This window comes from Zalophus californianus, chromosome 7, assembly GCF_009762305.2.
Source record: "Zalophus californianus isolate mZalCal1 chromosome 7, mZalCal1.pri.v2, whole genome shotgun sequence".
NCBI lineage: Eukaryota > Metazoa > Chordata > Mammalia > Carnivora > Otariidae > Zalophus > Zalophus californianus.
In genome coordinates, this window is record NC_045601.1 from 117,439,647 (window position 1) to 117,500,594 (window position 60,948).

The window sequence follows — 60,948 nt, forward strand, 5'->3', positions numbered from 1 at the left end:
TTTTATCTCTATTTCTCACCCTGGAGCTACAGCAGTGATCCTTAGTACTTGAAATGACACTGTCAATAAGAACATGTGGGGTGTTTTTTGGTGTCTTAAAGAGCTTAATATATCTTCTGAGAACTTGGCACAGGTTAGTTTTCATTATGAATCTATGTTGAATGTTTCTATAGTGTCAGTTTCTCCTGCATCTTCCTATTGTCTGGCCTGAACCCACAGGAAGGGGTTCAACTAGTATAGGATAAATTATATGAAATTATGATTTTGTAAGTCAAAAATAGTCAAATATCAGGAATTTCATATGGTTCAAACTATATACCCTGAGTAGGGTACAGAGATAGTGAAGGTGATTTACATTTCATAAGACTGAAAGCCAATATGCAAAAAGGGAACTTATTGGCTTACTGAGGTCTTGATCCCGAATTACACAGATTCATTCATCTTGTTTTCTGTTTTCCTTAATTAGCCATGTTTGGTTGCCTCCACTTCCAGTTCCTCAGTATTCTTTCCCAGATGTGTCATCATCATTACTGAGAATCCCCATTGTTTGCAAAGATCCTCAGCACTATCACAGATCTACGAGATGAGCTGAAACTTAATGAAATTTTCCTTTTTTTCCCTTAAAATCACCTTTTCTTTTACCTGTGATATTTTTTAGAACAGTAGGAGAAAGAGGAAGTTTGAATTTCTCACAGGAAGTGGAGGGGATATAATGTATCATAAGAATAAAAGTGTTGAAGCTTAAATCCCTTCTTACTTTCTAGGATCCTCACAGTGACTGATTCCCAGAACCCCGGGTTTATTCATTTAAACCACACATAATTTCTGAGCAGCTATTTTGTACGGGGCTCTGTCCTAGGCTCAGTGAATTCTATTTGAATAAGATAAAAAAAATCACTACTATCACGGGTGTTATGTACTGGCAGAGTAGAAAGCCCAATAAACATCTAAAAAAGAAAAAAAATTCAGAAAGCAATAAGTGCTCTGAAAAAAATACACCAGCGTTGTGAAATAGAACTGGATTCACCTGACTTCAGTTGGAGCAGCGAGGGAGCTCTCCCTGAGAAAGTGACATTTAGTTGAGACGTGACTGAAGAGAAGAAGCCAGCCATGTGCAGGATCTGAGGGACAAGTGTTCTAGGGAGAGAGAACAGGATGAAGGCCAAAGTGTGGGAAGATGTTTGCTGAGTTTAAGGGACAGAAGGAAGGCTAGAGAGGCAGGAGTGTGGGGAGCTAACTGAGGAATGCTCTCAGGGTCGCCACTACCATGTTTCCATCACTCGGGGGAATGCCCACCATGGCCCCATTGTCGGTGCTCAGTGTTTGGTGGATGTCAGCGTCCTTTCACGTAGATTTTTATCTCATGAACTTTAACTTGTGTGGAAGTTTGACATGATTTTCTTTCATTAACGGCATGCTAGTTTTCAAAATCTTCATCTGCTAGTTTATGCAAACATGAACATAGCCCAAAGTCTGTGCCAAACCTTTGTTAAAGTTGTTTTATTAATTCTTAGCTTCAAAACAGGCACTAGTAACTGATTCTTTCAGAAACCTGTGGATTGGTAGGCTTCTCTCTGTAAACTGCAACAAGAATAGAATTTAAAAATTGTTTATACTTGCTCGTGATGAGACGAAAATTCCTGGGTCATAAGATTTCAACACAGACGTCATACTGGGGGAAATTCAAAGTCAAAAGCTTTAGTTTTTGCAAGAAGCTCAGGAGAGCAATATGTGGAACAATTATCCAGGGAAAATGACACTACAGGCTTCTCACAGTCCAGCTTGGCTGTCAGGAACGTGTCACTGATGCAAAGTGGTGATTGAGTCAGTTAGAAAATATATAACTGGTTACCCTTATTTTCTTGTTTGACCATAAAGCACAGGTAAAATAGAGCTTTTAGACATCCTGGATTTTAGTTTTTCCAATCACAGCTCACCTTGTTTTGGGTGAGCCTGAAGCATTGACCCAGACAAAAACAGTTATCTTTTGGCTAGAATTCTTAGTAGCTTTTGATACTCTCTTATTACGCACTATGAAAGTTTTTTAAGAATCTGGTACTGAGCTTTTTCAGGCAAAATAAATTTCCTTGGGATAAGGTTTTTACCAGATATGATATTGGCAAATTTTTCGATGTAATACTCAGCTGCTTCATAATTAACAGCAGCTTCTTCACCACATATATTTCGATGGTATAACAGTGGTTCTTACCCAGGGACAGTTTAGCCACTGCTCCCCGCCCCCAGGGAATATAACAGTGTCTGGAGCCACTTTTTGGTTTTCAAAACTGGGGTTTTATATGATACCTAGTGCGTAGAGGCTAGTGATGTTGGTAGACATCCTACAATACACAGAACAGCCTTCCCACAACAATTATCTTGTCCAACATGTCAACAGCTGTGGTTATCAATTGTATTGTTTTCTCTTCCATTTCTCATTTTGGGTTTTGAGCCTTCTCTCTCTCTCTTTCTTTTTCCCTCTTAGTTAATGTAGTTAAAGCATTGCCAATTTTATTTTTTTTGGAAAAACTGGTCATTACTTTCAATGTTATGTGATTATTTCTTCCGGTCTCTATTTTATTTATTTCTGATTTTGTTTTGTTATTTCCTTCCTCTACTAAATTTCTCCCAAGTTTCTTTTTCTAGTTCCCTGTGGTGTAATGTGTTTGTTTGAACTTTTCTTTTCCTTTTTCCTTTTTGTTTTCCTTGACACCGGCTGAAAGAGAACTTCTTATTGCTTTTATATACAGAAAATTCAATAGTGCATGCTCAGTCCAGTTTGGTGGCCAGTTCTTTAGTCTTTGCCTTTTCCAACTTGGCAATGGAACCACAGACTTTGGACCCAGGACATTGCCTCCCCAGGGACAGTGGATCTCACCGTATCTATCATTTGTCCTGATAGCTTCCAACAGCTTAAGAAGAGCTCATTTATCTTCAGAATTAACTTGTATGAAGGCGACAGTGGTGCAGGTTTTCCGGTGGGCCAGAAAACCCAGCCTGGCCTTTCCCTTGATAATATGCGGGAACCCCCATCTTACGACACAGAGCAGGCAGGAAGACATCAGCTCAGTGGGATCCACATCATTTGCAATCACTACTAGCTAGACTTCTTGTTTTCCACCAAGGTGGTGACAGTATTAACCCCAGCTCGAATGACAGGAGGCATCTTAGGGGGACATCCCCTTTACTGGCAGCTTTCTTTCTAGCCCGGGCCAACAATCTCTGCTGCTTCTCTTGCTTTGCCTCTGGTCTGTATCTGTGGGCCAGCTTAAGCAGTTGAGTAGCTGTGTGGCCATCCAAGGCTTAGGGGAACTGCTTAATCATGAGAGGCACTTTTGGACGTTTATAGAGAGTAGCCCTTTGCTGCTGCAGCTGGATGTAGCCAGTGAATTTGACAAAGTGGGTGAGGTCCCTTTTTGGTTGGATGTCCTGTCTGTTGCCAACATTCTTGGGCCTTTTCTCAAACGGGGGATTGACCACCTTGTTGGCCTCCTACTTCTTCACCAGGGTCCAGGGCCACCCCTTAGCCTCCTTTCCTTTCAGCATCTTGGATGGCTGGTGGAGAGAGTTGAACTTTTTTCCCTAATACAAGAATTTATAGAATAAATTTCACTTGTGTTTTCTTTTTCTTTTGTTTTGAGACATGTTTTGATTTGGGTTTGATTTCTTATTTGGCCCACTGTGCAGTAGTGCATTGTTTAATATTTACATGTAAATATTAAATATTTACATTGTAGATTTTCCAGCTTTGTTTAATTGTTGGTCTTTAGTTTTGTACCATAGTAGTTGGGAAATATATGGGGTATAATTTCAAACAAACAAACAAAACCCCAAGATGTTAACAGTGCTGAGGTTGAAAACACTGATTTATACTGAGTTGCTTCTCAGAACTCTAGACTCCTACTTTATACACACACTCACCTTCCAATTCAGGTCTTTGTGGTTTATTTTAGCTTGTTTAAATAAAGAAAAAATAAACTATAAAGTTGTATACATTCACCAATTTCTTGTAGAGCCCATTCAATCAATGTAAGCCAAGATCTTTATTTTTTACTTTTTGCCTTATGCAATGTTTTTCCATATTTCATGATTTCTGGATCCTCACCATCTCTGTTAACTTTCAACAACTTGCCTTTATAGGTCATAAATTGTGACTGCCACAAGTATTTTTCAGTAAAATATATCAAACTTTTGTGTTAATTCTATATTCTATTTTATTGATAATGTCAAATGCTCCCTTTTATTTGTCTCCCTTTTAAACACAGTGGTATTTTTCCCTATTTTTAAAATTTTTGCGTTAATTATACTTGAACAAATTTTTTTCTGAGTTCAATTAAACATAAAACAGAAATATCAATATATACATACATGTAGGTATATATGTCTATATGTATATGCATATATATATATTATGATATGTTCATATATTGAACTACAGAAGCACATGTGACTGACCAATAAGAGCTCTGACGTGTCTGACCCTTTACCTCAGACTAGATTGGCCAAATGGGTTCTGCATCAAAATTCTAAAAAAGATCTGGTTTTCTGAGATTTCTGGATTTGGAAATGTAGGTAAGGATCGAGGAACTATATTGCAATCATGGTTTTCATCTCCTTAAAATTCTTCAGTCGTATCCCCTTGAATTTAGTATAAAAGTCAAATGCTACCACCACCCACAGGCTTTTGGTGTGGTCTCCCTGTGATGATCGTCTCTAGTCTAAACTTCCTTCTTCCTCTCACTGTCTGTGCTTCTGCGAACTGTTTTCTCTGGTTTCTTGAGGAAATTCTTTCAAACTTTTGCACAGTTACATGACCTTGACCTAAACTGTGCCTCCCTTTCTCCCAAACACACACACACACACACACACACACACACACACACACACACGCACACACACGCGCGCGCGCGCACGCACGCACACACCCTCCAGTTACATCTAGTTAATCTTTCATGTCACATCTCATGTCACCCTTGAGACCACCTCTCTGGGACCCTAAGGTGATTGAGATCATCCGATTATTCTCTGTTCTAGACCTGCACACTCCTCTTGTGACATTTCTCACCCCCCGTATAAAGTCTTGCCTGGTTGCGTTTTGTGCATCACTTTCCCTCCATTTTAAGCTGTTTCCTTCTCTGGATTCGCAGGGGCGGCAGGGGCCCGAGCCAGCTCAGCCCAAACCAAGTGTTCAGGGGGGAGGGAAGCGGGTGGGACGTGTTTAAGGTCGGGGGTGGGGGGAGGGGGAAGGGCTGTGGGAGGCGAGGAGGGAGGCTGGTGTCTGTCAGGGGGAGGCGCTGACGGGCGAACGCCCGCGCTGCTCAGGCTGGAAGGTTCGCCGCCGAGCCCGGAACCCAGCGACCCGGGAAGGCTCCCCTGAGACGGGGTCGCCGCGGGCAGAGGAAAGACGAGCCGTGGGCGCTGGTGGTTTGGGGGCGCGGGGGGGGAGCCACCGAGGGTGCCGCCGTCAGTGTCTTCCAGGAGCCCGCGGGTGACCGGATCCTCTCTGTCCCCACAGCTCATTTCTTGCTCCTGTTTAAGGCCGAGTGTCATTATTCCAACGGGACGGAGCGGGTGCGGTTCCTGGTCAGATACATCTATAACGGGGAGGAGTACGTGCGCTTCGACAGCGACGTGGGGGAGTACCGGCCGGTGACGGAGCTGGGGCGGCCGAGCGCTGAGTACTGGAACCGCCAGAAGGACGTCGTGGAGCAGAAGCGGGCCGAGGTGGACACGGTGTGCAGACACAACTACGGGGTGGGTGAGAGCTTCACGGTGCAGCGGCGAGGTGAGCGCGGCCCGGGGGGGAGGGAGGGGAGGCCGTGTGTGTGCGCGTGTGCGTGACTGTGAGACAGAGACTAGGGCGGGAGCGAGCGTACAGGGTCTTGAGCAAGTACAAGTTACAAGGATCCCTGTGAGAGTGCGACGTCAGGGACATGTGGTCTGTCTGTGTGACTGTGGGGACAGTGTGGTGTGGCTGTGGGGACAGCGTGGTGTGTCCGTGTGTGACTGTGGGGACAGCGTGGTGTGTCCGTGTGTGACTGTGGGGACAGTGTGGTGTGGCTGTGGGGACAGTGTGGTGTGACTGGGGACAGTGTGGTGTGTCCTTGTGTGGCTGTGGGGGCAGTGTTGTGTGTCCGTGTGTGACTGTGGGGACAGTGTGGTGTGACTGGGGACAGTGTGGTGTGTCCTTGTGTGACTGTGGGGACAGTGTGGTGTGGCTGTGGGGACAGTGTGGTGTGTCCGTGTGTGGCTGTGGGGACAACGTGGTGTGTCCGTGTGTGGCTGTGGGGAGAGTGGGAGGGGTGCACTGTGAAGTGAGGGGGACGAGAACGGGTGTGAGCTGGGCTGTGGGCCTGGATGTGGGGGATGGTTTGGGAGAGTGGGTGTGGGGGCAGGACACAGGAAGGGGCCTCTGGCAGCCTTGCTGGCCCCTGAGGGAGAGGTGAGGGGGCGTCAGGAGCCCCAGGTGGAGGGAACACTAGGCAGGTGGTTGGAGATCTGGGGAGGGAAGTGGAGGGTGTCCTGGTTGGGGTGAAGGTTTAGGGGAGGGGAGGGGAGGAATAAAAGATTGGGGAGAATGTGAGGCCAGTCACCCTCCGTTCTTGGCACTCACCCTTCTTAATCCTGAAACCCCTGAAGTAAGTGTGTCTGTGTCTGTGTGTGGGACCATTTCTTTGACAAAAAGTGTCTGACTAATTTTTGATGGGTTGAGAGGACCTCTGAGACCCCTCTGATCTTTCTGAGGCCGCTTTTAGGTCTCAACTTCTTGCTTTTTTTCTTTTTTTAAAGATTTATTTATTTATTTTAGAGAGAGAGAGATGGAGAGAGAAAGAGAAAAAGAGAGAGAGAGAGAGAGAGAGAGAGAGAGACCACAGGCAGGGGGAGGGGCAGAGGGAGAGGGAGAGAGAAAATCTGAAGGGGACTCCCTGCTGAGCTGGAGCCTGAAGGGTGGGAGGGAAGGGGAGGGCTCCATCTCAGGACCCTTAGACCATGACTTAAGCCAAAACCAAGAGTCTAATGTGCCATCCAGAAGCTCTTTGCTTTGTTTCATAGTGTATATATTCTTATATACTTGAAATGATTTTGAAACTAGGTTTTTTAATTATATTTTTGTTACAAAATATATTGATACTGTTGTTTTTATAATGATGAAAGTATTTAAAGAATTGCATATGATTTCTTTATATAGTCGTAATAATTCACCTCACATTACCCATTGCTAGACCTTTTTTTTCAATATTGCCAAATGCTCAGTTGAAAATTTATCTTGTTAATTTTTAATTTCTATTCCTTTGATTACTAAGGTTCTTGAACATTTTTTTTCACATATTATTTGGCTAATCATTGTAAAAATTATCTACTGTCTATTATCTCTGGGGTTTTGGTGTTTTTCTCAGTGATTTTATGCATGCTTTATACATGAGATTATTAATGCTTTGCTGACATTTGATTTAGCATTTTCCCTAGTTTGTGGTTTATATTTTGGTTCTGTTTATTACTTTTCCTGCTAGGAATGTAAACATTTTGAATTAATGAAATATACAAAAAATTGTTAGCAGTGGTTTCTCATCAATCTTAAATCTACCATTTTATGGTATTGTAAAAAGGTTTTCCCATATTTCTCCTTTTACAAAAACAGAAATTGAATTTATTCAGGCTGTAGTGTCAGAGATGGTCTCAGGCACTAAGGATACCTGTTAGTGAGTCTCAGACCTTGCCCTGAACTCAAGTGTTAGTTGTAAAAGGGAGACAATTATAAAATGATAACAATTCCAATAATAGATATTTTTGTAGTGCAAAGAAGAAGTATTGATCAGCTGAATGCAATTATGAGAACTTTTTAAAATAAATGAGTTTCTTTGCTCATTTCTCTCTCTTTCGGGACTCCTCCTGTTCTTGGGACTCAGCTCCCAGAACTAGAGAATCACTTCTGTCTTTCCTGCTTTCCAGGGTAGAACCGTTTCTGTGTTGTTTTAAGGTGTGAGTGTAGCAATCCCAGGATTTCATATTCTCTTTCCCCACCTACCTCAAGCTGTTCCCCAATTCATCCACCCTGCTTTGAGTCATATTTCCTCTCCAACAAAACAAGGATAATAAGTAGCTAACATACTGAAGGTTAAATTTCAGTTACTGTTTTACATACTTTGGTGTATTAATCTTCACATAACTCTAAAAGCTAAGTTAGTATCACTATTCCCCTTGATAGGTTAGAAAGCTGGGGCACAGAGGAATGTGAAAATTCTCCCAGGATGAATCAGTAAAGTAGCAGAGTCTGGATTTGAACCCAGTCAACCTGCTCCAGAAATCATGCTTTTAATTAAGACACCATATGCTTTGCAAAACTTGTAAACACTTTAATTCAGAATAACTGCTTCACACAATGAAAAATAAACCGCACAAATTTCTCCAATATCTCTCAAATCTAATGGATTTGAGATCCATATGGTCAGAATTAAATTCATGACTCATTATACTGGCTCTTATTGGCCCCCATGCCCAGCTTTGGGGGGAGTGCTTGAGACTCAGACCAGAGACTGGAGGTAGCGAGGCAGCCAACCAAGAAGACTGACTCTCTCTTCCTCACTGAGTCCCTCTATCACTTCTCTTGTAGTTGAGCCTACAGTGACTGTGTATCCTACGAAGACCCAGCCCCTGCAGCACCACAACCTCCTGGTCTGCTCTGTGAACGGTTTCTATCCAGGCCACATTGAAGTCAGGTGGTTTCGGAATGGCCAGGAAGAGGAGGCTGGGGTCGTGTCCACAGGCCTGATCCGGAATGGAGACTGGACCTTCCAGACTCTAGTGATGCTGGAGATAGTTCCTCAGAGTGGAGAGGTCTACACCTGCCAAGTGGAGCACCCAAGCTTGATGAGTCCTGTCACCGTGGAATGGAGTGAGAAGTTTTCTGACCTCCTAAGTTCCTTACCCACCAAGGAGGGGACTTTGCTTTTCCTGAATGTCAGGGTTCTCTCTCCTTACACCATGTTTTCATTTGCTCCATGTTCTCTTCTCTTCAGCACAGGTCACTGGGGGTAGCCGAGTGATATGTTGTGATAGAAATCCTCTGGTAGTTTCTAGATATCCTGTGATCATTTCTACAGATCCTACCTTCCTTGGAGAGGCAGTTATGCCTGGCAGGCAGAAAGGCGGTTGTCCATGTTTTGACATTTTACATAGCTCACAGGTCACGGTCCCATCTTCACACTGGGCACCAGTCTCCTGCCTTGGGCTGGGCTTGTGCTTCGGGCACTGTTGCTCTGAGTTGTTTATTGTGATCTCGGAAGAGGCACATCCTCTACATTGTAGGGACCTTCCTGACTTAAGGAGAATCCAATCTTGGGTTTCCTTCTATTAGCTCTGTCACACTGCACAAGCTAGTTGAGCTTCATGGAGTCCGAGCTTCCTCGTCCATAGATGTTGAAGTAGTGGATTTGTCAGAACTATGGTATTTAAAAAGTTCAGTGCCTAAACTTTATATCTACTCAACGTGATTTTAAATTTCTTTTCCAGAAATTGCCAATTATTCTGCTTCTTTAGGGCAGCCTTCCTTCCTCATTTCCAAAAGTCTCAATCCCAGAGTCTCCATCAGAGAAGTTGGATTTGGGGTAAAAATCATTAAAACTGCTTCTTCCCTCAGGGGCACAGTCTGAGTCTGCGCAGAGCAAGATGCTGAGTGGAATTGGAGGCTTTGTTCTGGGTCTGCTCTTCCTCGTGGTGGGGCTGGTCATCTACTTCAGGAATCAGAAGGGTAAGGCACCTGTTGGTAGCTGAGACTCCCCAGAGACCCCATGGGGGAGAAATACAGCTTTGACCAAATAAACTCTCTGTGCACCAGTGGCCCTGTATGAAGCCTTTCTTTCCCAATTTGACCTCAAATTTCCTAGGAATCCAGAAATCAGCAGTCCATGGTTACTGTGTTACAGCATAGGAGGTTATGGCCTATAGAGATAAGAGACAGGTTAACAAGCATGGAGATCTTGGGTTGAGATCCTGGGCCAATTGAAGGAAGAGCCGGTAAAGCTAATGAAATCACCCTGGATTTATGGACAGAAACTTCATGGGTCACATCTGTCACTTTCTTCTCCACTCTGGAATCATGTGATGTGGGTTGTGCTATTAGAGAAATCTAAGGAGGCCGGTTTGGGGCTGGGACCTCATGTGTGGGGACAGATTTACCTCCGTATCTGCTAAGTATACATTTTCCCTTCTCTTTCCCAGGACACTCTGGACTTCAGCCAACAGGTAATTTTGTTTCATCCTCTTTAGATATAGATTTGGTTATCCTGGAACAGGTGGTAAAGGTGAAAGACACAGATAATGGGAAAGACTTTGGATCCAACTTCTCATCAGGCAGTTTACACTGAAGCTTCTTCTCTCCATTTGTAGAAAGCCCGTGTTGTAGAATAGCTTTGGCTCGGGGAGACCTAAGAATATGTTCTTCTTACTTCAGTGCTTTCACTCCAGGCCCTGGGAGATGGGAAGAGGCTGCTTGGAGAGATGGGTCTGGAAACAACACTCTGCTCTGTCTCTGCAGGACTCCTGAGCTGATGTGCAGATGGCGATACTCCAGGAAGAACCTTCCTTCCCAGCTTCTTTGCAGAGTGAAAGGCTTCCAGCTCTCATTCCTCCACACATACAGTGCTTTCTCAGATGGGGTTGGCCCGGCTTCAGTGACCCTGCAGCACCTGTCCTCCCTGTGGTTCCCTCTGCCCCGTCTTTGACCTGGAAGCCCCAGTGTGACTGCAGTACCTCATCTGCATTCTCTCCAGGTCCCCTTCTATGCAGCCCTTCCTGCCTCCCTTGCATGGGAACTCACCTGCTGCTCACGTGTCCTTATAAGCTTTTCTCAAATAAACATGGGGTGAAAATCATCTGCTTCAGAGAGTTTCAAGGAAAAGAAGTATAAAATAAAAAGGGATGATTCCATCACAATAAAATAATGGTTTTTATTTATAGTCCAGAATTTTGTTCAGAAGTGGATCATGGAAAGCATCCTTGCTTCATTCCCTGTTTATTCTTGGGCTTTATGCGTTCTGTAATTAGGCATGTTTTCTAGATCTAAGAGGAAGCCCTTAATGACCCATATGATGGTGGTGTCCTACCTCTTTGTGTTCTCAAAGACAAACACACAAGTCCCTTTGCACCACGGGATAGGGAAAGTGGACAAAAAATATCAGAAATGCAACTTGTAAGGATATGATGCCCTCAGAATTTTTATAATCACATTCTTTTGTCTCCTCGTCCTTGATTTTTTGAAAGATTTTATTTTATGTATTTACCTGAGAGAGAGAGAGAGGGAGAGCACAGAGGAGAGGGAGAGGGAGAAACAGATTCCCTCCTAAACAGGGAGCCCCAAGTGGGGCTCGATCCCAGGACTCTGGGATCATGACCTGAGCCGAAGGTAGACATTTAACTGACTGAGCCACCCAGGTGCCCCTGTCCCTGATTTTTAATTTTATTTTTAAATTTTTATTTCTTTCTAGTCTTTAAATAGGCACCACACCCAATGTGGGGCATGAACTCATAACCCTGAGATCAGGAGTTGAATGTTCCGTTGACTGAGCCAGCCAGGTGCCCCATTCCCTGGTTTTTTTATAAGAAAGTATCTAAACCTGAGTAAACCCCTTTCATTATACTGATGGTGGGCTCTATCTATACTTCCACCCTTTTCTGTCTCTCAGATGAACTCAGTGGCATGCTGACACCTTGGCTTGGGATGCAGCCTTCCCCCTAACTAAGTCTCAGACCATCAGGACAAAGCCACAACTCTAGGGGAAAAGATGCATCTCTGACGCTTCCAGATTGTGTGTAAACTTACTGTCTACATGAACATCCCGGATAGATATTATCTTAGCAGAAATCAGAAGCAGTGCTGGGAAAGAAAGGGGAAATTATGACTCTCTGATGTCCATACAAACAATGAAATACTATGCAGCTGGAAGGAAAAATAACATCCTGTGATAGAATAATCTCCAAAAAGCATTTGTACAGGTACGAGAGAGTTTGTACAGTACTCAATGTTTTGTTTAATGAGATAGAGGAAGAGAATAGGAGTATATACCTATATCAACTCATTTTATCTATATCACCCATCTGTCATTATCTCCATCATCTACCTAATCTATATACTTTTCTATATATTACAATGGAAGGATTTTTATTTATTTATTTATTTTTAAAGATTTTATTTATTTATTCATAAGAGACAGAGAGAGAGAGAGAGAAGCAGGCCCCCAAGGAGCAGGGAGCCTGATGTGGGGCTCGATCCCAGGACCCCGGGATCATGACCTGAGCCCAAGGCAGACGCTTAACCATCTGAGCTGCCCAGGCACCCAATGGAAAGATTTTCAAAAAATGGTTGCCTCCAGCGCAAAATGAGTGAATAGGTTGAGGGAAACAGAGACCGAAGCTGGACTTTTCTGAATATGTCTTCTTTAATAGTTTTAATTTGATGAAACTTCAAATATTTTATGTGATAAAAACTTTACATAAAAAGTTTAGAAAGACAATACATAAAAACTAAAACCAAACTGTAATGATGAAACACATATGACAAAAATTATACGGTGGGAAACAAACTACAATGCAAACCAAATATTTTTGGCGGTTTGATAGAACACTGTGGAACTGTAATTGTAAATCAGTATGTAGTTCTAAATTCTATAGACTTCAATAATATAAGAGTTGGAAATGTTTCAGAGAAATGCACCTAAATTGGTTAAGGAGATGATGAGTGTTGCTATCATAGTCTATCTGAAGAGTCATTTTGAAATGTAAATCAAGTCTAAAGAGTAGACAATAGGGGCGCCTGGGTGGCTCAGTCAATGGGCATCTGCCTTAAGCTAAGGTCATGATCCCAGGGTCCTGGGATCTAGCCCCACATTCTGGCTTTTGTTCCGCGGGAAGTCTGCTTCTCCCTCTCTCACTCCCCTGCTTGTGTTCCTTCTCTTGCTGTGCCTCTCTCTGTCAAATAAATACAATCTTTAAAAAACAACAACAACAAAAGAGTAGACAATAGATTCAGAAGTTCATTTCAAGATAATAGTGATTTCAACACAATTTCTCCACTATCAGAGACAGCTATAATTATCAAGCCATTTCAAAGTTTATTTTATATATACTTTAGTTCTATCATGCATTATTTGTGTGAAACAGGTTATTATCCTGTAGGAATTTAATAAGCTAACATACATGTATTCAGTATATATATATATGGTTTAATCAAACCCTGTTTGATCTCAGGGTTGCAACTTTACTTTCGTTGTGTTTTCCGAGATGAAGAAGTGAGTTGTCTCATTTACTTTAGATCTCTGGTGTCACATTATAACGTAGATTAAAAGGCATGGCAGGAATATTTCGGTGGAGATGCTTTCTGTTGCTAGTGGAGAAAAAACAATCTAATTTGCTTTATTTTTCTTTAACTCCTTGTCTCACATAGCAGACAGACCCAGGGTAGCCTATCTCCAGAGCTGGTCACTTCATCAGGCCAGTGGTGTCACCAATGATCCTGGGAATTTGCATCTCATCTCTATCATACACCACATGTCAGTGTTCTTCAAATGGTAGTAAGATGCCTGCGGTAGCTTTAAGCTTCATTTTCGTTTTTTTTTTTTAAATTATTAACATATAATGTGTTATTTCTTTCGGGGTACAGGTCGGTGATTCATCAGTCTTACACAATACATAGCGTTCACCACAACACATACCCTCCCCGATGTCCATCACCCGGCCACCCCATCTCTCCCACCCTCCTCCTCTACAGCAACCCTCAGTTTGTTTCCTGAGATTAAGAGTCTCTTTTGGTTTGTCTCCCTCTCTGGTTTCATCTTTCATTTTTTCCTCTCTTCCCCTATGATCCTCTGTCGTGTTTCTCAAATTCCACATATCAGTGAGATCATATGATAATCGTCTTTCTCTGACTTATTTTGCTTAGCATAATGCCCTCTAGTTCCATCCACGTCATTGCAAATGGCAAGATTTCATCCTTTCTGATGGCTGAGGAATATTCCATTGTTTATATATACCACATCTTTTTTATCCATTCATCTGTCCATGGACATCTAGGCTCTTCCCGTAGTTTGGCTATTGTGGACATTGCTGCTATAAACATTGGGGTGCACGTGCCCCTTCAGATCCCTACATTTGTATCTTTGGGGTAAATACCCAGTAGTGCAATTGCTGGGGCATAGGGTAGCTCTATTTTCAACTGTTTGAGGAACCTCCATACTATTTTCCAGAGTGGCTGCACCAGCTTACATTCCCACCAACAGTGTAGGAATGTTCCCCTTTCTCCGCATCCCCGCCAACATCTGTCATTTCCTGACTTGTTAATTTTAGCCATTCTGAATGGTGTGAGGTGGTATCTCATTGTGGTTTTGATTTGGATTTCCCTGATGCCGAGTGATGTTGAACACTTTTTCAGGTGTCTGTTGGCCATTTGGATGTCTTCTTTGGAAAAATGTTTGTTCATGTCTTCTGCCCCATTTTTGATTGGATTATTTGTTCCTTGGGTGTTGAGTTTGATAAGTTCTTTATAGATTTTGGATACTAGCCTTTTATCTGAGAAGTCATTTCCAAATATCTTCTCCCATTCTGTCAGTTGTCTTTTTGTTTTGTTGACTGTTTCCTTTGCTGTGCAAATCTTTTTATCTTGATGAAGTCCCAGTTGTTCATTTTTGCTCTTGCTTCCCTTGCCTCTGGCGATGTGTCTAGGAAGAAGTTGTTGTGGCTGAAGTCGAAGAAGTTGCTGCTTGTGTCTTCTTAAGGATTTTAATGGATTCCTGTCTCACATTTAGGTCTTTCATCCATTTTGAGTCTATTTTTGTGTACGGTAAGGAAATAGTCCAGTTTCATTTTTCTGCATGTGGCTGTCCAATTTTCCCAACACCATTTGTTGAAGAGACTGTCTTTTTTCCATTGGATATTCTTTCTTGCTTTGTCGAAGATTAGTTGACCATAGAGTTGAGGATCCATTTCTGAGTTCTCTATTCTGTTCCATTGATCTATGCATCTGTTTTTGTGTCAGTACCATACTGTCTTCATGAACACAGCTTTGTAATAAAGCTTGAGGTCTGGAATTGTGATGCCACCAGCTTTGCTTTTCTTTTTCAACATTCCTCTGGCTATTCGGGATCTTTTCTGGTTCCATACAAATTTTAGAATTATTTGCTCCCTTTCTGTGAAAAAAGTTGATGGTATTTTGATAGGGATTGCATTGAATGTGTAGATTGCTCTAGGTAGCATAGACATTTTAACAATATTTGTTCTTCCATGAGCATGGAACATTTTTCCATTTCTTTGTGTCTTCCTCAATTTCTTTCATGAGTATTCTATAGTTTTCTGAGTACAGATCTTTTGCCCCTTTGATTAGATTTACTCCTAGGTCTCTTATGGTTTTGGGTGCAATTGTAAATGGGATTGACTTCTTAATTTCTCTTTCCAAGTATATAGCGATGCAAGCCTTTCTCAAGAAACAAGAAAAGTCTCAAATACATAGCCTAACCCTACACTTAAAGGAGCTGGAGAGAGAACAGCAAATAAAGCCTAAGCCCAGCAAGAGAAGAGAAATAATAAAGATCAGAGCAGAAATCCATGAAATAGAAACCAAAAGAACAGTAGAAAAGATCAATGAAACTAGGAGCTGGTTCTTTGAAAAAATTAATAAGATTGAAAAACCCCTGCCCAGACTTATCAAGAAGAAAAGAGAAAGGGCCCAAATAAATAAAAAATCATGACTGAAAGAGGAGAGATCACAACCACACCAAAGAAATACAAATAATTATAAGAACATATTATAAGCAACTATATGCCAACAAATTAGATAATCTGGAATAAATGGATGCATTCCTAGAGATGTATAAACTACAAAAACTGAATCAGAAAGAAATAGAAAACATGAACAGACTCATAACCAGCAAGGAAATTGTCAAAAGTCTCCCCAAAATTGATAAGGGAGAACTAAATATTTTCAAGTGTTCCCAGTCCCCCACACATTGGGAGTACCATGGGATTATAGCGGTAGTCTCAGATAAACCATACTTCATCCTTTTGGGTGAGCCTGTCTTCCCTGACACATTGGAATGATGGGAGCAAATAATCTTCTTTAGAAGGAAATCTTAGATAAGGCAGATGAGAAAAATTTCATGTAAGGAACCTATATTATCTGGTACTATTAGTGTTAGTAATTTTAATTATTTCCTCATGAAGGATGATCGATTGTTGAGGGGCAGCATCATCAAGGTTTTGAGTTTTTTTTTAATACAGGATATTAAATGGCAGCTATAAACCCAATTACAATTAAAAACATCTACTAAGCAAGAGGATTGTTTGTTCTTAGAAGTTAGTGTGCTGATACTTAATTTTTTAAGAAAAAATATATTTTCCAGAAAATGTTCAAACAAAAACATTAATGAATATTAAGTTTGATAAGAGGCTAAAACCTGTTGTACATCAATTTTGATAGGCACTCTTTTTGGAATTGATTCATTAAATACACCAGTACAGAAGCATCCGGAATTAGATTCTGAACAGTTGAAGTTTAGTTTAAAATAGAGCAGTTCAAACATATACAATGGGGAATAAATAGTCTCTTCAATAAATGATGTTGGGAAACTGGACAGCAACATGCAAATAAATGAAAATGGATCATTATCTCACTATATACACAAAAATAAACCCAAAATAGATTAAAGACATGAATGTAAGATCTGAAACCATAGAACTCCTGGAAGGAAACATAGGCATTCATCACCTTGACATCTGTCTTGGTGATGATTTTTTGGATTGGGCATCAAAGGCAAAAGCCCATAAAAGTAAAAATGAAAAGTGCAACTCCATCAAACTAAAAAGATTTTGCACAACAAAGGAAGCCATCAACAAAATGAAAATGCAACCTACAAAATGGGAGAAAATATTTGCAAATCATTTATCTGGTGAGGGGTTAATACCCAAAATACATAAAGAACTCATTCAACTTAATAGCAAAAATCCCCCAATCAAATTAAAAATTAGGCAGAGGATCTGAATACACATTTCCCCAAAGTATACATACCAGTGAACAATAAGCACATGCAAAGATGCTCGATATCACTAATCATCAAGAAAAAGCAAATCAAATCCAAAATGACATGTCACTTCATACTTGTTAGAATGGCTATTATCAAAAAGACAAGAAATAACAAGGGTTGTTGGCAGGGATGTGACAAAATGAACCCTTGTGCACTACTGGTGTGAATGTAAAGTGGTGCAGCTACTATGGAAAACAGTGTGAAATTCTTCAAAAAGATTAAAAATAGATGTTTCATAAGATCTAGTAATTCCATATCTGGGTATTTAATCAAAGAAAATTCAAACACTAACTTGAAAAGATATTTGCCTCCCCATAGTCACTGCAGCGTTATTTATAATAGCGAAGATATGGAAACGACCTAAGTGTCCATCAAGAGATGAATGGATGAAGCAAATATGGTATACATATATCAACAAATATTATTCAGCCATAAGAAAGAATGAAGTTTTGCCATTTGTCACACCACCAATGGACCTTGAGGACATTATACTAAGTGAAATATGTCACACAGAGAAAGGTAAATTAGAATGATTTCATCTATATGTTGAACCAAAAAAATAAAAACCAAAAAGGAAAATACAAAAACACAAGCTCACTGACACAGAGAACAGATGGGTGATTGCCAAAGGTGGGAAGTTGAGGGTGGTAAAATGAGTCTGATGTTTGTAGTAGGGTAGCTATTCTTTCTTTAAAAAAATTTTTTTAAGATTTATTTATTTATTTATTTGACAGAGAGAGAGAGAGAGAGCACAAGCAGGGGGAGCAGTAGAAGGAGAGGGGGAAGCAGGATCCCCGTCGAGCAGGAAGCCCAATGCAGGACTCGATCTCAGGACCCTGGGATCATGACCTGAGCCGAAGGCAGACGCCTAACAATCTGAGCCACCCAGGTGCCTGGTAGCTATTCTTTCTTAGATCAAGAAAATTCCCTTTTAATAGAATTTTTAAATCTAGAAATAGAAAAATTAAGTACAGGTGTTGAATTATGTCAAATGATATTTTATGATTCTATCAAGATGGTTGTATTTCTTGTCTCCTTCTTTAACTTAATATGATAAGTTGCATTAATTAATTATTAAATGTTAAAACAACCTTGCAGTCCTGGAGTAAATTCCACTTAACCATGATGTATTATGCTTTCTGCATATCACTGGATTCAATTTGATAATTTTTTCTTAAGAATTTGGAATCTGTCTTTATAAGAGTGATGAGTCAGTATATTTCTTTTGGTTACAGTGTCCTTGTCAGGTTTTCAAATAAACCTCATCTTGGTCTCATAGAAAGTATTTGCAAATGTTTTCTTTCTTTTTACTTTTTTGGAAGTTTGTATAAATTAGGGTGGTTTCTTTCTTAAATATTTTTTTAAAAAATTTAAAAAACCCGGGGTTTTGTGGTGGAAAAAATTTACATAATGGACTTATTTTCTTTATTAGACATGGGACCGTTTATTTAAGATATCATTTGTGAGCTTTGGTACTTTGCACGTTTTGAGTAATTTATCCACTACATACAAATTTATTTTTGTGAACTTGTTCATAATATTTATTATTATTACTTTATGATGAAGAATCTGTGGGACTACAACTAAAGAGAAAATATTTGTGTTACTGGAGTTCCAGGAGTGGGAGAAAAATAAGTGATACTCAAAAAGTTTTTGAGGGAAACTTGACTGAATATTCCAAAATCTGGCAAAAGACATGCACCTAAAGATTCAAGGAGCTGTGTAAACTGAAAACAAATGGTAAGATGGTCAACATAAGGGCGCCTGGGTGGCTCAGTTGGTTAAGCAACTGCCTTCGGCTCAGGTCATGATCCTGGAGTCCCGGGATCGAGTCCCGCATCGGGCTCCCTGCTCGGCAGGGAGTCTGCTTCTCCCTCTGACCCTCCCCCCTCTCATGCTCTCTAACTCTCATTCTCTCTCTCTCTCAAATAAATAAATAAAATCTTTAAAAAAAAAAAGATGGTCAACATAAGCCCTCACATAATAATAATTGCATAAAATGCAAATGATCTAAAATCTTCAATGAACAGACAAACATCAGATTGGAAAAAAATGGCTCAACTGTGTGCTGTCTACAACAAGCTCACTTCAAATTTAACAATATAGGAAGGCTGAAATCGAAGGATGGAAAAAGATAAGCCAAGAAAACAACTACCAAAAAAAAGTAGAGATGGCTGTATGAGTTAAAGTAGGATTCAGATCAAAGACTATGGCCAGAGATGCAGAGAGACAATATATAATAATTACAATGATAATCTTCCAAGAAGACATAGCAATCTTAAATTTGTATGTACCAAGCAACAGAATTGCAAAGTAGGTGAAACAAAAACTGATAAAACTGAAAGAAGAAATATCTGTGTACAAATACACAGATATACTTGAAGGCTTCGATAGTCTTCTCTGAACAATTAATGAAACCACTAAACAGAAATTCAGCAAGACTATAGAACTCAACACCATCAACCAACATGATCTAATTGACACTTTTATAGACCATTCCACCAAACAGGAAGAGAATACATTCTTTTCAAGCGTCTATGGAATATTTGTGAAGATAGATGGTCTCATGGGCCATATAGGAACTTCAACAAATGCTAAAGAACTGAAATCCTGCAGATTGTGTTCTTTGCATACAATATAATTAAGCTAAAAATCAATAACAGAGGGGAACTTGGGTGGCTCAGTGGGTTAAGTATCGGACTTTTGATCTCACTCAGGTCTTGATCTCAGGGTTTTGAATTCAAGCCCCATGCTGAGCTCTACGTTGGGTGTGGAGCCTACTTAAAAAAAAATCAATAATAGAAAGATAACCAGCACAACTCCTAACACTTGGAAACTGAACAACATACCTCTGGGTCGGGAAGGATGTCTTAAGGAAAATATAAAATACATTGAACCAAATGAAAGGGAAAATAGAATAACAATACACTTTGAAAAATATATCTAAATCTGTGACACATAATTAAAGCAGTAATTAGAAAAAACACATGGTATTAAATGCCTACATTAAAAAAAGAGCCCATATCAATAATCTATGTTCCCACCTCAATAATGTAGAAAAAGTAGAAGCAAATTAACTTAAGCAGGCTGAAGAGAAGAACTAGTACATGTAAGAGCAGAAATGAACAAAACTGGGAAAAGAAAACAATAGAAAAAAAAATCAATGACATGTAAAGCTTGTTCTTTGAAAAGACAGATGGAATTAACAGACTTCTAGGAAGATTGACCAAGAAAAGAGAGAAGACACAAATTAACAATTTCAGGAATGTTAGACTGTGGAGGGACTATAAAGTATCCTAGAAAGTGTGAGGGCACTTTGAGATTGAACAACAAAGGAGGGAACTCCACACAGTTCATCGAGATTTATTCAGGGTAATATGCAGACAGAAAGGATCCAGCAGTTGGCAGCCCAGATAGCTGTGCAGGTAGTCTTAGATTACAGATTTTATAGAGTGGGGGGACATACAGGAGGGCGTTGTAGTGAGATCAGGGGTTTGACAAAGTTAATTCATAGTCAACATTTAACAGACCTTTTGACACCATGGCTGCACAGGAGGGGGGAAAACTGTTATTTCTAACAGTTATGTAAACAGATACGTGGAAGACTGAAATAAGCCTCCCTGTATTCTGGTCATGGCCTACAATTCTAAGGAATATACATTAACCTCCAAGGGGCCTGGGACATGCAGCCCTGAGGGAGTCACTGAAGGGACGTGGACAAGATACCAGACCAAAGAAGGGTCAGTATTGTCAGTTCTCCTACCCCAGCACCTTTATAGCCTATACAGTCTTTACATGCCAATCTTCCATGATTGCCCCAGAGCCAGATATTAGGAAGTGACTTGCATCCTTATATCCCAGAAACAATATAATAGCAACACAAAACTGACATAAGACAAAAGAAAATACTTAAACTATAGTTCTCCAGCAAACTGGGGAAGACGGAAGCCATGTAGTGAAGGCATCAGCAAAAGAGATCTTCTCTAAATGATTAATAACCTTTTGCATATAGGACATTATGTTCAGTATTCCACAGACATGGCAGGTGGAACAACTGTGAATTTCAGCATTGTTGGTGACCTATGACAGGCAGATGTTTCCCGAGGCAACGGGGAGGGACACCAGCAGTGTGAGGCCAGGGACGATAAGACAAATGTTTTAAAGGCAATCCATATGGCCAATCTTCATTTAGCAACAACACAATAGTTGTTTGGTCCCCATGAGCCAATATCCTGGCTTAGGTATCCTTCCTGGGGAATGATAGCATATATTTTGTCCCTTAATATCGTCAGAGGCTTTGCCTCTATTATACATGGGCATTTGGGGTGAGACCCATAATAATAATCCCACCTCATTAGCAAGTATCAGAGGTTCAGAGGCAGGTATCTGTGTGCATGTTGGACCCTGGCCAATATAAAACAAGAGGCAAAGGTAGTACTGGATGTGAGACTTTTACCCCAGTGGATAAGAACACCAAGCCACCAGGAGTGGGGGTGGGGGGGGCATTTTGAGCCAATTTCCAATGAACTAAAGCCTAACTGTTGCAGGATTACAGATTTCTTGTCTGAAGGAGTCGATGAATGAATCTCGCGGGCACAAAAGGGTGAAGTGAAGTGAAAGCTTATTAAATGAGGGTGAGAACATAAAGGAAAGAAAAAGCTCTCTAGAGTGAGCAGGGTCCCAAATGGGTTGCCACTGAGGGCCTTTATGGCCAGTCTTTTATAGGAAACTGACCAGGGAATGTAAATCTTGGTGTCACCACTGACAGCACCATGATTACTTCTCTGAAGTTTAGTAATTTTCAGGGGTCAATTTGTAACTATCAGGAAAATATCTCACCTCTGACATTTAAGACAAAGGAGGTGGACTCGTTTTGTTCCCTCGTCCCTGGTTTTGCCTCAGCATTTTTCCACAGTTGGGATTTCTGTGAGGCTGGTCATGTAGCCTCCTACCTATCTCCCTCCCTAGCCCGGCCTGCCCCTCACTCATTCCTCCCTCTGGAATAGTAACCCTAACTGCCCTTAGGGAATGGGACCATGACTGCTCTGGCTGCTTCTTGCGGAAATGGGGCGGCAGAATGTGCGGCAGTTAGAATCTATTTTGGAGCTGTTCCAGGGGGCCTTGTTATGGCTTCAGGGGCATCATGATGAACAGCAAATGGTACATGCATTAGCACATGCAAAAGAATAAGCATAAAAGAAATGTTAGGTTCAAAATTGTGAACACATCTCATAGATAAGATCCCCAATTACCAATTCCATCAAATAGACGAGTGGATGTCTTGATCTTATTTAATTGATCACAAATGTCCCCTATTAATTGGGACACTTTGTGGGAGTGTTTGGTTTGTGAAAACAACACACGTGAGGAAATTCTTTCCACGCCAAATGGCCCAGCAATAGTAGTCAGTAGTGGCCCGGTTCTTGAAAAGTCCCTCTTGGACGTCACTTAATTCTTGGTTGGGTGCATCTAGTGCCTGGGAGGTATCATTTCGAGTCCTGCTGAGCAAGCATACTATTTTGCTTATTTCACGTTGCAGTCCTAACGTAAGTCCTGGGAGTCCCACCAAAGAAACAGCCAAAGCTATTGTGTCTGCTTCTGATAGGAGGATGACATTATCTTTGCAATCTGGTGATAAACGCAGCAGCTTTTTGTCAGCTTTTGGGTTTGGGCAACATTAATAGTCCCACTTGTCCCAGGGAACATAATCCTGTAAAATGTTTGGGAATAATATAGTATACCTTATCGTGACAAAACAAAAGATCAGGCCCTGGGTAAGTGACAATCTACCTGGGGTGATGGAATGTGGAGAGTAAAATCACACCGTTGCATTGGGGTGTTGCAATCAATACAAACACAATTAGGTTTTAGTATATGCTTCAGTCGCAGAGGGGGTCTAGGTGCTGTGGTGAGGACAGGATTTTGTCTTTAGGCTTGATTTTAAATTTTGTAGCTTGGCCTGCATTGCTCCAATGCCAACTAGGTTATTGACAAATAAGTCTGGAGGAGCATTACTTGCTGCTGTGCGGAATTGGGACTGATTCATTATGTTTACACCAAATGTAGCCAAAAGTTACTGGTAGTCAAGGATTTTAAGGGGTCAGGGTTAATAACAACATGAATAGTATTCATTAGATGTATAGTATTCATAAGATGAATAGTATTCAGTGTCTGGATTTTCCCTTTGCATTTTCACACATGAATATTCATCAGTATCAAGCAGTATGCTAACAGCTAATTGTATGGAGAAGTTTTCATTTTGCCTCTTAGATTGGTCAGTTAAATTAGTGAAACCACAGTTTCTCATGGCCCTTTTTGGCAGATACTATGTCTTGCTTTTTTCCATACTAGGGAACCCACTGGTGTGAAATAATCAGACCAACAAGAGTCAGGGGCATCCCTAGAGTTACATTAATAACTTCAGGTGTTAAGACCATACATTTCAAGGCTGAAGTGGCCTAGATTATAGTCCACATGGTGGTTAAGCTTAACATATAGATTACCTTCATAGTGGATTACTTGCCCTTCTTTTTCTTGAATAAGAATCAGAGATCTTCGATTGGTTCACATGAATAAGTGGGAGTGCCTTCGGAGGAGGTTGAGGGATACTTATCTGTATGTTCACTAGTCTAGGGTTTAATTCGAGAATGATGAATCCAGGACTGGAGACCTGCAACTTTAACAGCAGTAGGAGTAGAAAGGATGACCTTGTGTGGACCTTCCCAGGTCTCTTTCATAGAGGGGTGTATTAGTGGGGATGGTTTTTATGAATATCATGTCTCCTGGTTGATGAATGTGGGGACTCTGCTGTCTTTCCTGTCCTTCAGAAAGTTGTCTAAGCTGCTGTTGGGCTAAAGAAGTGATATGTTGGATCTGAGCATTCAATTTAGGATCTACTGGGATATCATTAGTAAGAAAGCACAACCATAGAGCATCTCATACGGGCTAAGTCCCTGAATGAGAGGAGTATTCTGTATTCTTTCCAAAGACATGGGGAGCATATCAATCCAAGGCATCTGGGTCTCCTGGTAAAGTTTTCTTAGGGGCCTCTTAAGGATATCATTAATTTTTTTTCAACTTTTCCAGAAGACTGAGGTCTCTAGGCACAATGGTATTGAATTCCTAAAGCCTTGGAGACCTCTTGGGTCAGAGTGGCCCTAAATGAAGGCCCATTATCACTTTGTGTGCCCTTAGGCAGCCCAGATCTGTTGTATTATTTCATTTAATAACATCTTTATGATTACCTGAGCCTTCTCAGTCCTACATGGAAAGGCCTTTACCCAATTAATAAAGGTAACTACCCAGACCAGAACACATTGGAATCCTAGTCCTTAGCAGGATAATCTCCTGTGAGCTGGTGACCAGGAGGAGCTAAAGATTTTGCTTTAGGATTATTCTGAAGAGAGATATACCTGCTGGACAACTTTAGATAATTTGCGTCCCGCAAATAACACCTGAGCCATCTGATACATTTTATGTCTTCCCAGGTTGAAGGTCTGGTGTAAGGATTTCATAATCTTCCAGCTCTGGGATGCTGGCAGCAAGAGTTGCCCTTGTTCTGCAGCCATCCTGAAGGCTGGAGAGAGCAAAACTATTTGTTAATCCCCATTGAATCTCCTTGGGGAAATAAGTGAGTCTGAAGCTAAGGAGAGATTGTTCCTATATGAGGGGGGCCTCCCCGATATCGGAGGAACCTGCAGCCGCCTTCGCTGTAAGGTCTGCCAATCCGTTTCCCTAGGTAATGTCATCTGCCCCCTTTTCAGGACCTTTACAATGAGTAACCCCTACCTCCTCAGGCAGGAAGAAGATGTTAATAACCAGTTTATTTCTTTATGATATTTAATTGGAGAACCATTGGCTGTTAAATAGTTACATTCCTTCCAAATGGCTCCATGAACCAGCAAAACTAGAAAGGCATATTTAAAGTCAGTGTACATGTTTACCTGTTTTTCTTTACTTAACTCCAGAGCTGGGGTCAAGGCTATTAATTCTGCTTGCTGTGCCCTGGGGTCTGGGGGAAGACGTTTACTCTCCATTATTTCAAAAGCCTTAACCACCGCATATCCTGCTTTTCGAATTCCCTGCTCTATGTATGAGCTTTCACCTGCATAGAGAGTCCAGTCCGGGTTAATGAGGGCTTTCTTCTGCAAATCCGACCTTGCTGCATACTTTTGAACAATCACTTGTTCACAATCATACTCTAATTCAGTCCCACCTTCCGGGACAAAAGTGGCAGGATTTAATGTTGTACAGGGCTTATGCAGACAGCAGGTTCCTCGAGCAGCAAGGCTTGGTATCTTCAGAGCCCGTTATCTGTCAGCCAGAGGCCTCGTTTTGATTCTAGTAGCCCCGTAGAGTATGTGGCGCAAAGACGGTAATATCTGCTCCCACGGTTATAGCAGAAGTGCCTTGGGTAGTGGAAGAACCACTGCTGCCCCAGCTCTCAGACAGGCCGGCCGTCCCCCAGCCACAACATCCAATTCCTTACCAACATACCACACAGGTCGTTGTGTGGGGCCTCTGGGTTGGGTTACGACCCCAAGAGCCATACCTTTTCTTTCCATAACATATGGTTTAAAATCCTTCTCAATGGGAAGGCTCAAGGCTGGGGCTCTCACCAAGGCATGTTTGACTTCCTCATCTGCTTGATAGGGCTTCGGGTTCCTACTGTATTATCGAGGTTCCCACTGATTGCGTTTCCATGACTAACTGATACAGGGGGCGCGCTCTTGCCCCATATCCAGCGATCCATAGTCCGCAGTACCCGGTGATGCCCAGGAACCCTCGAAGCTGCTGGAGAGTATGAGGTAAAGAGAAGGATGAGATTGGCTTAATCCTGTCTTCTCCTTGTGCCAGTGTCCCTTCTGCCAACACCAGCCCCAGATATTTTATGGAGACCTGGCACAGCTGAGCCTTCTTCTTCTAGACTTTATATCCCCGGGAGGCCAAAAAAATCAAGGCGGGGGGTGGGGGCAGTTGTGCCCTTTTGTGATGCTAACTCAGGGGAGCACATACCAGGATGTCATCCACGAACTGTAGCACAGTTATTTTAGGGAGTTTGAAATCCAAAAGACCTTTAGCTAAGGCTTGACCAAACAGGTGAGGGCTATCCTGGAATTCCTGAGGCAGGACTGTCCAGGTTAACTGGGCATCCTTCCCAGTCAGATCCTCGAAGGTGAATAAGTATTGGGACTCCAGATGCATAGGGATGCAAAAGAAGGCATCTTTGAGATCCAGGACTGAGAAGCATTTGGTGCTACTTGGAATCTGAGCTGAAAGCCTGTAGGGGTTGGGGACTACAAGGTGAATAGGAACCACCGCCTCATTGATTAGGCGCAGGTCTTGTACTGGTCTCCATTCCCTGTTCACCTTTGGGACACAATATAGGTGTATTACAAGGACTATTACCAGGCCATAAAAGAACCTGAGCCTTTAAATTGTTTACAGTGGCCTTCAGTCCCTTTTTAGCTTCAGGTCTCAAAGGATATTGCCTCTGGTGTGAAAACGAGGAAGCGTTCTTTAAATGAATTTTAACTGGAGAAGCTGTTATAGCTTTCCCTACTTTTCTCTGTGTAGCCCACACTCGTGAGTCGACTGTGACTTTGGTTAATGGGAGACAAAGGAATTGGCCTGGAGTGACCAGAATTGTGGTCTTCGTTTGAGTTAATACATCTCTTCCCAATACGGGGCAAGACTTTCAGGCATGATCAGAAAGGAACATGAAAACATTATCCCCTCCCATATACAACAGAGGGGATCTGAAAAATAATGAGTTAAGGCTTCCCCAAGACACCTCTTACGATTACCTTAGGAGCCGTGAGCCGGTCAGGATTGGAGAGAAGGACCAAGCAAGTGGCCCCTGTATCAAGAAGGAAATCAGTGAAGGCTCCTTCTATTTCCATAATTACCTGAGGCTCCTGGGTGGTGATAGTGTTCTGCACGACAGGAGTCAAAAACAAAGCCTTGGGTCCATTAATCCTGTTGAGCCCCGGGGATAGGACTGATCCCCCCGACCTACATCCGAGGGAGCAGTCTCTTTCCCCATGGCCACCTTGGCATGTTGGGCAAGGCTGAGGGCGCCTCTGAGGACAATCTCGTCGATAGTGTCCCTCCTGTCTGCAGGCAGAGCATCACCTGAAGCCTTTTGGGTCTGTGGAAAGTTCTGTCCTTTCAGGGCTGCAACGAGAAAAAGCCTTTTTCTGGTCTCTTCTCTCCCTTTCCCGTGCCTCCTGTTGGTCTCCATTAAAGAAGACTGTATTAGCAGTCTTCAATAAGGTATCCAGGGAATTATCGCGGCCAATAGGCATTTTTTTTTTTGTAGTTTTCTCCTTATGTCAGGGGCCACTTAGGTGACAGATTTGTCCTTTAGGATCAATTCTCCCTCTGGTGTCTCTGGGGAGAGGGAGGTATGCTGGATTAAAGCCTCTCTCAGCCTTTCCAAAAAAGTGGAAGGCGGTTCCTGGGGCCCCTGATAACCTGTATCAATTTAGAATAATTTAAAGTTTTGCTCTTTCATAGCCCTTCCAGAATACACGTGAAAGTGCTTCTGTTTCCACACTCCCCGTGAAGTATCATAGTCCCATCCTGGGCCCTCCAGGGGTACAGCCTGCTTCCCCGAGGGGAAGGCCTCCTCTCCTACTCTCGCTCTCTCTCCATATGCCATCATTTGTTCATCCCCCAACGTTTCTGTGGCATGTAGAGCTGCGTTTTACTCTGCTAGTTAATGTCTGACTTAATATTAACATAACATCCTTCCAATCTAGTTCAAATGTCCGGGTTAGATTTTGAAACACTTCTACATATTGGTCTGGGCTATCTGCGAATTTACTCAGATCCTTTTTTATTTATTTGAAATCCTGTAAGGAGAAGGAGGCATGCACCTTCCAGGACCGAATTCACTAGGCCTTTCCCTTAATGGATTTGGTGTCTTGGGTTACTCCTTTACAGAAGGAGTCTCTTTTTCTAACTTCCCAGGGGAAGAGGGGCATGACTCAAGACCTGGGGTCTGGGCCAGGGGCAGTTGGGCAGGAACTGCCTTTATTCATTCCTTTCCTGATTCTATTTTATCATTTGACGTTGCAGCCGGCAGGTTACATGCCCTACATAATTCACTATTATCCTGCGAAGCAAAGAACACCTGGACGTCTGGGACCTCAGCCCATTTGCCCTCCGCCTACAGTACAAGCCTAATTATAAAAAAGAATTGTCACGAATCCTTCCCTCCTAGGTCCGAGTCTCTCCATCCTCCAATCAATAACGGGGCCAGGCCTGGGAGCAGAAAAACTACATACACTTCTTTTTTAGAGTTTGTGGGTCAAATTTGTCCCAGTTTTGCAGGACATGGTCCAGAGGAGTCCCCGCTGAGGATGGCTTATTTCCCATCTTGCAATTCTGGTATCACCCTGTTACCCATTATGGAGAGGTGAGTGCAAAGGTGTCCCTTATATCAGCTCTCTGTCCCCTAGCCAAGGCATCTCGTGGACCCTGCCCTAGAGTGAGAGAGTGGCCGAACACCCTAGGACGTGGAAAGTCAGGCTGGCAGGCATGGCCCATCTGACCTGCGCCCGGCACCCGACCCTCCCCCTCCTCTGGACTTTTACCGCATGAAACATATCATTATCTTTTAGGTAGCTCAACCATAGTCCAGGGCGCAAACTGGTAACTAGGGATCTGTGGGCAGGTATGTATGGCTTATGGAGGAGGCTTCCCTGGGCTCTGACCTCCAGGGCCGGTCTCCATCCTTCTACGTGTCTCAGACACCCCATGGTCATTTATGATGTCCAGGGACAGGCTCAGAGCGCCCGATGGCCAGTCCTTCTGTGAGCCCCTGGATGAGGCCTGAAATTGGTCAGGGGGAATTCTGTCACGTGTATCTTGGGAGTTCTCCTGTGGAACTCTCATTCATTTTGTTTGCACTCAAGGCTCTGGTAAGAAAAGCCCAATTAAAGGCTTGGTTTATTTTCAGCAGTAATGCATCCGAGCATCCCTTCTCCTATGTACCTGATGACCTACCAGCAGGTGAGTTCCCACTGAGGGGTGTATACCCCTAACTTTAGCATCATTCTAGTTCCACACCTTCTGCTGCTGAAACAGGAAAACTTTCCCTATCTGAAACATAACAATCCCAGATGCCAGTGCAGCCAACTTAGGTGGGACCTGGGCAGTCGGGGACTCCCGACCCCTTCTTAGTTTTAATGCCAATGGATCCCAAGGCAGATAGAAGCCCACAAAGTAGTGAATAACTTCCAAACAGTCATATGAAGAGATTAATCTGATTTTATCATCATGCCCATCTCTGTTTCTGCACCTGGCAATAGAAAAGGTGCTTCACTAGGCAGCAAAAACAGAAGTGGCCAACCATCCGAGGCCAGATCAAAGGTGGTCTCAAAGGGAAAAACTTTATAATGGGACATACAGCAACTATGGGACATATAAGAAAACCTGTCAGACCAGTCGTGATGCTGCTTCACCCAAGAAAGGCCAAGAGCCCTAGAGAAAGTATTAGGAAGAATGAAAAATGCTTCTCATTCCAAGAGAAAAGTCCCATAGTTGAGGTTCATAGTCTCTATCAGAAGTTATAGAGGTTCTGGTGTGGAGAACACTTCCCATAAGAAGAGAGATGCCATAGGAAAGAGAGAAATTGAACTGGTTAGTTCCCTTAGTTGGCAGGGCCAACTTTCCCCTCCTGTGCAGGAAGGGGCATTGGACAAGTCATTCCCAGAGGCCTGTCACCTGAGTCTTAAGACCTGCGGCTGGGCTTGTCACTCTTATGTGGGGCACAGGTGCCTGGTGTTTTACAGAAGAGGGCTAAGCAGGGGAGATAAGTGTCCCAGAACATAAAGACAGAGTCCACATGACTGGCCTTCTGGGGAACAAAGTGGGATGAAGTTTTCCAGTCCACACACCAGAAATGTTACAGGGTTGCAGGGTTCTTGTCTCAAGGAGTCAAAGAATGAATGTCAAGGACACAAAAGGGTGAAGTGAAGTGAAAGCCTATTAAGTGAATGTGAGAGAAGAAAGGAAAGAAAAGAGCTCTCTAGAGTGAGAGGGATCCGAATGGGTTTCTATGGACCGTCTTTTATAGAGAACTGACCAGGGAACGTAAATCTTCTTGGCATCACCACTGATAGCACCATGATTACTTCTCCTTTGAAGTTTGGTAACTTTCAGTGGTTTTGTAACTCTCATGAAAGTATCTCGTCTCGGACATTTAAGACAAATTAGGTGGTCTCGTTATGTTCCCTCATCTCTGGTTTTGTACGCCTTTTTCCACATCTGAGATTTCTGTGAGGCTGGTCCTGTAGCCTGCTACCTATCTCCCTACCTAGCTCTGCTTCTCCCTTGCTCATTACCATGTGGGAGTCTTGTGGCAAATGTAAAATGAATACTCCTGCAACACTGGCGCGGCCTCTAGTCTCCAAACAGTACCCATACCCGGTGTGCCCAGCTATGGGGATGTTGCTTGTTAGATGTCCATATGCTAATGTTTTTACTGGTGCTGATGTGGCCATAAGGAGTCAGATTACCTCTCTTACTTGTGGAGACCATCCTTGGAGGGAACGTCTGATGACAAAGTCTTTAATATATTCTTTATGTTAAGCTAGTAGGGTTGCATCTAGTGATTAATCTCTAGCATAGTGCTGTTTAACTATTCGTTTTACATGTTCCTTTGAATGATAAGCAAGCACTCCTATCCCTTGAGGCTAGGTCTATATGTTCTCTGGCCTGTTGGCTGTGCCTGAGGGGGGATATGACTTCTAGTTTTCATTCCTCCATTTGAACTGACAAATGGCCTCCAGCTTCAATTTCCCACTGTCTTTCTCTTTCTTGGGGCAATGATCACTCTAGCTACTTCCTGTTGGAAAAGAGCAAGATCAGGATTTCTGGAATGAAAGTGCCTTGCCCCCAACTGCAAATATTCCCTAGTACCAGGCTTAGCCCCCATCCTTCCTAGAGCCATCATTCTGGAACTCTCATGTATAGTCTTAGCATCTTATTCTGCATTTTATAATGAGGTAAATTAAGTCAGTTCAGTTAAATAGTTGTCTCATTTCAGGAAGTGGTCCTGCAGGTGGGCTTTCTAAGTTAGGCCTATATTGTGCAAGCAGTCAGGTAGAAAATTAGCCAGATATTCAGGAAACCAGAAGAATTCAGGATCCAGCCCAGCTGTGTAGATAAACAACAAACATTCAAAGACAATTAATCAGAACTAGAATCTAACACCCATAAAAGTGTGTTACTGAAAGACAATTTTTTTCTCAGTAAAATCACCCTCATTTCCTCCAAAGATAGCCAAATTAAGATGAATTTTTGTGTAAAAGAAGTCCAGTTATTTACTTATGTACTTATTTACATAAGTACAGCAAGAATAGAGACTGGTCATATAAGTTTTCTTAAATCTTCTTTGCCAAAACATTTCATAAGGAATTTCAGATTGAGCTTTTTCTTTTCTTTTTCTTTTTTTTTTTCATATTGAGGTTCAATAGCCTTTTGAGGCTAAGAGCCAAGCCAAATAGCAAATAGTTAGCCTCAGACTCACACGCAATACCTATAGATTTGGGTGAATTCCTCTCTTCTCCAGGTCCCTCAAATATCCCAGGTTCCTGATCTTCTTTACAGGGAACGCTGGAAACAAGATATCAGGGTGATTTTTCCAAGGGTCTTCACTGAGTCCAAAAAGTCAACCTTGGTTCCTCAAAGCTGTCTGGTCATATCTGAGTTTGTGCATGTCTTTCTCAAATAGGACATTCCAGTCAAAGCCTTAGTGATATGAGCAATGTTTCCTGGTGTCCTGTTCCAAGGAGAACAGATTCTTATGGAGCTTCCGCAAATAAGTATAATTGCCATGAAATTAAGAATACTCACTGAGAATTTCCAAATTCTGGAGAAATCAGGTAGGGAGAAAAATATAAATGTTTGTTTATGAAGGATATTTCACCGCATTTTTGTAAGTCATAGATTATATAAGTCTTATTTTATAGCTACAGTAACTAAGTGAATCTGTGTGGTATTGGCAGAGAGATGGACATATGGACGAAGGGACAGATCTATGGATGGCAAGAAAAACACATGAAAAAGTGTTCATATCACAAATTTTAGGGATATGTAAATTAAGACCACAGTTAGCAATCACTATACTTATTTAAACAGCTAAAAAATTAGTGAAAAGACAAAATACTGGCAAGGACAATGTCAAAGACACTGGCAAGATCTAGTGAAACTAGATCTCTCGTATGTTGTTGGTAGGAATTCAAAACTGTATAGCCACTCTGTAAGTCGATTGGGTGTTTGTTACAAATGAAATCTTGCCTTTTTGATAAAACTAACAACAACTTACGGAATAAGAGAAGATATTTGCAAATGACATATTTGATAAATGGTTAGTATCTAAAATATATAAAGAACTTATAAAACTCAACACTCCCCCAAAATAATCCAATTAAAAAATGGGCAGAAGACATGAATAGACATTTTTCCAAAGGAGCCATACACATGAAAAGATACTCAACATCACTCACCATCAGGGAAATACAAATCAAAACTATAATAAGATATCACCTCACAGCTGTCAGGATGGCTTAAGTCACAACACAAGGAACAACAGGTGTTGGTAGGATGTGGAGAAAGGGGAACCCTCTTGCACTGTTAGTGGGAATGCAAACTGGTGCAGCTACTTTGGAAAAGAGTATGGAGGGTCCTCAAAAAGTTAAAAATAGAACTATCCTACAATCCAGCAATTGCACTACTAGGTATTTACCCAAGGATACAAAAATACTAATTTGAAGGGATACATGCATCCCAATGTTTAAAGCAGCATTATCTACAATAGCCAAATCATGAAAACAGTCCAAATGTCCATCTACTGATGAACGGATAAAGAAGAAGTAGTGTATATATACATATACATATGGATTATTACTAGGCCATAAAAATGAATGAAATCTTGCCATTTGCAATGACATGGATGGAGCTAGAGAGTATTATGCTAAGCAAAATAAGTCAGTCACAGAAAGGCAAATGCCATATGATTTTACTCCTTTGTGGAATTTAAGAAACAAAATAGACAAGCATAGGGGAAAACAAGAAAGAGGCGAAATACGAAACAGACTCTTAACTATAGAGAACACACTGATGGTTACCAGAGGGCAGGTGGGTGGGGGGATGGGTGAAATAGGTGGTGGGGATTAAGGAGTGCACTTGTGATGAGCACTCGGTGCTGTATGTAAGTGTTGAATCAATAAATTGCACACTTGAAACTAATATTACACTGTATGTTAACTATCTAGAATTTAAATAAAAACTTGAAAAAAAACAAAACAAAGTAATAACTAAAAACTGAAATGTATACTTACCACATGACCTAGAGACTGCAGTCCTAGTCATTTGTCACAGAGAAGTGAGCATTTACATTCATACAAAAACCTATACATAAAAAAACTGTAGTATATCCACCTCATGAAGTAGCAGTAAAAAGGACAAACTATCAGTAGATATGAAAACCTGGATGGGTCCCAAAAGCATCACGCTGAGTACAAAAAGCTATTTGGTACTTTCTTATATTTACTATCTCCTTGTTGAAGTTCTATTTTCACCCATCTTTCATCGCAGTTTGGTGAGCATCTGTATCACCATTATTTTGAACCCTTTACAAGGTAAAATCTTCATTTCATTAAGGAATTTTCTGGGTTTTATCTTGTTCTTTCATTTGGAATGTATTCTGTTTCTTCATTTTGCCTGACTCTCTGTTTGGTTTCTCGGCACTAGATAAATTTAGGCACTTCTCCCGGGTTGAAGGAGTGGCCCCTGTAGGACCTGTGCCTTATCGTTCAACCTGCACCAGCTCCTGGTGGTCTCTCAAACCTTTGTGATTGTCCAAGCAGCCTATCTTATTCTTAGTGGTTCCCAGTAGTTGAGAGTGTGGCAAGACTTGTTGGTGTCCCAGAGGGAGCATGTCAATTACACTTAGATTCAGGCTGATTGGAAGACATACTGAGGCAGTGGCTTTTAAAGTATGCAAATACATACAGTCCTGTGGGACCACAGGCGTCGGCTCTGCTGGCATCAGAGCCAAGCAATCTAGCTGAGTCCTCTGGGTGTGGCAGTCACAAAAATCATGCCAGGTGAGTGTTCAAGTTTCTTTCTGGGTGACAGCAGGAGAACCTGGAACGAGGCAGAGTGGGCATGTAAAGATGGCATCCATAAGCCTCTGTTCCCTGAATGTACCTCCACACTCCCCTAGATGGGAGCCAAACCAGAACTCCCCAGGCCAAGGTTCCAAGACAAGCAAATAGGCCCCTCCCACAGAAAGACCGTGGGTAGGTTTCAGTCTGCTACCTGCATAGTGCCTTGGGGGTGACAGCTGCCAAGAATTATCTCTGCAATAGTTACAGTCCCCTTGTAAATCGGAGGGGGAGACAAATCATGAGAGACAATGGATCTGAAAAACAAACTGAGGGTTCTAGAGGAGAGGGGGTGGGGGGATGGGTTAGCCTGGTGAAGGGTATTAAAGAGGGCGTGTTCTGCGTGGAGCACTGGGTGTTATGCACAAACAATGAATCATGGAACACTACATCAAAAACTAATGATGTAATGTATGGTGATTAATATAACAATAAAAAAATAGTTACAGTCCCCTTGATCCCAGAAATGCAAGTCCCCCGGCCACAAAGAGCCAGATGATCAGGGGGTGTCCCCTGGGCAGATATAATGGGCTTCTTGGTCTGCTGCCTCTTGCTGGGCCCTGAGGGTGGTAGCTGGTTAAGAACAACTTCTCCATTGGTTACAGTCCTGTGGGGCCCATGAGCATAAGCCCCACTGGCTGCCAGAATCAAGCAAGATAGGGGAGTCCCCTGGCAGCAGCCGTGAAAATTGGGGCACCAGACAATGGTAATAAGCTCCTTTCTGGGAGATAATGGTGAGCTGGAACTTTCTCTAATGAGTATTAATTACTTACAATGTTAAGTGTGATTTGGTGTTAGTACTTTTCTAGTTTGTTACAATAAATCAAATCAATCTGTTCTATGCTCTGGAAGACCTGATAGCTGATATGGTATGAAAATTATTTCTATTTTGAGAAAGAAAGAAAAGATTGGATGAGCCTGAGCCATTAATTAGAAGTACTTTAAATTAAAAATATGTAATTCATGTTTATTTATTTATTTTTAAAGATTTTATTTATTTGAGACAGAGAGAGAGAGAGAAAAGCACAAGCGGGGGGGGGGCGGAAGAGGGAGAGAGAGAGAAGCAGACTCCCCACTGAGCAGGGAGGTCAACGACATGAGGCTCAATCCCAAGCCCCTGAGATCATGACCTGAGCTGAAGACAGAGGCTTAACTGAGCCACCCAGGCACCCCTGTGATTCATGTTTATATCTCTATTCCGTTTCTGTTATTTAATTTAGGCAGTTTTTATTTCACCACAAAATCATTCACATTACTTTAAACTGTTGGTGTAATATTTTATGTGGTAGTCTCTTAAATTCTTTAAAATCTCTATGTACCTGTCATATATTACTTCTTAAAGACAGAATTTTATATGACCTTATATTTTTTATTTCACAATTAATTTGCTTTCATCATAACTTTAGTGTTCAAATCTCCCTAATTTCACTGAGTTGGCTTTATTTATGCTTTTTTTTTAACTTTGAGATGAATAAGTAGTTCATTATTTTCACATTTATTTTTTTAAAGGGTACGGTACCGCTTTGGTGAAATGAGAAAAAAATTTAAATGCAAAACATAATTATGAGGAAGGCTGTCCATTTAATTATTTGTTAAATATCTAACCAGTCAAATTTTAGGAAATATTGTCTTCTATGTAGATGTTATACATCCTCAGTACAATTTAGAATCATGATCAAAGAACATGTATACAATTCCCTTTAATAATGTAGTAAGTCTTTTATTGTGGTTTATATATGTTTCATATTGTATTTTATGAAAACTTGGGGAGAAATTTCTCTCTATCTATAAAAGACATGTCGTGATATTGTACTACTCTACATTATAATTGACACTTAAATTATTTATATTCATGCTATTATTTAAATTTTTGTTTTGTCTGTTCTCTTGACTTATCATAGAGGTGTATGCTTTCATAAAGTTATAAGCTGCAGTTTGGTGTATCTAGTTATTTGCACTTATTTTAGCTTTTTAAAAAGAGAATATTAACATTTTGACCCATTTATCTGTTTGTGGCAGAAAACTGTGAACATACAGAATATTTCAGTGAAGAATTAAAAAGTAAGCCATAATCCATCAACCAAGTATTTCCAAAGATCTGAGGATTTTTTTAATATATATTTTGGTAGAATTTTCTTTAAACTATTAATTTTCATGACTACTAATAATAATATTCATAAAATATTATTTTAGTAATATTATTATAGCAATAGTATACATTTTAACATACATTATCATTTTTGTCACATTTATTGATTTGGTTAAAACTGACTTTTTACTGGGCGCCTGGGTGGCTCAGTTGGTTAAGCGACTGCCTTCAGCTTAGGTTATGATCCTGGAGTCCCGGGATCAAGTCCCACATCCGGCTCCCTGCTCAGTGGGGGTCTGCTTCTCCCTCTGACCCTCTTCCTTCTCATGCTCTCTGTCTCTCATTCTCTCTCTCAAATAAATAAATAAAATCTTAAAAAAAAAACAAAAAACTAACTTTTTACTGCTTCTGTATTCCTTTATGCTTTGTTCTTGTGTCATTCCTATTTTTTCTTTCTTAAAATAAGAGAATGTGACTTAACGCATTTGTAGAGCATAGAGCCTTCATATTTAAAATCCATTGTGCTTTCTCATGTTTTTAATTTTGGAGAGTTCTACCATCTGCATTTTTTGTCATACACAATATCTCTTATGTTCTTCACTGTTTACTTTTAACACTTCTTTCTTAGTGAATTTCTCTCTTTTTGACCTAAAAGAAGATTGAATTGATTTTACCCACTGTGATAATAGACTATATATATTGTTTTATTTTTAATTTTTTTGAAAGATTTTGTTTATCTATTTGAGAGACAGAGTAGGCGAGAGAGAGAGCAGGGGCAGAGGCAGAGGGAGAAGCAGGCTCCCGCTGAACAGGGAGCCCGATGATGGGCTGAATCCCAGGACTCTGGGATCATGACCTGAGCAGAAGACAGACACTTAACCGACTGAGCCACCCAGCTGCCCCATGATAATAGACTGTAAAGCTTAATTGTAGGGCTGCTAACGTTTAAAGTTATAAATATGACATTAAAAAAGTTATTCAGTTGAAGGAAAAATACTCTCACATACAAGAAAATAGATTAGAAGTGCTTTTGTTTGCTTTTCTCACCCACTCCTAGATATTTAGAAGTATAATCAAGGTTCATATAGTGTATCAATTAGGAATGTAATTCACCTAATAAGATAATCTCAGACATGGAGCCCAATCATAGTTGTCTTTTAAAATTTATATTTCACTGAAAGGTTTTGTTTTGTATCACATTAAATTTGGTGGAAATGTACATGCAACATATTGTCGGACAAATCAGGTAGGGAGAAAAAGATAAATGTTTGTTTATGATGGAATAGTTTACCATCTTTTTGTAACTCAGAGATAACTTAAGAGAAAATGATTCCTTCAATTTGGAAAAGCAAACATGATAGAGAACAAAAAATGTATCAAACAAGAGTCATAAAAATTGTAATCATCTTCCTCAATTCTTTCATTCCTTTGTTACTAATTCTAGTGCTGGTGGAATGCAGTTTTTCCATTAGTTCTGGAAATTCTTACTCAGCTTAGTTTTATGATATGAAGGGTATGAGAAACCTGTATTCATCAAGTCCTTTCCATGAATCTTCTTGAAGATGAAACACATTGACAAGAGCATCAGAGTAAAATAATAACTGTAAATGACAAAGGTCTCAAAAATCCTATGGTCCAAGACCTGATGAGAGTTCATTGTAACACAGGTGACAAGAAATCTAGTTATTTCCGTGACACACAACACTTCCATATTTAGAATTACTAGTGATGACATTATACCAAGACATAATAAAACTTCAGGAATTTCATATAATTTCTAGGACAGTTTTAGCATTCACCCATGTGATATAACCCGAAAAGGTTATTCATCACTTATCTGACAATGCTTACTTTGTAATTTGACATACCAAATAAATAAGCCTAATTAATTGAGGAGACTTCATCTAGAACTTGAAGTTTTTGAAAGTTGGTAAAAAATATCAGAAGGCTTTAAAGCACATGCCCTAATAGAATCAGGGTTCATGACAAAACTTCAAACCTAATTATCTATTTAACCAAGGTGGCAGTGAGAGATTCTAAAGCCAAAAACAGAAGGTTACATAGTTGTTAGCAAAACTTAGCTCTTTTGATATTGAAGAAGATTTAAATTTCTTAAGTATTTGAAGACTTGATAAAGACAAAACATGGAAACTGTTTTCCCAGGCAGATAAAAAAATATCTTTGTTTACGATTTTCTATCAAGATCAGTCCAATGATCCAAGAAAACTTTATCATCTTAACAGAGAAAGAAACCAGATTTCAATCTTTTATTCTTGACTTTTCATAGTAAAACTCATTTACTCCAGTCTTGTCCTTACCACTCATAAAATTCTTTTTGAAGGATTCTGTTTCCACAACTTTCTATAATCTTTTTAAAAATATTCAAATATTTCCTCTCCCTATACAACCAGTCTCATTTTAGGACAAAATTACTTTCTTTTCCTTCAACAAATGCATCTCTATCTCTCATAATTTTCTTCCCAGGAGAATCCATCTTATTCTCTTTGGACACAGAGATGTTTTCTTTGTTATTTCTAGTCATTTTATTATTTTTGTTAGTATTCTTAGTGCTCAGAAACCTTAATTTTTCATGAAAACTAAGTAGTAAGCATCTGTAAACTGTCTGTGACATCAGAATTCTCTAGATTGGCCAATTTTTAAATATATTTCACAATATCCAGAAACATGTGCTTCTTTATTTTACTATCTTCCAATAGAGCATAAAACATGTTTACTAAGGATCCCAATTTATCTTTATCTTCTCTGTAATAAGAAAAAAGTAGATAAACCTATGTTTAAAAATCAATGCTTCAGTATTTTATCTTATTTGGAAAAGACTTGGATATCCAAAAGATTTAACCCACTTTATCATTTAACCTAGCAAACTTCAAAGTTTTAGGTTAACAAAGACTTTGGAAGGTATTTAAAGGTTTACCTACAATTTTTGAAATCTTATTTACATTGATTTAATTTACTTATTCTTTATAATTATGCTTAGATTACCCATAAAAACTTTATAAGATATCAAAGTTACTCATTCTCTGGAGCTATATTAACAAAAAACATTTGTAACAGAAAGCATATTAATTTACTTGACTTAGGTAAATGAAGTCAGAATAAATGTTTTAATTGTAATGCTTATGAAAGTGAAGGCATGTCTATCTTAATTAAACCAATAGCCTTAAATTAGCTTTAATAGTGAATATTTTTCTGGAGCATATGACCTTGAGAAATATTTGGATTATTTTCTATCTTTCTGGGTTTTAGAACACCTAATTCTTATAAATGCTTGTCTTCAAACCAACTGAATAGAGCTATTACACAAATTAATTTTATCAATAACATCCAGAGGTAGAACAATATCTCATATTTATAGCACATATATAAACACAGATGTAAAGAGCTTAATAGTTAAGATTTATCCTTGTGTATTTATCCCTGACAAGTAACCTCCTGGAAGCTGTGGGTTAGATTTTGAGCAAGGTTACTAATTCTAGTGCTGGTGTAATGCAGTTTTTCCATTAGTTCTGGAAATTCTTACTCAGCTAGGTTTTATGATCTCTCTGATCATTTGTATTTTTAAAAGCTTCCACACATCTTTTGGCAACAACCCCATCCCCCTCCTGAGAGTTCTTTTTCCTTCAGGCTGAGGAACAGAGAATGGTTTAGATAAGAGTTCCCAGAGAGGCTGAAGGACTTTGACTTGTTTCTGGGCCCATATTTCATGTTTTGCAAAGATGTTTTCTTTTTTGAGGTAAAGGTTGCTTTCAATCTCTCAAGGAATTGGGTTGCAACTTAAAAGTCGTCATAGGCTGATCCGTCCATCTGACCACTTTCCTTCAATTTGCTTCTCTCCCTCTGGGTACATAGTTCTAATGTGAACTTGGGGAGGAGGCCTCCAAAGAAATTCCTAACAGGCTCTGAATATCAGCTTCCACTCTGGCCAGCTTTTGACCTCAGAGCCATCATTGCCTTAGCCTGGTGAGGAGAAGGAGGATTCTGATTTTTTGTCTCGATCCCTGGAATCTCATTTAAAAGATAAGAAGAAGGTAGAGTAGTAGGAAATATGAAGGAGGTGATATATCTTTGAACTCAATTTTGTCACTATGTCACTCAGGTTGTTTAATTTAATGAGCAGCTTTCTCAAATTAGATGTGCAAATAGACTATTTAGGTAGTTTAAAAGTCCCTTGTTTGGCCATTTAATAATTCATCCTCTATTATCCTCTAAAAACCTTTCTTCTGACTTCCCTCACTGAGGATTTCTAGGTTCATCTTAAGGAGCATTCAAGATTTACCGGGGGTTTTACCAAAGTGTTCTTTCTCTCAAAACCTTTCATTTGAGCGCTCCTCTAGTCCTTGCCATCAATAAGACAGAAAGCACTAACTACTGTGGCAAAGCCTCAAAAGGGCCACCAAAAGCATATGCATGAGTGCCCCTAGTTATACCAGGTATCTTTTCCCAACCCAGAAGGAAAGACTTCCACTCAACTACTTATCAGCCTGAAAAGCTGCACGCCACCTGATCCCCAACCTGAGGGCTTCAGTTCCCTGCTCGCCCATGGAACTTTCAAACAAACAAATAGCATCTCCTGTAGGGGCCAAGGGGCATCTTACCTTCTTGCACCTACATAACCTGCCTCTCACAGCCCTGATGATTCACTGTGTTCCTGACTGCAGCCCTCATGGGGCCCTGCATTGAATGCAGTGTCCTTCTCCCTCAGGCTGTGAGTACGTGTCGCAAACTACTATCAATCTCATCTGCCCATGTTGGGTATTGTGTGTTCAGCCATCTCATACTATTTAGGGTGGAGGACACCTCCTTCATCATCAGGGTGAATTTAGGAGGTGTTCAGAACACAAGCAGGTCAGAAAGGAAGAAATAAAACTATCTTTATGCTCATTTGATGTGATAGTCTCCATAAAATATCCCAAGGAATTGCTCTCTCACCAAACACACACTCAAAAAACCCCCTAGAGAACTAATAAGAAGGCAGGATTCAAGGTCAACAGAAAAAAATCAATTGAGAGTGTAAAACAAAATTAAAAATACAACACTATGTATAATCATTAAAAAAAAAAGCAGCACAGAAAAACTAAAGTAAAATTCTAAGAGAACATGCACAGGACTTCAATCAGAAATGCTGATGAAAGAAATCAGAGATTAGGGGCACCTGGTTGGCTTAGTCGGTTAAGTGTCTGCCTTAGGCTCAGGTCATGATCCCAGGGTCTTGGGATTGAGGCCCACATCAGGCTCTCTGCGTAGCAGGGAGCCTGCTTCTCCCTCTCCAATTGTCCCTCCCCACTCCCCTGCTTGAGTTCTCTCTCATGCTCTCTCTCTCAAATAAATAAACTCTCTCAAATAAATAAATAAAATCTTTAAAACCTTTAAAAAATAAAAAAAGAAAGAAATTGGAGATCTAAATGAGAGACTTACCATATGCATGACCTGAAAAACTGAACATAGTAAAGATGTCTCCTCCCAAATTGATATCCCTGTTTAATGCAATTAATATCCAAATCTCAGCAAAATTTTGAATAGTTGTAGATACAGTTATTCTAAAATGTATATGAAATACCAATGAAATTAGGATAGATAAATCTAAATTTGATAAAGAAAAATAAAGTTGAACAACCACCCAGCCAAATTGAAGACTTTCATACCCCTGTGATATTAAGACTAATGGGTGCTGTGGAGGGATGGGCACATAGACTGAAGGAACAGTATAGAGAATCCAGAAATAGCCCTACACCAACTCATTTTTGATAAAGATGCAATGCAACTCAATAGAGGATGGATAGTCTTTGCAAACACATAGATATCCATAGGTAAAAACAAATCACAAGCAAAATCAAAGGAAAAGGAAAAAAAAAGCAAAAGGAAAATGAGATCAATTCTCACACTTCTTACAAAAATGCACTCATTAGAAATCAGAAATTTAAATGTAAAGTATAAAACTTTTAGAAGAAAACAAGAAGAAATCTTTGGGGTGAAATGTTTGGGTCTAGTGAAGAGTTCTTCTTAGACATGACATCAAGGGCATGATCCATAAAGGAAAGGCATCAATGAATTGGGCTTTACCAAAATTAAAGACTTTTATTTTGAAAAATATCCTGTTGAGGGACTGAAAAGTTTAGATACAAAGAGAAAATATTTGCACACCCAAAATATCACAAAGAGCTTGTGTCTAGAATCTGTAAAGAACTCTCAGGACTCCACAGTAAACACACACACACACACACACACAACTACTCTAATTACAAAATGGGCAAAAGACATGAAGAGACATTTATCAGAGAGAATATTCACATGGCAGATCAGCTCATTGAATGGTGTTCACCATCACTAGCCACTAGGAAAGGCAAATTAAGAACATGCTGAGATATCACTCCATACCTATTGAAATAGCTAAAATATGAAATAGTGACAAGGGCAAATGATGATGAGAATGCAGAGAACTTGGATGTCTCCTGCACTGACAGGGATGTGAAATGGTGCAGTCTCTCTGGAAGATAGTTCGGCAGTTTCCTAAAAACTAAATATACACTTAACCTCCTGACCCAGGAATCACATTTCTTGGCCTTTATGTCAGAAAAATAAAAACTCACATTCACATAAAACTGTACAAAATGCTCACAGCAGGAACAACCAAAAGGCTCTGCAGTAGGTGAATGGTTAAGCTGTGGTGTGCCCATAACACGGAACACTCTCAGCAATAAAAGGGAACAAGCTGAGGATCCACCCAACTACTTGGATGGATCTCAAGGGCATGACGCTAAGTGAAAAAGGTCAAGCTCAGAAGGTGCCGTACTGAATGATTCCATCTCTCTGACATTCTCCAAATGACCAATTATAGAGATGGAGAGCAGATTAGTGGTTGTCAGGTGTGAGGGTCATGGGGCCCAAAAGGAAGTGGTTGTGAATACAAAGGGTAGCATGAGGGAGATCTCTGTGGTAATGGAAGAGTTCTGTGCTTGACTGTGGTGGTCACACAAAGGTACCCATGGGAGGAAACATAGGTGTACAACTGCACACACACATTTCACCAATATGTTTCCTGGTTTTGATATTGTATTATAGTTTTATAAAATATGTAATCATTTGGGGAAACTAGGTAAAGGTGTACACTGTTTCAGGGTCTTTCTATACTCTCTTTGCAAATTCTTATGAATCTGTAATTAAAATAGAAAGTTGTTAAAAGGTGGCCTTCTGGCTAAAATTGAGAACCCTCACAACCCCAAATGCTAGCAAACCAGGATGCATACAATAGGGGATCTCATCCCTTGCTGGTGGTAACGCAAAATGGGATAGTTATTTTGGAAGACATGGTGGTGATTTCTTACAAAGCTAAACATGCTCAAACCTTACAATCCAGCAATCAGACTCACAGGTATGTAGCCAAATGAATTGAAAACATATGTCCCCACAAAAACTGGCACAGGAATGTTTATAGCAGCTTTGTTCATAATTGTGAAACTTGGAAACACAAGCAAGGTGTCCTTTGGCAGGTGAATGGATCAACTGTGGAACATCCACACAATGAAGTATTATTCAGCAATTAAAAAAAAAGCTATTAAGTTTGAAAAGATGTGGTAAAACCTTAAATGCATATTGCTACATGAAAGAATTATCTTAGACTAGAAAAGCCCTTACTGTATGATTTCAACTATATGACATCCTGGAAAAGGCAAACTATAGAGATCTGTATAATACTAAGAGTGAACCCTAATCCCGCTATGCACATCAGCAAGTAATAATGTATCAGTTTTGGTTCATCAATTGTAACAAATGTAATGACAAATGTTAATGATAAGAGAAACTGTATATGGAGCACGGGGGAAGATGTGGAAATTCGGGAACTTTGTACTTTTTGCCCAATTTTTCTGGGAACTTAAAACGGTTCTTAAAGGTATTCAAAACATGTCTTTTATATGGGAGGAAATAGATGTTTTCTTTTTTATTCCACATGTGTCTGAGTTTTATTGTATTCTCTATTGTACATGTATTTATTTTATAATAAAAATAGGAGCTACATAAAAGAAACACCTGTGCCTATTTTCAAATTTCTGAAGACATGGCTTTGATTCTTTAAGCCATAAGTACAGAAACTTGTTCTTTTTTAGTAAGTCCTTTAAGGTGTTAAAAGGTAAACTGAGACATAAGACAATTTTCAAATGTTTATTTGAGAACATGATTCAAATCTGGCAGTGCCAACATGAAAATTGTGAAAAGTTGTGTGACAGGAGCTAGGGGACAGGCTTTGACAGAGCAGACGCAGAAGCAGAGCATGGAAATTACCTGATTGGCTATATTCTCTTCACTTGCCTTTCTTGGAAAGCCCATTTGGCTATTGGTGACTTTGCTGGGATACCAGTGCGCTTACAGGAATTGAGTCTGGCTCAGGTTTCAGTTTGCTTATGTAAGTTGCCAAGATGTTAGAGCCATCTCAGTCTAATGGCCTCCTAGGGAAATTACTCCAACAATTTTCCCCTTTTGGTCATCCTCGCACACATGAGTGTTTGACCAAAAATTTGCTATTAGTGCCACTCTCAGTCACCATCAGGATTAAGTTGTTCTGGTTTCCCTGTGAAACTCATAGGTTATAACTTCAGGTTTGTTTGCACCTCCCCGTTCATGTCATTTCTGCTTTTCCAAGTAGTGAGACCATCTGATGTACTGCTGACCATGTGAGCATGTGCTTGAGACCCTTGAGAGAACACAGCTTATGATGACTATCAGGAAGAGAATACCTAGAGATGGAAGTCAGGACCCCCATGAACCAGAGCAGTTGGTATTAGTGTGTTTGAGCCAAAAGCCTTGTTTGTTAATTTCTTGAATTGAGTTTCTGTAATATCAGAGGTGTGGATCCAGAAGCAGAAGGAGGTATCAGCTATGGCACAGACTCCTTCTTTAGCCAACAAGTGATTACTGCAATTTTATTACCTGAGACCACCTTATCAGCTCAAAACAATCTTTATGCCAGAATAGCATATTTTGGGATGGCATATTCTGCCACCCTTCATGTCTTGCTTTGGTTATACTTTTCTGAGATTTTTATCATCAGGTTGTAGAAATTTTGCGAAAAAATAATGGAATTTATAATTTTTGCAATACTATTACCACTGAGTATGGTACCTGATTACTCTTCTTGCATTTTTCCTTTAATTCTTATAATAACTCAGTGTGGTAAAAACTGCCATCAGTATTTCCATGAAAGGAATCAGGTAAGTTCAGTTAAGCAAGGTGTCACTGAACACACAGCTAGTAAATGTAGAGTAAGATGAAGCCCAAGTTGATGTCTATTCAACACCCTTTATTTGCCACTCTATCTAACTGTCAGGATAATTGATCTTCATGGTTTGGGGTAGGCTCTGGTAACCAGTTAGAAATAAATCTCAAGTAATAGTTTCACAGATAAATGAGCAATAGCCCACTGTGTTTCAAACATTTTTTCATTCCATTTTAATGTCAGGTTCTGCCCAACCTCCCATTTTTTACTTGGTTTTTCAACCCAGAGATACATATTCAATACAAGGTTGTTCCAAGAATAAGTCAAACCATTCTTCTGGTAATAAAACAGGCATCCAAGACCATGTTAATAAAATGGGTAATGGTGATCCACAGTGTCCAATCCTATTTTTCATTAAACCTGGAGTGGGTGTCATTGGTATGTAAATCCTATAACATATATAAATCCTCCTCTACTCTGCTCCTCACACCACTCCTGTCTGCTCCCCATCATCAGTCTCACTCATTATGTGTGGCTAAACCCAACGCTTTAACATTCATTCTACCAAGGATCTAGAATTATCATTGACTTGGAGATCAAGAACCAAAACCAGATTCTGAAACCATCCTAAATAGAGATCTCCCAACAAATGAACTCTACTCTAGGGTTTTCCATTGGGGGACTGGACCATAGCAACTGGATTGATTGCAGATACTATGAAAGAGGTGTAGTCCTAATGAACCTAAATATTTCTGATTACTTACAGAACTTATCACATATATTCAACATTCACACATTTCAGGATGAAAGAATCACATTTAAACCCTAGTCCCTGTAAAAAACAGGCTTAGATACCAAAAATTAATCTCAGACCCATCAAACAGTTTATTGTGTTCAAAAAAGTCACAATCACAGTTTGAAGAAACCCAAGCAATAAGTGTAGAAGGGATGTCTGTATTGAACATTCACAAGGTTCCATAGCAGAGACAGGATCCTGTGGGGTCTATTCGGGGGGGCATTCCCTGGTGATATTAAAATGATGGTAGAAAATGGAGGAAAATAGACCCAAGAAGGAGCAACAAATTGGGAATAACTAGATGTCAGAGTCTGGACAGATCAGGAAGGCATCATCATTCTTAGAATAGGTAAAGGGCTGGAAAATGCTGAAGAATGGTTGCCTTCAGTGAGGCGAACAGTTGGAGTATTGCCAGGTTTATAAAACTATTGAAGCACAAATTTCTTCATTGATCTTCTCTCTTGGAAACTGCATTGCCTGTAGCAGGACACACAGAATTACTAAAGAGCTAAGATGAGTATTTAAAGCACTTTTTTTTTCAGATTCCTTCCTCTTCTCCCTTAATCCTTTGACTTTGGAAAAGTCTCTAAATATTCATTTGATTTCTGTCTAGTAAATACAACCTTTCCAACATGAACTGTACCCCCTACTCTCCAAATGAGCATGAATGAGCAGACCATGGCTTACCTCCTCTTAGAAGTTTTAACACCACTTTTCAGATTGGAGAAACAAAAACAGCATTGGCCTTCAAAGAATTTTCATTTCCTGAAGTGAATCTGCCCTAACCCTAAGTGAGCCAAACTCTGGGAATGTTTCTGAACTGAAGATCTGTGTCTGGAATCATAAACCAGGAAGTGCCCAAATCTTTCCTAGATCACTTGATTCAAAAGTCTGATGTGAAACAATGGTCTTAGGTAGTGGAGATGATTTCCAAGATTGAAGTTGTGGTGTAGGTGCACATGTATGGGAAGGAATATGGGACCTTGAGGCTTTGGGATACCAGATGATGTTAATGTCTGATTCTGTCCTAGCAAAGGTAAATCAAGAACTATAACTTCCCTATCATTTTCCTTTAAAGGCATCACATATCCTTCCTTTTCCCCACTCTGTCTCCTACCCTTGGATAACTCCATCTATGTCTTCTTCTGACCACATCAAACCCACCTGCAGGTGCCTCACAGAGGCCCTCGGCGTTCACCAGCATTGACCTTGCGCGTGCCCTTGATGATGAAGATGGTCCCGACAATGATGCCAACCAGACCCACAACCAGGCCCAGGGCACACACCACATTCTCTTTTGTCTCTGGGAGAGGGGTTGGTGCTTCAAACTCTGGGGAAAAATAACACAGAGTATAGTGTGGAAGTAATGACTGTGGAAGTAATGACTGTGGTATGGAGTAGCACTTAGAACCAAAGGTAGGGTATTTAGTCAAAAGAATAGTTATTAATCAACTGAATGAGAGGAATGATGAATTAAGGGAATGAAGATTGAACAGTGTGGGGAGCTGAATAATGGGAGAAGGCAAGGAATAGGAATTGCAGCAATTGTTATGGATGAGTTAGGGGACTCTGGGTCCCAAAGCACCAGACACAGGCATCATGGCAGGAAATCACAAAAGAAAGGAGATTGAAGGATGGTCCATACCCCAGTGTTTGAGAAGAGGCTTGTCCAAACCCCAGTGCTCCACCTTGCAGTCATAGACATCGTCGGCTGAGGGCAGGAAGGGGAGATAGTGGAACTTGCGGAATAGGTGGTCTTCCCTGGGCAGGAAGACTGTCTCAGACACTCCTGTGGTGACAGGGTTTCCATTTCGAAGCCACGTGACATTGATCACTGGTGGGGAGAACTTGTCGATGAAACAGATGAGGGTGTTGGGCTCTCCCAGTTCCACGGGGGTGTTTGAGAGCACAGTCACCTCTGGAGGTACTGGGGACAAAGGACAGAAATTAGCCTTCCCTGCTTAGGCTGGCCCCTCTTCCTCCCACCGAAGCGGAAAAGCAGTGGAAACTCTGCCCTGAGCATCTATGCCATGTCTCAGACACCTATCTCTGATACTCTCCCCCATGAACTGGAGCCAGTGTTGTGGTATAAGATATATAGAAGGATATTTTAGGTCCTAGAGATAATTTCACTCCTAGTTTCCCCAGCATAGATTTGGGGCAATGACTCTGTGAGTGACTGTTGTTGGCAGGGACAAGATGTGAGCACATCAGGAAAGGAACAAACTCATGTAAAGTTCTTGAGTCTGTGGCATGAGAAGTAGGGACTTGCTTATGGTAAGGCTGGGCCCCTGGGAGGGAAAGTCAGTTACAATAATGTAACACAACAAGCTGAAGCATCTACTTCAAAGTTACGATTCCCATGTCTAGGAGCGCAGCAGGTACCATTGGTGTTCGGGGTGTGGTTGGAGCGCTTTATCATGATGTCCAGGTTAGCTTTGTCCACAGCTATGTTGGCCAAGGCACCCTGGGCCTCAAAGCTGGCAAAACGTCCAAATTCTTCCAGCCGCCACACTGTCTCCTTTTTCTCCATATCCACGTGGAAAATCTCATCACCATCGAAGTCAAACATGAACTCTCCTGATGGGTCAGGGGTCAGATAGAACTCAGCCTGGATGATCACATGGTCCTCTGAAAAGGCAGGGAAGAGAGTTAAAGTTGGAACCAGGAGAGGGAGAGGAAGAAGAACCCAGGATGTGAGACAAACATGTGGGCGGGTGTGGGGGAACGATATGGAGTGGGGCTGTATGAGTGAACGAGTGATGGAGAGTGGGGAGGAATAGGAAGATGAGACTCAGGTGCAGGACATCCGTGTTGAACAGAGCTGGCAGGGGAGAAGTAAAGGGGCAGAGTTAGAGGGCGTGGACTGAAAGAAGTGAGGCCTGGAAACCCCAGAGTCTTGTGAAGCTATTAGGCTCCAGGTTACTAGCTGAGAAACGATCCCCTCTTTGGAAATCCAGCAGCAGCTCCCAAAAGAGAATTGCTCACTCAGTGTATTTTCCCAGGCATTAAATACACTGCAGCCTTAATTCCAGGGGATCTCTCAGGGTACTGCAGCTCTCAGAAGAGGGAAACACTGTTTAGAGGGTGGCTTTAGGACTTTGGAATCAAACAAAATTTTGAAATCTCTCTTTTTGTTCAATGGAGATAAAAATGGCATACAAGATGACATTAATTTTACATATGTAACAGAATTATTTGCTATGTATACATATATATATAATGCAATTCATATCAGCATACCTGATCAGCATACTTCCCCTCCCTGGAGTAGATTGTTGCTTTTGGGGGACTTTCCTCTATACTGATCCTTAATATAATATCTGTGCTCAAAATATGCTGACAGGATTCACATGCCAAAAAACAACTACTGTGCATTCAGCTAAGTACAGGAGCTGAGAAGTTTTCATATTTTTTTCTCATTTAATCCCCACAAAATTCTGTGAGGTTTAAAATTTTGATTGCACTAATTTTCCAGAAAGAAACTGAAGCCCAGACAGTAACTTGTTAATGCTTCTCAGAACATATTTTCCACCTCAAGTCTGGTTTCTCTCAAAGTCAATGGTATTAGTCAATATAGAACTCAGTTTTTGTTCCTCTAAACTAAACGTGACTGACTTCAATTTGTGGTAAGGACAAAACTCCTCCAGACTACAGTTTATTATACTTTCAGATTTATAACCACACAATACCTGTCACACTTTTCTTTCATTCCAAAGACAGTTTTGCAAATGTCCACCATTCATCTCTCCAATGCTCTAAGAGATTATATCCCTAGTTTTGCTTCTCTCGGCACCTACCTTTGATAGCCCAGGATTCTTGAGGACGCATCAGGAAAACCATGATAAAAGATCCTAGCACCACGAGTCCATTAATGGCCATTTTCTTCTTGGGGGCTTTAATGGGGGTCAGTAGAGCATAAGACTGGGGTAGAACTGACAAGACTAGAAGAAAAGAGAATAGAATCTGACATTAAAATTCAAATCAGTTGAGCTCCAGCCAATCAGAAAGAACTTCTGAGATGACACATCTGTTACTAAGGAAAGGGCTTTTTAAATGGTTCAGGAACAGAATTACCTCACTCATTAAAGAAGTAAAGTTCTTAAACAATCAAATAAACATGCAACCAAATAAAAACACAGAAAATCCTCTTTTTGAGAAGGTTGGGAAGTCACTCACACACTCTCCCATCCCAGCCCAAGTTCTAGAAAGAGATGTACTTGAAGCTTAATAGTGAGGATAGAATGAATGGATAGATTCAAAAGTGAGAGGTAGTAACAGGTCATTCCTTTGTGCTGTGACAGCTGGGGAGTTTAAATAAGGAATAATAAATCATCTAAAGAGAAGGCAAATTGTCCTGCTATGGGGAATGCCTGATTCTTGGCAGCAGTGGGTGACAGAGCTGCATGTCAGAAGCTTCTTACTGCTCTAGGTTTGTCCTCCACTGTCCTAGACTCCCAGATGGCCAACTTGACCCAAGAGCGGGGCATCCCTGGCACTGTGCTATACTGAGAGAACATCAGAGGAGAAACTCTGAGTGTCAACACTCCCCCAGCTGGGGAAAGATGGTAGAGACGCCACAGGTAGTGGTTCCTGGAAACAGTGGACTGTAATCCCTACCATCTTAAATATGACCAGAGATTGGAGCAGACTGCTGGGGACACATGTCATATGAGGACTCAAATCAACAAATAGGGTGGACTAAATTGGGCAGAGCTTATTTTACTGGGAGCAATAGAGATAATAACCTGCAGGAGGGCTTTACCATAACTTTCCTCACGTCATAACATTCTGAAAGTTCTCCTCATGTCATAAATCATGGAGGTTCTGATCCTAAGAATTTATTCTGATGTTCATCATTGAGAAAACTGAAAGTTAAGACACTCTGACCCTCATGTTTCTGACCATACAGTACAGTAGAAAGGAAAATTAAACCACACACAGAGAGGGCTGGAATCTGAATACTTCCAATATAGAGAGACCTGGCAGCGAGGCAGCTGTTCAGTGGTGAGTTCACTGTTTAATATCAGTCATGACACATATGCTCAGGGTGGGTTTTCTACACTGTTGTGCTGACATCTTATCCTGCCCCACAGCTGCCCTCGCAAATCATGAGGGGAAAAAAACCTATACATTATGGATTATCTGATCGCGTCTAAGGGCTTTGAAGATTCTCTGACACTGACTTCTAGACCACTTGGAAGAGACCCACAGCACAGTTTTGCCCTGAGATTGTTAAGGAATACACTTCTTGGAGGCAAAGGAATGGGCCAGATGAGAGGTCTACAGTACCAGTCTCTGCTGAGAGTCTGGTCCTATGATTTAGGCTTGTCGTCTCCTCTTTCAGAGGAAAAAACTAGTATAATTTCTCCATGCCTACCCTTTGCTGGTTGTCATACTGCCTGGTTCTTATAAGTTGCTCGGTGAATATACAGTAAACTCAGAGACACTTTACAGAAAAATATTTTACTTGTCATAACAGCACCTTCAACCCAAGGTGTTGCTCAGCAACTTATGATATGGCTTAGTTCTAAAACACTGATTGGTTCTCCTCATGAGATTACCAAATTTGGGAATCTTTAGAAAATATTTTCATTTCCCTTTCCCTGTGACAGGAGAGAAGTTCCTATCCAGACACTACTCATGGTCCCCTGTCCCTATACTCTAGCTTCCTATGTCTGAGGGGATTTCTGAGGGCACCTGAATGAGGTCTGAGCAGTGACGTCAAATGGTGAGCGGCCACTGTACTAGTCAGAGTTCAGTCTGACAAGAGAAGATCCTGTGAGACACTCTGCATAGAATTGTTTGTTACAACTCATCTGTATTACAGGGAATTATACCTTTAAAGTGTTAGAAGCCTGGGGGAGCCCAGGTCAGTGCAGACCCCGTACTCTAAGGGGTCAGGAGCCTGTGGGAAGGCACTGTGGACATCTCAGCTCCTCTAGAGCCCCAGGAAGAGGACTGTGTTGGCAACACAGGGCTGTTGCCAAGACTCCTGTCTGTGACGCCCCATGTCCACTGCACGAGATGGCTTCAGCCTACCTGCCACCTCCCAAATCTCATATTAACTTTCGCTGGCGGTGTGTAGGCCATGACCAGATCCTGGGGCAAGGAGAGTCTGGGGAATGTAATCTCTTACTTATATTCCCTGTGGTACAGAGAAGACAAAGAAGCTAATAATTTTATTTATTTGTAAATAAAGGAAAGAGAGAGAGCATGTACACGAGGGGAGGAAGCGGAGTGAGAGTGGGAGAGAATCTCAAGTGGACTCCATGCTGAGCAGGGAGCCAGACATGGGGTTCGATCCCAGGACCTTGATATCATGACCTGAGCCAAAATCAGGAGTCGGATACTTCCCCGGCTGAGTCACCCAGGCACCGTGCTAATGGGAATTTTTTAAATTGCTAAATGAAAATATATTTATATCTTGATATCCTATATCTGTATCATCTGTTTATGTCCGCCATGGTTCACTCAGGCTCCTTCCACAGTGGCAAACCTAGAACCAGAGAGAATATTAATTTGGGTATTTGGTCAGGCCTTGGAAATGGATAGCTTTCACATGGACCCAGGTCATGTCTGGGACCTCACTTCAGGTTTGTGTGGTTTGTATTCTGAGAACCTCCAGCTCCTGCCTTTTGCTTCCCCTCCCTGCCTTTTTCCCTGTAGCCCTCAGAACTTCCTATCAGTGCTGCTGGGTAGTGGGAGGGATACTGATCCAGGCACTTCCTCCCCGAATCTCCATATAAGAAGCTTTACTTGGGGGCGCCTGGGTGGCTCAGTTGGTTAAGCGACTGCCTTCGGCTCAGGTCATGATCCTGGAGTCCTGGGATCGAGTCCCACATCGGGCTCCCTGCTCAGCGGGGAGTCTGCTTCTCCCTCTGACCCTCCTCCCTCTCATGCTGTCTCTCCTTCTCTCTCTCTCTCTCTCTCAAATAAACAAGTAAAATCTTAAAAAAAAAGAAGCTTTACTTGTTCTGTTTCATTTCTCCTTCCCATCTTGAGAGCCAGCAGAAGCTAGTCTTGCTGAAATAAATTTCTATCAGAGTGAAAAGCATCAACTGCTGATATCAACAAATGTGCTAGAGTGGTGGGGTCATGGACCTTCTTAACCTGTTCTGTGTGAATAAAGGCGCCGGGGTGTTTGGGTTCATCTCTAACCTGGGAGAGTGACAGTTTGTGAATTTGACTTGTTCTCTCTCTACCTGGACTTGAAACCTGATGTCTGAAAGGTCTGGGGCCCTGGGGTTGTGAAATCCCCCTTCTCTGCTTGGGTAGTGCTTGTGAATAAGAACATACGGATATATTCGCATATGTGCATACACACTCATCGGCAGAACTATTGTCCTTGTTATATAGGCATTATAGCATACCACATGATTTATTGATTAAATCTTAATGAATACACCACTCTAAAATTCCTGTAAGTCGCACAAACATATCTGAATTCAGCTATTAGATTGCTTGGAACAATGTAATTATCAATTGTCCCAATTTGATTTAAGACAAATCCTTTTCTATCCCCTGCTGGAAATTTCTGCAGGCAGAGGTGAGTGTGCTTCTTCTTACTCACATTCTAGTTGGGGCTGACTCAGAGAGAGGGAGGAAGAGGAAAAGGCAGGAAATGTCTTAGTGGAAATAATGTGTGTTCTCTGGAACTGGATGATGTTCAACGCGGAGATTTTCTGTTGTGTGAGGTTTTTCACGCCCTTCAAATTCCCTCATGGCCTATGTCTGGTGTGTAGGAGACACTGAAAGGTCCTTTGCGCCTACAACTCTGGGAGTGCAGACCTCTCCCAACATGGCCACCCTTTCCTGCATCTGCCACCAACAAACAGGTCCATCTGCCCTGCCCTCTAGGTTTCCTGGGTGGGATCAAGAGCAAATTCCATTGTCCTCAGCCACCCAGCTTCCCGGCAGGTAAAGCAAACTCTTGGGCCTCCCAGAAAATATTTCACTATGTTCCAGGCAAGTAAATTCCTCTCTTTCCCACATACTTTGGAGGTAGAGGATAGAATTGATAATTAAGCACAGATCTATCCACAGGTATTGTGAACACACTCTCTCCTCAACTCTCTGACCACCATTTGGCCAGTGGAAAGAGAATAATGGAAAAATATTTTTCTTACTTTAAAATTCCGCAAAACAGGTAAGGAATAGTTTCATAAATCCATAGATGTGTCTGTATTAAAGTCCCCTTAGGTAAAATTGAGGAAAGAGGATAGACATTAAATATACATGTTAAGTGAAGATGTATAAAAACCACAGCCTTGTCTGCCACTAGGCACATATACCATAACTTTAATACAGTGAAAGAAATGAACATAAAACTAGCAATGTGAGTTTATGTTTCTCAACCTGAATTTTTTCCGGAGTAATTGAGAAGATTAGGCTTATAACATGGCTCTTTTTAGAGTAAGCATAACACAAGGGTCTGTGAAAACTTGAGTTTCTTTCAAACTCTTAAGTCTCCTGCTTTGTTCCTAGAGGAAAATTGGTACTCGAGGATTCAGCTAGGTCTGTGCACTGTTGATGTACTCACATTACAGTGTTCGCGTGCTGCTGAGCTAACAAAACACATCTACTCCTGGGGCGTGTACCACATAAAGCTGCTGAGCGTTGAAGATTGTTCTTTCAGAGGACAGTAGCCAGCTTTCTATGCGGACTCTTCCTTTACTCAGGAGGCAATTTAGGGGCTGGGTTTTCAGAAATGACTGAGTCCAGACAATAGTGCACTATTGTGCACCATTACTCTGGGCTGTGCAACATTCTGTAGAAATGTGGACCCATTGAGCGTGATCTCTGCTCATGTCTGCAGAATATTAGACTGTTTGGAGAGCATCCTTTCCGACACTTACTCTTTTCTTTTTTTCTTTTTCTTTTATTTTTTTACATTTTTAAAAATTTTATTATGTTCTGTTAATTACCATACATCACCAGTTTTCGATGCAGTGATCCATGATTCATTGTTTTCGTACAACACCCAGTGCTCCATGCAGTACTTGCCCTCCTTAATACCCATCACCAGGCTAACCCATCCCCCCACCCCTCTCCCCTCTAGAACCCTCAGTTTGTTTCTCAGAGTCCATAGTCTCTCATGGGTTGTCTCCACCTCTGATTTCCCTCCCTTCATTTTTCCCTCTTTTCTCCTGGGTGTGAGTGACGGTAAGAAACTAAACTTGAAGATGATTCATTTAATATATTTGGTCAGCACTTATAGCCAAGGAGCTGGTTTCTAAACATGCAAATCTCTCTCAGAGAATTTAAGAAGGGACAGGAAGCATGAGGATGAAAAGTTCAGAAAATGAAGAATGAATCACTAGGCCCACTGTTGGACTTTACCTTAAGGTAAAGTGCTAGAAAATGATTGAAAAACATACTCAGTTAAGGTCTCAAGTCTGAATGTCATAATTGAATGAAGGAAATTTTTACACAAAAATAGAAGCTGCGAGGACGTGGTGCCTCTTGTGTGCACTGAGTGTGGCGTGGGTCCAGCATGGAGTGTGAGGGGGAAATGTTCGTGAGCACAGTAGGGCAGGGGGGAACAGGAGTGGATAAATGGCACGTCAAGAACAGATGGGATAATAATGAGGAGTACTCTATGCTGTGAAATGTTTCAGAAAAACCAGGAGTGAAGCTATAGAATAACCTAACATACCTTGGATTTCTGAGGTTACTTTTGAACTTTAAAACTTTTAAGGTAGAAAGAAAGGAGAGAAATAGAGGATTGTTACTGGTTTTACTGAAAGGTTTTGTTTTGGTATACTCTTTCTCCCTCACCAATTAAAAATATCGCTAATAATGGATATATAAAATCCTACCATCATATCCTCTAGGTAATAATGAAATTAACAATTTGTTCCAAGAGAGCTGGGTTTTAAAAAAGTCTTTAGGTCAAGGTCCCACGTAGGAAGTGAGCACAGTGGTATTCTCAAACAAGTCTTGAACCCTGTAGCCAATAATATGTGGGGCCCAGAATAAGCCCATAGAAAACACTAAAGTCACTCCAAAAAGAAATGCAGTCTCAGGAGGGTAAGACAGTTGTTTTCTCTTGACACTGTGCTTATAGGTGAATATTTCAAACATTCTTAAACATCCTTCCCTTTCTTTTTTTTTTTGTCTAATGCACAATGAAAGTGGTACTAGGCTTCCCTCTTGCGGTCAATACTATTTAATTCTTTTCAAATTTTGACCTAGTATTCGGAGGGCTTGTGAAAGGTCAATGATCTTAATTCAAGAAACCTTAACTAGTATTTTCCACATGTACATACTGAAAAATTCCCAGGTGTGTTTGATGTAATTAGGTTGTTTAAATGATTTGCGATTTAAAATCTTTAAAGTCTTTTTATACTAAGTATCCCCATGTTTTCTGTTTTTGATTTTTTGGGTTTTTTTGGTTTTTTTTTTTTTTTGGTAAGCACACAAGATAGAATGTGCTTTTAAAAAATAACCTTTTTGTTGCAGAATTTTGAATACTTTTTAGTTAAAAAATTTTAATTGAACTCTAGATACAATGTATATTAGTTTCAGGTATACAACATAGTGATTTGACAATTATATACATTAGGAAATGCTCTCCAGGAGAAGTATAGTTAGTTACCATGTGTAACCACACAATGTTATTACAATATTACTGACTATACTCCTTATGGTGTAAATTTCATCCCTGTGACTTATTTATTTTATAACTGGAATTGTACTTGTTAATTCCCCTCACTTATTTCACCCATACCCCCATGCCCTTCCCCTCTGGCAATAACTAGTTTTTTCTCTATATTTATGAGTTTGTTTCTCCCTTTTTGTTGTTGTTGAATATTCATTTGTTTTAGATTTAAATTATAATTTGGAAAATAAAGTGATGTTTAAAAACAGAGAAATTAACTGTAAATCACTTTGATTCCTATGGGTAAATGTTTAACACCCTTTCTACTTCTCCATGACAAATTTAATCTTAGGCTAATTTTCTAGCTGTTTTTTTGGAAATCTGATAAAAGAAGAATGTCAGCTGGATTTTTAGACAAAATTGCCCGTGGTAAAAATGGCCTTTGCTTGGTAATTTGTATCTTGCTTGGGAGGAATACTTGATGAATGATAGCAAATGGTGGGAACCCACCATGGGCATCTCTGACCCCTTGTAACCGGATCTGAAAGTTATGCTCATGGAAGTGTTATTAGAGGGACAGGCTCCAAGGGAGATGAGGATGCTAAGCCAGGGCAGACTCCACTCCCATAGGTGTAAATTCATCTCCTTGTAACCTAAACTGTCACTTGTGGATGGGGCGGGCAGAGACTAGTTCCTGGACTGTATTATGAACTTTTTCAAGAATATCTCCCACTGAAGAGAAACATCCGATGCTGGCCCCTTGGCATGCTTTGATTCCTGTCTGTCATCCTACTGAGTAAATCTGAGGGCCAAGTGTGGCCAGGGTAATCATGTGACTCTGAATGTTCAGTGTAAGTACAGCCCCTGGCTCTTGATATATGAAGTTTTCATTTTATTTCTTTTATTTTTGTATACATATGTGTGTACGTGAATGGTATGTGTGTATCCATTGGGGATGTGTATATATTATATATATAATATCATTTTATAAATAAATATATGTACAATTTCATAAGACATTTTTCAAACAAATTGCATATTTTTACAGCTTTAATATGATCAATCTCATGCCTGCTGTTTTATTTTAGATTTTTTTAAAAAAATTTAATTCCAGTTAGTTAAAGCACAGTGTTACATTAGTTTCAGGTATACAATATAGGGATTCAATACTTCCGTACAACACCCTGTGCTCATCACAACATGTGCCCTCTTTAATCCCTATCACCTACTTAACCCATCCCCAGCCCCCATCTGGTAACCACATGTGTTCTCCAAAATTAAGAGCCTATTTCTTGATTTGTCTCTCTTTCTCTTTTTTCCTCTTTGCTCATCTGTTTTGTTTCTTAAATTCCACATATGAGTGAAATCATATGGTATTTGTCTCTCTCTGACTTATTTTGAGTAGCATTATGCTCTCTAGCTCCATCCATGTTGTTATAAAGGGTAAGATCTCATGCTTTTTAATGGCTGAGTAATATTCCATTTTATATATATGTGTGCACGCACACACACACACACAGACACACACCATGTCTTCTTTATTCATTTATGAGTTGATAGGCACTTGGACTGCTTCTATAATTTGGCTATTGTAGGTAATGTTGTTATAAACATCAAGATGCATGTATCCCTTTGAATTAGTGTTTTTGTATTCTTTGGGTAAATACCCAGTAGTACAATTGCTGGATCCTAGGGGTAGTTCTATTTTAACTTTTTGAGGAACCTCCATACTGTTTTCCACAGTGGCTGCATCAGTTTGCTTTTTCAGCAACAGTGCAAGAGGGTTTCCCGTTCTCCACATCCTGTCCAACACCATTTGTTTCTTGTTTCTTTGAGCCATTCTGACAGGTGTGGGGTGATATCTCGTTAGAGTTTTGATTTGCATTTCCCTGATGGTGTCCCTTTTCATGTGTCTATTGGCCATCTGGATGTCTTCCTTGGAGAAATGTCTATTCATGTCTTCTGCCCATTTTTTAATTGAGTTATTTGGTTTTTGGGTATTGAGTTGTGTAAGTTCTTTGTAAATTTGGGATACTAACCCTTTATTGGATATGTCATTGGCATATATCTTCCCCACTCTGTAGGTTGCCTTTTAGTTTTGTTGATTGTTTCCTTCCCTGTGCAGAAACTTTATTTTGATGTAGTCCCAGTAGGTTTTTGTTTTTGTTTGCCTTGCCTCAGGAGACATATCTAGAAAGAAGTTGTTATAGCTGATGTCAAAGAGGTTACTGCCTGTGTTCCCTTCTAGGATTTTAATGTTTTGAAGTCTCACATTTAGGTCTTTAATCCATTTTGAAATTATTTTGGGGTATGGTGTAATAGTGTCCAGTTTCATTCTTTTGCATGTTGTAACACCATTTGTTGAAGATTGTCTTTTTTCCCATTGGATATTCTTTCCTGCTTTGTTGAAGATTAATTGGCCACGTAGTTGTGGATTTATTTTTGCGTTTTCTGGGTATTTCTGGGTGTTCTGTTCTATTGATCTATGTGTCCATGTTTGTGCCAGTGCCATAGTGTTTTGATCACCGCAGCTTTGTGATATATCCTGAAGTCTGGCATTGTAGCTTTACCAGTAGGTGAGCAGTCTCAGTGAGCTCCATCAGATCATCAGGGGTGTACCTTGCAAAGGAGCATGCAGCATCCATGACCAGACTTTGTGGGGACTCCATGCATATTGCATAGAGATTCAGGAATATCCACCAGGTGCCGGTTTTCTTCTCTCTGAGGTCCACACAGTTCCACTTATGTGTCCTGGAGCTATAATTTCAATCTTCTGCAAACCTTTTGATGAGTTTGGTTTAAATTCATTAGCTTTTATAACTTGCATAGTGTGGTATAACAAGCTGATACAGGACCATCATCTGGGCCAATAAATAGGTCTAATCATGGTCTCTAAGGAATTTGGTATTGGTTTATGCCCTTGGGCTCTCTACTGTAAGAGGGTCACACTGCACTATTTGCCCTCAGTCAGATGCCAACATATGGAAGATGGCAAGACATCAGAAAATCAAAATGGTAAGGGCACATTCATCTAGTAAGTGGATGTGTATGACATTCTCTGTGATGTCAAGGGAGTGGGGGTTCCCTGTGAGTACTAGCAGGGAGTTTTTGGAGGAAATGGTTGTTGGTATGTGAGGTTTGGAGCCCCAAAAGCTGAGAATCAAGCAGTATTAGAATGTGGGATAAAATTTCTGTTCATTTGCGGAACGACTTATTGTTTAAAAGGTTGAGATCATGTCTTTTAGGACATTGTACCTCTCTGTAAGACCGGCTGCTTGGGGCCTCTAAGCTACGTGCAAATTCCACAGGATTCCATGTTCTAGTGCGCACGACTGAACAACTTGGAAAATAATATGGGCATCTTATCTGAATCTCTGGTGTCTCGTGGGCCAAATGGATGGAACACATCTGTGGTTAAGGAGATTATATGATGGGAAAGTGTATTTCTGGAAGGAGTGGCCAGCAGGAGTGCATTGACGATGATTGTGTAGGTGGTAGTTCCAGCAGAGGGCAGCAGTAGCCCAATAAAATCAATTTGCCATTTTGAGTAAGGTCAAGAGCTCCAGTGCACATGTCCCCATCAGGGAAACTTCCAGAGTTTTGTTTGGTAGTCCAGGCGGCTATTTTCTACCATCACTTTGGCTAGAGCTGGGGTAGGGAGATTCCACACTGGTATGCCCGGTCAATGAGTGCTGTTGCTCTACTGTGGTCTGACGTGATATGGCACCACTCTGCTGTGCACATGGCGTCTCTGGAACAATAGTTTTATCTGGGGCTGTGTCTGTTACTCTGGGAGGTAACTTGTGTGAGGCCTTGAGAAAGGCATATAATTTGGATAAGGAGTTTTGCAATGTTAATATAATATGCTTCTGGTGTGATTTGGTGTGTGTGTGCAGTTATTAGTGACCATAATTGACATGTGTGAGTTGACTATTTTTTTCCAAATGAAGGCAGCTCAGATAGTCTTTCCCTGCATTAAAAAATTATT

General features: G+C 40.7%; 2 protein-coding genes across 2 annotated transcripts in view; one reads left to right on the forward strand and one right to left on the reverse strand.

The window, feature by feature from the left end:
- The window catches only part of LOC113927972 (DLA class II histocompatibility antigen, DR-1 beta chain-like), an 11,639-nt gene extending 771 nt beyond the window's left edge, over positions 1 to 10,868 (forward strand). Inside the window, exons 2-6 of the mRNA XM_035728484.1 lie at positions 5,513 to 5,782; positions 8,609 to 8,890; positions 9,635 to 9,745; positions 10,216 to 10,239; positions 10,532 to 10,868. Coding sequence (XP_035584377.1) covers positions 5,513 to 5,782; positions 8,609 to 8,890; positions 9,635 to 9,745; positions 10,216 to 10,239; positions 10,532 to 10,545 — 701 coding nt within the window. The 3' untranslated portion in view covers positions 10,546 to 10,868. The remainder of the gene's footprint in view (positions 1 to 5,512; positions 5,783 to 8,608; positions 8,891 to 9,634; positions 9,746 to 10,215; positions 10,240 to 10,531) is intronic.
- Positions 10,869 to 46,422: 35,554 nt separating this feature from the next.
- On the reverse strand, positions 46,423 to 50,309 carry LOC113928060 (HLA class II histocompatibility antigen, DR alpha chain). Its single transcript, XM_035728695.1, has 5 exons — positions 50,158 to 50,309; positions 48,743 to 48,988; positions 48,003 to 48,284; positions 47,522 to 47,687; positions 46,423 to 46,834 (listed from the first exon to the last, which is right to left on the reverse strand). Exons 1-4 carry the CDS (start codon positions 50,237 to 50,239, stop codon positions 47,533 to 47,535), a joined length of 765 nt encoding a protein of 254 aa, XP_035584588.1. The 5' UTR covers positions 50,240 to 50,309; the 3' UTR covers positions 46,423 to 46,834; positions 47,522 to 47,532.
- Between the last annotated feature and the right edge of the window lie 10,639 nt (positions 50,310 to 60,948).

Excerpts from the sequence above, each read along its gene's own strand:
- LOC113928060 (XM_035728695.1), bottom strand. The coding sequence starts at position 50,239 with ATGGCCATTAATGGACTCGTGGTGCTAGGATCTTTTATCATGGTTTTC. Across the intron at positions 48,285-48,742 it reads CCACACCCCGAACACCAATG|TACCTCCAGAGGTGACTGTG; the intron begins GTACCTGCTGCG and ends CTTTGTCCCCAG. Across the intron at positions 47,688-48,002 it reads GCCTCTTCTCAAACACTGGG|AGTTTGAAGCACCAACCCCT; the intron begins GTATGGACCATC and ends ATTTTTCCCCAG.